Below are 72,089 nucleotides of genomic sequence, written 5' to 3' on the forward strand. Positions count from 1 at the left end.
AGACCCTTCCTTTAGCATGAGATGTGATTATCTCAATGCTTATACCAAATCTGAGACCCTTCCTATAGCATGAGATGTGATATCCAATTCCTTCCCAATCCAATCCTGAGACCCTTCCTATAGCATGAGATGTGATATCTCAATGCTTATACCAAACCTGAGAGCCTACCTATAACATGAGATGTGATATCCAAGTCCATCCCATTCCAATCCCTAGACCCTTCCTACAGCATGCGATGTGATATCTCAATGATTCTAATACCAAACCAGAGACTCTTCCTATAACATGAGATGGGATATCCAACTCCTTCCCATTCCAATCCTGAGCCGCTTCCGATAGCAGAGATGTGATATCTCAATGCTTATACCAAACCTGAGACCCTTCCTATAGCATGAGATGTGATATCCAACTGCGTCCCATTCCAATCCTGAGACCCTTCCTATCGCATGAGATGTGATATCTCAATGCTTCTAATACCAAACCTGAGATCCTTCCTATAACATGAGATGTGATATCCAAATCCTTCCCCTTCCAAACCTGAGACCCTCCCTTTAGCATGAGATGTGATATCCAACTCCTTCCCATTCCATTCCTGAGACCCTTCTGATAGCATGAGATGTGATATTTCAATGCCTCTAATACCAAACCTGAGACCCTTCCTATAGCTTGAGATGTGATATCCAACTCTTTCCCCTTCCAAACCTGAGACCATTCCTATAGCATGAGATGTGATATCTCAATGCTTATACCAAACCTGAGAGCCTACCTATAACATGAGATGTGATATCCAAGTCCAACCCATTCCAATCCTTAGACCCTTCCTACAGCATGCAATGTGATATCTCAATTGATTCTAATACCAAACCAGAGACTCTTCCTATAACATGAGATGGGATATCCAACTCCTTCCCATTCCAATCCTGAGCCGCTTCCGATAGCAGAGATGTGATATCTCAATGCTTACACCAAACCTGAGACCCTTCCTATAACATGAGATGTGATATCCAACTCCTTCCCGTTCCAAACCTGAGACACTAACTATAGCATATGTGATATCCAACTCCTTCCCATTCCAAACATGAGACCCTTCCTATAGCAAGAAAGTAATATCCAACTCCTACCCATTCCAATCCTGAGACCCTTCCTATAGCAAGAGATGTGATATCCAAATCCTTCCCATTCCAATCCTGAGACCCTTCCTATAACATGAGATGTGATATCCAACTCCTTCCCATTCCAACCTGAGACACTTCCTATAGCATGAGAAGGGATATCAAATTCCTTCCCAATCCAATCCTGAGACCCTTCCGATAGCAGAGATGTGATATCTCAATGCTTATACCAAACCTGAGACCCTTCCTATGGCATGAGATGTGATATCCAACTCCTTGCCATTCAAATCCTGAGACCCTTCCTATAGCATGAGAAGGGATATCCAACTCCTTCCCAATCCAATCCTGAGACCCTTCCTATAGCATGAGATATATCTCAATACTTCAATACCAAACGTGAGATCCTTCCGATAACATGAGATGTGATATCCAAATCCTTCCCCTTCCAAACCTGAGGCCCTCCCTTTAGCATGAGATGTGATATCCAACTCCTTCCTATTCCAATCCTGAGACCCTTCTGATAGCATGAGATGTGATATCTCAATGCTTCTAATACCAAACCTGAGATCCTTCCTATAACATGAGATGTGATATCCAAATCCTTCCCCTTCCAAACCTGAGACCCTCCCTTTAGCACGAGATGTGATATCCAACTCCTTCCCATTCCATTCCTGAGACACTTCTGATAGCATGAGATGTGATATCTCAATGCCTCTAATACCAAACCTGAGATCCTACCTCTAACATGAAATGTGATATCCAACTCTTTCCCCTTCCAAACCTGAGAGCCTTCCTATAGCATGAGATGTGATATCCAAGTCCTTCCCATTCCAATCCTGAGACCCTTCCTATAGCTTGAGATGTGATATCCAACTCCTTCCCATTCCAATTCTGAGACCCTTCCTATACTATGAGACTTGATATCTCAATGCTTCTAATACCAAACCTGAGACCCGTAATATAACATGAGATGTGATATCCAAATCCTTCCCCTTCCAAACCTTAGACCCTTCCTTTATCATGAGATGTGATATCCAACTCCTTCCCATTCCAATCCTGAGACCCTTCCGATATCATGAGATGTGATATCTCAAAGCTTCTAATATCAAACTTGAGACCCTCCCTATAGCATGAGATGTGATATCCAAGTCCTTCCCATTCCAATCCTGAGACCCTTCCTATAGCATGAGATGTGATATCTCAATGCTTCTAATACCAAACCTGAGACCCTTCCTATAACATGAGATGGGAATATCCAACTCCTTCCCATTCCAATCCTGAGACCCTTCCGATAGCAGAGATGTGATATCTCAATGCTTATACCAAACCTGAGATCCTTCCTATAACATGAGATGTGATATCCAACTCCTTCCCATTCCAATCCTGAGACACTTCCTATAGCATGAGATGTGATATCTCACTGCTTATACCAAACCTGAGACCCTTCCCATAGCACATGTGATATCCAACTCCTTCCCATTCCAATCCTCAGACCCTTCCTATAGCATGAGATGTGATGTCTCAATGCTTCTAATACCAAACCTGAGATCCTTCCTATAACATGAGATGTGATATCCAACTCCTTCCACTCCAATCCTGAGACCCTTCCTATAGCATGAGATGTGATATCTCAATGCTTATACCAAACCTGAGACCCTTCCTATAGCATGAGATGTGATATCCAACTCCTTCCCATTCCAATCCTGAGACCCTTCCTATAGCCTGAGATGTGATATCACAATGCCTCTAATACCAAACCTGAGATCCTTCCTCTAACATGAAATGTGATATCCAACTCCTTCACTTTCCAAACCTGAGAGCCTATCTATAGCATGAGATGTGATATCCAAGTCCTTCCCATTCCAATCCTTAGACCCTTCCTACAGCATGCAATATGATATCTCAATGATTCTAATAAAAAACCTGAGACCCGTCCTATAACATGAGATGGGATATCCAACTCCTTCCCATTCCAATCCTGAGACACTTCCTTTAGCATGAGATGTGATATCCAGCTCCTTCCCATTCCAATCCTGAGACACTTCCGATAGCATGAGATGTGATATCTCAATGCTTCTAATATCAAAACTGAGACCCTCCCTATAGCATATGTGATATCTAAGTCCTACCCATTCCAATCCTGAGACCCTTCCTATAGCATGAGATGTGATATCTCAATGCTTCTACCAAAGCTGAGACCCTTCCTTTAGCATGAGATGTGATATCTAACTCCTTCCCATTCCAATCCTGAGACCCTTCCTATAGCATGAGATGTGATATCTCAATACTTCTAATACCAAACCTGAGATCCTTCCGATAACATGAGATGTGATATCTCAATACTTCTAATACCAAACCTGAGATCCATCCTAGAACATGAGATGTGATATCCAAATCCTTCCCCTTCCAAACCTTAGACCCTTCCTTTATCATGAGATGTGATATCCAACTCCTTCCCATTCTAATCCTGAGACCCTTCCGATATCATGAGATGTGATATCTCAAAGCTTCTAATATCAAACTTGAGACCCTCCCTATAGCATGAGATGTGATATCCAAGTCCTTCCCATTCCAATCCTGAGACCCTTCCTATAGCATGAGATGTGATATCTCAATGCTTCTAATACCAAACCTGAGACCCTTCCTATAACATGAGATGGGAATATCCAACTCCTTCCCATTCCAATCCTGAGACCCTTCCGATAGCAGAGATGTGATATCTCAATGCTTATACCAAACCTGAGATCCTTCCTATAACAAGAGATGTGATATCCAACTCCTTCCCATTCCAATCCTGAGACACTTCCTATAGCATGAGATGTGATATCTCACTGCTTATACCAAACCTGAGACCCTTCCCATAGCATGAGATGTGATATCCAACTCCTTCCCATTCCAATCCTGAGACCCTTCCTATAGCATGAGATATGATATCTCAATACTTCTAATACCAAACGTGAGATCCTTCCGATAACATGAGATGTGATATCCAAATCCTTCCCCTTCCAAACCTGAGACCCTCCCTTTAGCATGAGATGTGATATCCAACTCCTTCCCATTCCAATCCTGAGACCCTTCTGATAGCATGAGATGTGATATCTCAATGCTTCTAATACCAAACCTGAGATCCTTCCGATAGCATGAGATGTGATATCTCAATGCTTCTAATACCAAACCTGAGATCCTTCCTATAACATGAGATGTGATATCCAAATCCTTCCCCTTCCAAACCTGAGACCGTCCCTTTAGCATGAGATGTGATATCCAACTCCTTCCCATTCCATTCCTGAGACCCTTCTGATAGCATGAGATGTGATATCTCAATGCCTCTAATACCAAACCTGAGATCCTACCTCTAACATGAAATGTGATATCCAACTCTTTCCCCTTTCAAACCTGAGAGCCTTTCTATAGCATGAGATGTGATATCCAAGTCCTTCCCATTCCAATCCTGAGACCCTTCCTATAGCTTGAGATGTGATATCCAACTCCTTCCCATTCCAATTCTGAGACCCTTCCTATACTCTGAGACTTGATATCTCAATGCTTCTAATACCAAACCTGAGACCCGTAATATAACATGAGATGTGATATCCAAATCCTTCCCCTTCCAAACCTTAGACCCTTCCTTTATCATGAGATGTGATATCCAACACCTTCCCATTCCAATCCTGAGACCCTTCCGATATCATGAGATGTGATATCTCAAAGCTTCTAATATCAAACTTGAGACCCTCCCTATAGCATGAGATGTGATATCCAAGTCCTTCCCATTCCAATCCTGAGACCCTTCCTATAGCATGAGATGTGATATCTCAATGCTTCTAATACCAAACCTGAGACCCTTCCTATAACATGAGATGGGAATATCCAACTCCTTCCCATTCCAATCCTGAGACCCTTCCGATAGCAGAGATGTGATATCTCAATGCTTATACCAAACCTGAGACCCTTCGTATGGCATGAGATGTGATATCCAACTCCTTGCCATTCAAATCCTGAGACCCTTCCTATAGCATGAGAAGGGATATCCAACTCCTTCCCAATCCAATCCTGAGACCCTTCCGATAGCAGAGACGTGATATCTCAATGCTTCTACCAAACCTGAGACCCTTCCTTTAGCATGAGATGTGATATCCAAATCCTTCACATTCCAATCCTGAGACCCTTCCTATAGCATGAGATGTGATATCTCAATGCTTCTAATACCAAACCTGAGATCCTTCCTATAACATGAGATGTGATATCCAACTCCTTCCATTCCAATCCTGAGACCGGTCCTATAGCATGAGATGTGATATCTCAATGCTTATACCAAACCTGAGACCCTTCCTATAGCATGAGATGTGATATCCAACTACTTCCCATTCCAATCCTCAGACCCTTCCTATAGCATGAGATGTGATATCTCAATGCTTCTAATACCAAACCTGAGATCCTTCCTCTAACATGAAATGTGATATCCAACTCCTTCCCTTTCCAAACCTAAGAGCCTATCTATAGCATGAGATGTGATATCCAGGTCCTTCCCATTCCAATCCTTAGACCCTTCCTACAGCATGCAATATGATATCTCAATGATTCTAATAACAAACCTGAGACCCGTCCTATAGCATGAGATATGATATCCAAGTCCTTCCCATTCCAATCCTGAGACCCTTCCTATAACATGAAATGTGATATCCAACTCCTTCCCAATCCAATCCTGAGACCCTTCCTATAGCATGAGATATATCTCAATACTTCAATACCAAACGTGAGATCCTTCCGATAACATGAGATGTGATATCCAAATCCTTCCCCTTCCAAACCTGAGGCCCTCCCTTTAGCATGAGATGTGATATCCAACTCCTTCCTATTCCAATCCTGAGACCCTTCTGATAGCATGAGATGTGATATCTCAATGCTTCTAATACCAAACCTGAGATCCTTCCTATAACATGAGATGTGATATCCAAATCCTTCCCCTTCCAAACCTGAGACCCTCCCTTTAGCACGAGATGTGATATCCAACTCCTTCCCATTCCATTCCTGAGACACTTCTGATAGCATGAGATGTGATATCTCAATGCCTCTAATACCAAACCTGAGATCCTACCTCTAACATGAAATGTGATATCCAACTCTTTCCCCTTCCAAACCTGAGAGCCTTCCTATAGCATGAGATGTGATATCCAAGTCCTTCCCATTCCAATCCTGAGACCCTTCCTATAGCTTGAGATGTGATATCCAACTCCTTCCCATTCCAATTCTGAGACCCTTCCTATACTATGAGACTTGATATCTCAATGCTTCTAATACCAAACCTGAGACCCGTAATATAACATGAGATGTGATATCCAAATCCTTCCCCTTCCAAACCTTAGACCCTTCCTTTATCATGAGATGTGATATCCAACTCCTTCCCATTCCAATCCTGAGACCCTTCCGATATCATGAGATGTGATATCTCAAAGCTTCTAATATCAAACTTGAGACCCTCCCTATAGCATGAGATGTGATATCCAAGTCCTTCCCATTCCAATCCTGAGACCCTTCCTATAGCATGAGATGTGATATCTCAATGCTTCTAATACCAAACCTGAGACCCTTCCTATAAAATGAGATGGGAATATCCAACTCCTTCCCATTCCAATCCTGAGACCCTTCCGATAGCAGAGATGTGATATCTCAATGCTTATACCAAACCTGAGATCCTTCCTATAACATGAGATGTGATATCCAACTCCTTCCCATTCCAATCCTGAGACACTTCCTATAGCATGAGATGTGATATCTCACTGCTTATACCAAACCTGAGACCCTTCCCATAGCAGATGTGATATCCAACTCCTTCCCATTCCAATCCTCAGACCCTTCCTATAGCATGAGATGTGATGTCTCAATGCTTCTAATACCAAACCTGAGATCCTTCCTATAACATGAGATGTGATATCCAACTCCTTCCACTCCAATCCTGAGACCCTTCCTATAGCATGAGATGTGATATCTCAATGCTTATACCAAACCTGAGACCCTTCCTATAGCATGAGATGTGATATCCAGCTCCTTCCCATTCCAATCCTGAGACACTTCCGATAGCATGAGATGTGATATCTCAATGCTTCTAATATCAAAACTGAGACCCTCCCTATAGCATATGTGATATCTAAGTCCTACCCATTCCAATCCTGAGACCCTTCCTATAGCATGAGATGTGATATCTCAATGCTTCTACCAAAGCTGAGACCCTTCCTTTAGCATGAGATGTGATATCCAACTCCTTCCCATTCCAATCCTGAGACCCTTCCTATAGCATGAGATGTGATATCTCAATACTTCTAATACCAAACCTGAGATCCTTCCGATAACATGAGATGTGATATCTCAATACTTCTAATACCAAACCTGAGATCCATCCTAGAACATGAGATGTGATATCCAAATCCTTCCCCTTCCAAACCTTAGACCCTTCCTTTATCATGAGATGTGATATCCAACTCCTTCCCATTCTAATCCTGAGACCCTTCCGATATCATGAGATGTGATATCTCAAAGCTTCTAATATCAAACTTGAGACCCTCCCTATAGCATGAGATGTGATATCCAAGTCCTTCCCATTCCAATCCTGAGACCCTTCCTATAGCATGAGATGTGATATCTCAATGCTTCTAATACCAAACCTGAGACCCTTCCTATAACATGAGATGGGAATATCCAACTCCTTCCCATTCCAATCCTGAGACCCTTCCGATAGCAGAGATGTGATATCTCAATGCTTATACCAAACCTGAGATCCTTCCTATAACAAGAGATGTGATATCCAACTCCTTCCCATTCCAATCCTGAGACACTTCCTATAGCATGAGATGTGATATCTCACTGCTTATACCAAACCTGAGACCCTTCCCATAGCATGAGATGTGATATCCAACTCCTTCCCATTCCAATCCTGAGACCCTTCCTATAGCATGAGATATGATATCTCAATACTTCTAATACCAAACGTGAGATCCTTCCGATAACATGAGATGTGATATCCAAATCCTTCCCCTTCCAAACCTGAGACCCTCCCTTTAGCATGAGATGTGATATCCAACTCCTTCCCATTCCAATCCTGAGACCCTTCTGATAGCATGAGATGTGATATCTCAATGCTTCTAATACCAAACCTGAGATCCTTCCGATAGCATGAGATGTGATATCTCAATGCTTCTAATACCAAACCTGAGATCCTTCCTATAACATGAGATGTGATATCCAAATCCTTCCCCTTCCAAACCTGAGACCGTCCCTTTAGCATGAGATGTGATATCCAACTCCTTCCCATTCCATTCCTGAGACCCTTCTGATAGCATGAGATGTGATATCTCAATGCCTCTAATACCAAACCTGAGATCCTACCTCTAACATGAAATGTGATATCCAACTCTTTCCCCTTCCAAACCTGAGAGCCTTTCTATAGCATGAGATGTGATATCCAAGTCCTTCCCATTCCAATCCTGAGACCCTTCCTATAGCTTGAGATGTGATATCCAACTCCTTCCCATTCCAATTCTGAGACCCTTCCTATACTCTGAGACTTGATATCTCAATGCTTCTAATACCAAACCTGAGACCTGTAATATAACATGAGATGTGATATCCAAATCCTTCCCCTTCCAAACCTTAGACCCTTCCTTTATCATGAGATGTGATATCCAACACCTTCCCATTCCAATCCTGAGACCCTTCCGATATCATGAGATGTGATATCTCAAAGCTTCTAATATCAAACTTGAGACCCTCCCTATAGCATGAGATGTGATATCCAAGTCCTTCCCATTCCAATCCTGAGACCCTTCCTATAGCATGAGATGTGATATCTCAATGCTTCTAATACCAAACCTGAGACCCTTCCTATAACATGAGATGGGAATATCCAACTCCTTCCCATTCCAATCCTGAGACCCTTCCGATAGCAGAGATGTGATATCTCAATGCTTATACCAAACCTGAGACCCTTCGTATGGCATGAGATGTGATATCCAACTCCTTGCCATTCAAATCCTGAGACCCTTCCTATAGCATGAGAAGGGATATCCAACTCCTTCCCAATCCAATCCTGAGACCCTTCCGATAGCAGAGACGTGATATCTCAATGCTTCTACCAAACCTGAGACCCTTCCTTTAGCATGAGATGTGATATCCAAATCCTTCACATTCCAATCCTGAGACCCTTGCTATAGCATGAGATGTGATATCTCAATGCTTCTAATACCAAACCTGAGATCCTTCCTATAACATGAGATGTGATATCCAACTCCTTCCATTCCAATCCTGAGACCGGTCCTATAGCATGAGATGTGATATCTCAATGCTTATACCAAACCTGAGACCCTTCCTATAGCATGAGATGTGATATCCAACTACTTCCCATTCCAATCCTCAGACCCTTCCTATAGCATGAGATGTGATATCTCAATGCTTCTTATACCAAACCTGAGATCCTTCCTCTAACATGAAATGTGATATCCAACTCCTTCCCTTTCCAAACCTAAGAGCCTATCTATAGCATGAGATGTGATATCCAGGTCCTTCCCATTCCAATCCTTAGACCCTTCCTACAGCATGCAATATGATATCTCAATGATTCTAATAACAAACCTGAGACCCGTCCTATAGCATGAGATATGATATCCAAGTCCTTCCCATTCCAATCCTGAGACCCTTCCTATAACATGAAATGTGATATCCAACTCCTTCCCATTCCAACCTGAGACCCTTCCTATAGCATGAGATGGGATATCCAACTTCTTCCAAATCCAATACTGATACCCTTCCGATAGCATGAGATGTGATATCCCAATGCTTCTACCAAACCTGAGACCCATACTATGGCATGAGATGTGATATCAAACTCCTTCCCATTCCAATCCTGAGACCCTTCCTATAGCTTGAGGTGTGATATTCAACTCCTTCCCATTCCAATTCTGAGACCCTTCTTATACCATGAGACTTGATATCTCAATGCTTCTAATACCAAACCTGAGACCCGTCCTATAACATGAGATGTGATATCCAAATCCTTCCCCTTCCAAACCTTAGACCCTTCCTTTATCATGAGATGTGATATCCAACTCCTTCCCATTCCAATCCTGAGACCCTTCCGATATCATGAGATTTGTTATCTCAATGCTTCTAATATCAAACTTGAGACCCTCCCTATAGCATGAGATGTGACATCCAAGTCCTTCCCATTCCAATCCTGAGACCCTTCCTATAGCATGAGATGTGATATCTCTATGCTTCTAATACCAAACCTGAGACCCTTCCTATAACATGAGATGGGATATCCAACTCCTTCCCATTCCAATCCTGAGACCTTTCCGATAGCAGAGATGTGATATCTCAATGCTTATACCAAACCTGAGAACCTTCCTATGGCCTGAGATGTCATATACAACTCCTTCCCATTCCAATCCTGAGACCCTTCCTTTAGCATGAGATGTGATATCTCAATGCTTATACCAAATCTGAGACCCTTCCTATAGCATGAGATGTGATATCCAATTCCTTCCCATTCCAATCCTGAGACCCTTTCTATAACATGAGATGTGATATCCAACTCCTTCCCATTCCAACCTGAGACACTTCCTATAGCATGAGAAGGGATATCCAACTCCTTCCCAATCCAATCCTGAGACCCTTCCGATAGCAGAGATGTGATATCTCAATGCTTATACCAAACCTGAGACCCTTCCTATGGCATGAGATGTGATATCCAACTCCTTGCCATTCAAATCCTGAGACCCTTCCTATAGCATGAAAAGGGATATCCAACTCCTTCCCAATCCAATCCTGAGACCCTTCCGATAGCAGAGACGTGATATCTCAATGCTTCTACCAAACCTGAGACCCTTCCTTTAGCATGAGATGTGATATCCAAATCCTTCACATTCCAATCCTGAGACCCTTCCTATAGCATGAGATTTGATATCTCAATGCTTCTAATACCAAACCTGAGATCCTTCCTATAACATGAGATGTGATATCCAATTCCTTCCCATTCCAAACCTGAGACCCTTCCTATTGGATGAGATGTGATATCCAACTCCTTCCCATTCCAACCCTGAGACCCTTCCTATAGCATGAGATGTGATGTCTCAATGCTTCTAATACCAAACCTGAGATCCTTCCTATAACATGAGATGTGATATCCAACTCCTTCCATTCCAATCCTGAGACCCGTCCTATAGCATGAGATGTGATATCTCAATGCTTATACCAAACCTGAGACCCTTCCTATAGTATGAGATGTGATATCCAACTCCTTCCCATTCCAATCCTGAGACTCTTCCTATAGCATGAGATGTGATATCTCAATGCTTCTAATACCAAACCTGAGATCCTTCCTCTAACATGAAATGTGATATCCAACTCCTTCCCTTTCCAAACCTAAGAGCCTATCTATAGCATAAGATGTGATATCCAAGTCCTTCACATTCCAACCCTTAGACCCTTCCTACAGCATGCAATATGATATCTCAATGATTCTAATAACAAACCTGAGACCCGTCCTATAACGTGAGATGGGATATCCAACTCCTTCCCATTCCAATCCTGAGACACTTCCGATAGCAGAGATGTGATATCTCAATGTTTACACCAAACCTGAGACCCTTCCTATAACATGAGATGTGATATCCAACTCCTTCCCGTTCCAAACCTGAGACCCTTCCTTTAGCATGAGATGTGATATCCAGCTCCTTCCCATTCCAATCCTGAGACAATTCCGATAGCATGAGATGTGATATCTCAATGCTTCTAATATCAAAACTGAGACCCTCCCTATAGCATGATATGTGATATCTAAGTCCTTCCCATTCCAATCCTGAGACCCTTCCTATAGCATGAGATGTGATATCTCAATGCTTCTACCAAACCTGAGACCCTTCCTTTAGCATGAGATGTGATATCCAACTCCTTCCCATTCCAATCCTGAGACCCTTCCTATAGCATGAGATGTGATATCTCAATACTTCTAATACCAAACCTGAGATCCTTCCGATAACATGAGATGTGATATCTCAATACTTCTAATACCAAACCTGAGATCCATCCTATAACATGAGATGTGATATCCAACTCCTTCCCTTTCCAAACCTGAGAGCCGTTCTATAGCATGAGATGTGATATCCAGGTCCTTCCCATTCCAATCCTTAGACCCTTCCTACAGCATGCAATATGATATCTCAATGATTCTAATAACAAACCTGAGACCCGTCCTATAGCATGAGATATGATATCCAAGTCCTTCCCATTCCAATCCTGAGACCCTTCCTATAACATGAAATGTGATATCCAACTCCTTCCCATTCCAACCTGAGACCCTTCCTATAGCATGAGATGGGATATCCAACTTCTTCCAAATCCAATACTGATACCCTTCCGATAGCATGAGATGTGATATCCCAATGCTTCTACCAAACCTGAGACCCATACTATGGCATGAGATGTGACATCAAACTCCTTCCCATTCCAATCCTGAGACCCTTCCTATAGCTTGAGGTGTGATATCCAACTCCTTCCCATTCCAATTCTGAGACCCTTCTTATACCATGAGACTTGATATCTCAATGCTTCTAATACCAAACCTGAGACCCGTCCTATAACATGAGATGTGATATCCAAATCCTTCCCCTTCCAAACCTTGGACCCTTCCTTTATCATGAGATGTGATATCCAACTCTTTCCCATTCCAATCCTGAGACCCTTCCGATATCATGAGATTTGTTATCTCAATGCTTCTAATATCAAACTTGAGACCCTCCCTATAGCATGAGATGTGAGATCCAAGTCCTTCCCATTCCAATCCTGAGACCCTTCCTATAGCATGAGATGTGATATCTCTATGCTTCTAATACCAAACCTGAGACCCTTCCTATAACATGAGATGGGATATTCAACTCCTTCCCATTCCAATCCTGAGACCTTTCCGATAGCAGAGATGTGATATCTCAATGCTTATACCAAACCTGAGAACCTTCCTATGGCCTGAGATGTCATATACAACTCCTTCCCATTCCAATCCTGAGACCCTCCCTTTAGCATGAGATGTGATATCTCAATGCTTATACCAAATCCGAGACCCTTCCTATAGCATGAGATGTGATATCCAATTCCTTCCCATTCCAATCCTGAGACCCTTCCTATAGCATGAGATGTGATATCTCAATGCTCATACCAAATGCTTGTACACTCCTCCCTTCAGACCTGGGGACGCCAAGCGTACGAAGCGTGGGAGAGTGACAAGGACTCGAAATACAACACAACCTGGCGGCAGTTACAGAGAAGGACTCCCTTGTAAGCTGGTCAGTCAACTGGATGGCCCAGAGACACTTCCGAAGGCTTACTTGGCAGGAGTTGATGAAGTCGCCGGGAATAGCTGTTCCTGCTATTCCAAAGGTCGAAGCACCAGTACAGGCCTTCTGGTTCGATCCAAGGAGGAAAGGGTTTCAAAGGACGACAGCAGTGCAAAGGAGGATTCCTTCAGCGGGTCACCAGCGATTCCTCGGTCCAGCCTCGTAGTTGCAGGATACTTGGCTCCTGTATTCCTTCGTTCGTGAGAACTCAGGAGATCGACATGGTAGTGGTGTTTCCAGCTCCCTCTTATCCACGGTTCCCTTCGCGCCAAAACGGAGGGGAGCCAATGGGAGATCCGCTCATCAACACACATACCATACGTGGACCAATCACGGACCACGGTGGTCCCAGGCATTCACACCACCCTAGACTCTCTGGCACCCAGGATGTGTATTGGGACCAGACATCCCAGCCCACACCCTGGAGGCACACAAAGGACATGTAGAAGCCCGCGAAAGCAACCACGTTTCGCGGGAAAGTACATGCCCAAATAAGTAAGGCCCCGGGTCGCCCGACCTGGGGAAGGTGAAGGGAGCAAGACGGTCAGTGGACAGGACAAAGGAGCCTCGTGGTCTGGCCATTTTGGGAGCCAGGCCACCATTTTGGGTTCAGTGCGAAAAACGTGCTCAGAACGCCAAAAGGAGCTCAAAATAAACAAAAGGATCGCTGCCACCATTCCAGTCCCTGAATGACTTGCACCGATCAAAATACCATCCTAAAAGAGTATCTAGGGCCTGTAGAAGGCTAGAGACCCAAAGAGAGCTGTAACTTAGCTTACAGTGCCCTCTTGTGTCATGTTGCACTAAAGCCGCAACACGATAAAAGAAACTACGGGAAACAGCGTTCCCCGGTACTGACTGTCTTAAGGGCATGTCAGTTTCCCCGTAAGAAAGGAGCGAAAGCGCAGAGGAGTGCGGCAGAAGGCTGCACTTCTCTGGCAAAGTCAAGAACAAGGTGTAAAAGAACAGCAAAAAGTTTAGGGGTTGCCACATGGAAGGAAAATTACCTACAATTACGAAATCTTTCCTAACACATTCCAACCCTTAGACCCTTCCTACAGCATGCAATATGATATCTCAATGATTCTAATAACAAACCTGAGACCCGTCCTATAACATGAGATGGGATATCCAACTCCTTCCCATTCCAATCCTGAGACACTTCCGATAGCAGAGATGTGATATCTCAATGTTTATACCAAACCTGAGACCCGTCCTATAACATGAGATGTGATATCCAGCTCCTTCCCATTCCAATCCTGAGACACTTCCGATAGCATGAGATGTGATATCTCAATGCTTCTAATATCAAAACTGAGACCCTCCCTATAGCATATGTGTTAGGAAAGATTTCATAATTGTAGGGAATTTTTCTTCCATGTGGCAACCCCTAAACTTTTTGCTGTTGTTTCTCACCTTGTTCTTGACTTTGCCAGAGAAGTGCAGCCTTCTGCCGCACTCCTCTGGGCTTTCGCTCCTTTCTTACGGGGAAACTGACATGCCCTTAAAACAGTCAGTACCGGGGAACGCTGTTTCCCGTAGTTTCTTTTATCATGTTGCGGCTTTAGTGCAACATGACACAAGAGGGCACTGTAAGCTAAGTTACAGCTCTCTTGGGTCTCTAGCCTTCTACAGACCCTAGATACTCTTTTAGGATGGTATTTGATCGGTGCAAGTCATTCAGGGACTCGAATGGTGGCAGCGATCGTTTTGTTTATTTTGAGCTCCTTTTGGTGTTCTGAGCACGTTTTTCGCACTGAACCCAAAATGGTGGCCTGGCTCCCAAAATGGCTAGTCCACGAGGCTCCTTTGTCCTGTCCACTGACCGTCTTGCTCCCTTCACCTTCCCCAGGTCGGGCGACCCGGGGCCTTCCTTAATTGGGCATGTACTTTCCCGCGAAACGTGGTTGCTTTCGCGGGCTTCTACATGTTGTTTGTGTGCCTCCAGGGTGTGGGCTGGGATGTCTGGTCCCAATACACATCCTGGGTGCCAGAGAGTCTAGGGTGGTATGAATGCCTGGGACCACCGTAGTCCGTGATTGGTCCACGTATGGTATGTGTGTTGATGAGCGGATCTCCCATTGGCTCCCCTCCGTTTTGGCGCGAAGGGAACCGTGGATAAGAGGGGGCTGGAAACACCACTACCATGTCGATCTCCTGAGTTCTCACGAACGAAGGAATACAGGAGCCAAGTATCCTGCAACTACGAGGCTGGACCGAGGAATCGCTGGTGACCCGCTGAAGGAATCCTCCTTTGCACTGCTGTCGTCCTTTGAAACCCTTTCCTCCTTGGATCGAACCAGAAGGCCTGTACTGGTGCTTCGACCTTTGGAATAGCAGGAACAGCTATTCCCGGCGACTTCATCATCTCCTGCCAAGTAAGCCTTCGGAAGTGTCTCTGGGCCATCCAGTTGACTGACCAGCTTACAAGGGAGTCCTGCTCTGTAACTGCCGCCAGGTTGTGTTGTATTTCGAGTCCTGGTCACTCTCCCACGCTTCGTACACTTGGCGTCCCCAGGTCTGAAGGGAGGAGTGCACATTCCTTCCTTTAGCATGAGATGTGATATCCAACTCCTTCCCATTCCAATCCTGAGACCCTTCCTATAGCATGAGATGTGATATCTCAATACTTCTAATACCAAACCTGAGATCCTTCCGATAACATGAGATGTGATATCTCAATACTTCTAATACCAAACCTGAGATCCATCCTATAACATGAAATGTGATATCTGTTAGGAAAGATTTCGTTATTGTAGGGAACTTTCCTTCCATGTGGCAACCCCTAAACTTTTTGCTATTGTTTTTAACCTTGATGTTGACTTTGCCAGAGAAGTACAGCCTTCGGCCGCACTTCTCTGGGCTTTCGCTCCTTTCTTACGGGGAAACTGACATGCCCTTAAGACAGTCAGTACCGGGGAACGCTGTTTCCCGTAGTTTCTTTTATCGTGTCGCCATTTTAGTGCAACACGACACAAGAGGGCACTGTAAGCTAAGTTACAGCTCTCTTGGGTCTCTAGCCTTCTACAGACCCTAGACACTCTTGTAGGATGGTTTTTGGATCGGTGCAAGTCATTCAGGGACTGGGCTGGTGGCAGCGATCATTTGGTTTATTTTGAGCTCCTTTTGCCGTTCTGAGCACCTTTTTGCCGCGAACACAAAAGGGTGGCCCGGCTACCCAAAATGGCCGGACCACGAGGCTCCTTTGTCTCGTCCACTGTCCGTCTTGCTCCCTTTACCTTCCCCCGGGTCAGGCGACCCGGGGCCTTCCTTATTTGGGCATGTAGTTTCCCGCGAAACACGGTTGCTTTCGCGGGCTTCTACATGTCGTTTGAGTGCCCCCAGGATGTGGGCTGGGCTGTCTGGTCCCAATACACATCCTGGGTGCCAGAGAGTCTAGGGTGGTGTGAATGCCTGGGACCACTGTGGTCCGTGATTGGTCCACGTATGGTATGTGTGTTGATGAGCGGATCTCCCATTGGCTCCCCTCCGTTTTGGCGCGAAGGGAACCGTGGATAAGAGGGAGCTGGAAACACCACTACCAGGTCGATCTCCTGAGTTCTTACGAACCCAGGGATACAGGAGCCAAGTATCCTGCGAACAGGAGGCTGGACCGAGGAATCGCTGGTGACCCCCTGAAGAACTTCTGCTCCTCATTGCTGTCGTCCGGTGAAGCCCTTTCCACCTAAGATCGAACAAGAAGGCCTGTACTGGCGCTTCGACCTATTGGAATAGCAGGACCAGCTATTCCCGGCACCTTCATCAACTCCTGCCGTAAGCCTTCGGAAGTGTCTCTGGGCCATCCAGTTGACTGACCAGCTTACTAAGGAGTCCTGCTCTGTAATCGCCGACAGGTTGGGTGGTATTCTGAGTCCGGGGCACGCTCACACGCTTCGTTTGCTTAGCAACCCTAAGCTAGAGGTGAACGGTGCTCGTTTGGCTTGAAGACACCCGGCCGTTCCGTTGCCCTGCCGTGGCGACAAAACTGTGCAGGATTCTTCGATCGGGACGTCTTTTTACTCTGCACGACGACGAGACGTTCCCTGCTCTTCAGAACCTGCCAGAAGCTGCATCTATCGAGGAGAAGCTCGGGCCTGCTTGCTTCGGGGACCGGTGAGTAGATTAGCTAGGATCTGGTCGCCCTCCTGCAGTGCCCCTTGCTTTTCCCCGCTGTAAATACAGCAACCCTTGTCCGTACTCGCGCCCTACTTCTGCCTCACAGTGGAGGCTGCGCTAGAGTCGCGGACCGTGTTCTCCTTCATTGGGGCACCCTACAGAGCTGTCCAACGTCCTCCGAAGAGCTTCACCTTCTGCCCATTGGCACCGGCGTGTGCAGGTACTTTTGAGCGCTAGGCTCCACTCTTCGTAGGGATTGGACTACCATCCAGTTAGGGGCCTCAGAAGGCGGACATATCACACGCATTGGTTCGCACTGCCTGTTTTCCTTCCCCTGCAGGTGGATAACATATTTCGTGCTGCTAATGCTGTGAAACTGTGTATTCTGTATATATATTGGGTGGATAGTGTATGTGTTGGTTTAATATCGTTGTATATTGCTGCTTTTACTGTGGTTATTAGTTTCAAGGCCTTATAATAAATGTGTATCTATTTTTGATATAAACAACTGTTTGGAGTAGTTTGTAAGCGCTCTTGCTTGGTGTGCTCACTGCGGGCTTTCAGTCACCCTCACCCCTCTTGAGACCTAGTCTTGACCGCCGCGATCGCTACCTTGATTGGTCTGGCTTGTCCAGAGGTTACCCTGTTCCAAGTAATTAGGTTGGCCTTCTGAACTTCTGCGCCACCAGGACAGAGTTCAGAAATCCGTCTTAACAAATTGGTGTACAGCGGTGGGATACGACTGAAGGTATCCAGTGTTGCGCACGAGCTAAGGCGTTTTCAGGTTATTCCAACCAGGACACGCAGTAATGTATTGAATATAACGTTAAAAAGGCCATAGTCCTATCAACAGTATGGAAACGAATACTTTATTAACCTTAAATGCTTCGAAATCTGAAACATTGAAGAAGATGTGTGCGGAGAGAGGGGTTTCCTCTCAAGGCACTAAATTGGAAATGATCCAGAGAATCGTGGCGTGGCAAGAAGCGCAGCTTGACGCTATAACTTCCGAGGACAGTGCAGAAGGTGGTGGGGCTGCTCTCACTGGCAGAACCGACGGTTCTGCCGCTGCACTGATCCATCACGACCACGAGGACAGGGAGGATGTAATGTCTAACGTTTCCTCTGCCAGTGTTGATGGGGAGGCTATGCTTGAATTCAAGAAGCAAGAGCTGCGGTTTAGGCAGCAGGAGCTTGAATTCAGCATAGCCAAACTGAAAATCGACCAGGCAGAAAAACAAAAAGACAGGGATCACCAGTTGGAACTGGCCAAGCTTCAGTTCGCAAATGGGGCCAAGGGTCCTGGACATGGTTCTGGGGCTTCCTCTCATCCACGGTTTCCAAAAGATCTGCTCAGTGTGTATGAGGAACGAAATGACATTATGGACTGGTTAAATGCGTTTGAGTATGCATGCGAGGTTCAAGAGGTTGATAATGCGGATAAGATTGCATGGTTACTCAGCAGACTGCCCCATTCTGGTTGCAGTGCCATTATGGAAATGTCGAAGGCTGAGCGCGCTGATTTTGCAATGTTGAAGCAGACTCTCATTTTAAAGTTTGGGAAGACTCCGACCCAATATTTGAAAAGGTTTAGAGAGTATAAGAAAAAGGAAGGTGGTACTTGGGTGTCGTATGTAGCTGAGTCCCTGAAAAACTTGACTGGCTGGGTTGAAGGTTATAAGGTTTCTACCTTCGAAGGCATGATCAATCTGGTCATGCTGGAACACATTTTTGCTTCTTCTTCCCCGGAGCTTAAGCAGCATTTGGCCGATTCGAAGGAGATAGATCCTAAGAAGCTGGCCATAGCAGCAGACTTATGGGTGTCACATCGAGTGTCCCATAAGGACAAAACTCATCCTGGTAAGCAGGAGGAAGGGAAAAAGTCCAAAGATATGGAGGGTGGGGAATCTGCTAAATCTTCTTCCCATAAGGGCCACAAAAAGAAAAATAAGGGTAAGCCATACGAGAACTCACTGGGTAGCGGAGGTTCGCCTCCGAAACAGAACTCTGGTTACAATAAGCCTCCCTACGTAAACAGACCCAATGGGGCTTGTTTTTCTTGTGGAGCAACTGACCATGTGAAGGGGGATCCCGGTTGTAAGGTTAGACCTTTGGGGGTCCACTCCGCTAATCTGGCCTTCTCCTCCTACGAGGAAGAAGAGATTACAGGAGCATCCTTCTCCTCAGACTCATTTCCCAGCGGAATAGAGGCTGAGGTAGTTTTAGTGTCCCTGGGTTCCTGGGAGCCTAAAGTCGCAGAGGCGTATGCTAGGATTCCGGATAATACCAAGCACTACTTTAAAGACAGTGTGCTGATCAATGGAGTGGATACTCCAGCTCTTAGGGATAGTGGGTGCAGTCGAACTGTAGTGGATTCTACCTTGGTAGACTCAGAGGAAGTTGCCAGAGCTCCTCTGATGCCCACTAAGTTGGCTGACGGCCCCCTCCGTATGTTTCCCGTGATCCCTGTTAATCTAACTTTAAATGGTACAGCAGTTAGGATTCCAGTGAGCATTCAGAGAAACGTCCCGGGAAAGGTCTTGTTGGGCAATGATCTCAGAGCTCTAGGGCTCGTAGGAGACACTGCCGAAAGACCCTACACACGGTCTCAAGCACGGGCAGCATTGGCCAAGTCCAATACGCCGCCCCAGCCGAAGGGGAAACCCAAGGCGAAAGGAGTCAACAAGTCCCGACGGGGGAAAGAGAATATTCCCCCGAGCTCGCCTACCACTGCGGTGGAGGGAGTTGGTCAATCGCCCGAGCCTGACGAGGAGGTGGCGATGCCTGAAGTGTTCGACCCCAACGACCATCCTGAACTAAAAGACTTGTTAGTTGAAGGAGGTCCTGATAGGGACGACTTCAGTAAGGGCCAACGTGAGTGCCCATCTCTGGAAGGCCTAAGGAGACAGGCCTGCTCCCAGCTTGAGGGTGAACCTCCTGGGAAGCATCGGATTTATTGGGAAGGTGGACTCCTGTACAGTGAGCCCACAGAGTCTACAGAAGGAGACCATAGGAGGTTGGTGGTTCCCCTTGCTGTTAGACCCTTCCTCCTGCAGTTGGCGCATGAAGTTCCCCTTGCTGGTCACCTTGGAATGAAGAGGACCAAGCAAAGGTTATCTATGCACTTCTACTGGCCCAAGATGGGGGTGCAAGTAGAAAGTCACTGCAGGAGTTGTGCCTCCTGCCAGTTGTCTGGTAAGGTTGGCGCGACAATCCAAGCTCCGTTGGTACCGCTCCCAGTTGTGGGGGTACCATTTGAAAGGGTAGGGATCGACATCGTTGGTCCCCTTGACCCGCAAACATCCTCAGGCAATAGGTTTATCCTGGTGCTGGTCGACCATGCAACCAGGTATCCTGAGGCCATCCCATTAAAGACTGTAACTGCCAAGTCAGTTGCAAAAGCTTTACTCGGCATATTTACTAGGGTTGGCTTCCCTAAAGAAGTTGTGTCAGATCGTGGCAGCAACTTTATGTCGAAGTATATGCAGGCTATGTGGAAAGAATGTGGGATCACCTACAAGTTCTCTTCTGCATATCACCCCCAGACCAATGGTCTGGTGGAACGTTTCAACAGAACGTTAAAGAGCATGATTGGGGCTCTGGAGGAGCCCCAGAGAAGAAAATGGGATCTTCTTTTACCATGCTTGCTGTTTGCCTACAGAGAGGTACCACAGGAGGGTGTTGGCTTCAGCCCCTTCGAACTTCTGTTCGGTCATCCCGTACGGGGACCCTTAGCCATCGTCAAAGAGGGATGGGAGATGCCCACTCCCCCTGTTACTACCAATGTAGTTGACTATGTGCTAGGGCTCAGAAAACGGATGGTACTCCTGATGGGCTTGGCTAGTGAAAAGTTGAAGGCAGGACAAGCGCTGGTGAAACATTGGTACGACCAGAAAGCTTCCTTAATTCACTTTACCCCTGGTCAGCAAGTCCTGATCATGAACCCTATAAGGCCTCGCGCTTTACAGGACAAATGGTCAGGCCCTTACACAGTGGTGGAGCCCCTGGGTGAGGTGAACTATTTAGTGGACCTTGGAAGGCCTGGACAGGCTCCAAAAGTGTTCCACGTAAATAGGCTGAAGGCTTTCGTCCCAAGAGTCGAAATCGCAGCACTGCTACTGGCGTCAGACGTTGAGGAAGAGGAGTCAGAACCTCTTCCCGACCTGTTCCAAAGCGGTCCTTCAGATAGCTCCGTTGAGGGTGTCCGAGTGGCCCCTCACCTGACTTCTGATCAGCAGGCTGAGGTGAAAAGTTTGCTTAGGCAGTTTTCCCCCCTGTTTTCACAGTCGCCTGGTTTGACACCTTGGTGCAAACATAACATTGACACAGGAGACAGTGTACCTACCAAAAGTAGGGGATACAGGATGTCGGATAAAGTGCGGTCTTATATTAAGACCGAGGTCAACAAGATGTTAGACCTTGGGGTGATTGAACCCTCTAGTAGTCCTTGGTCCAGTCCTGTGGTATTGGTTCCAAAGGCAGGCACTTCTGAATTGAGGTTCTGCGTGGATTACAGGGCTCTGAATGCTGTCACCAAGACAGACGCTCACCCCTTGCCTCGAACTGACGAGCTGGTGGATACCTTGGGTGCCTCCAAGTACCTCAGCACGTTTGACCTGACTGCGGGCTATTGGCAAATAGCTTTAGCAGAACATGCCAAGGAGAAGACAGCATTTTCAACTCCCGACGGGCTTTACCAATTCCGGGTAATGCCGTTCGGATTGAAGAATGCACCTGCCACGTTCCAGAGGCTTGTGAATCATGTGTTGAATGGGTTGGACGAATTCTGTCTTGCATATCTGGACGATATAGCAGTTTTCAGTGCCACCTGGGAAGACCATGTGAAACACCTCGGGATTGTGCTCCAGGCTCTTCAGAAAGCCCACTTGACCATAAAGGCGAGTAAATGCCAGATTGGACAAGGCTCAGTGGTTTACCTTGGGCATGAAGTAGGTGGAGGAAGGATACAGCCTCTCCCCAGTAAAGTACAAGCAGTACAAGACTGGCCTACCCCCACTACACAAACCCAAGTGAGAGCCTTCTTAGGACTCACGGGTTATTACCGCAATTTTATGGCAGACTATGGCACCATAGCTGCTCCTCTGACTGCCCTCACAACTCCGAAGAAACCCAAGAAGGTAACTTGGACTGACGAGTGTGAGAAGGCCTTCAATGGCTTGAAAGACTCCTTGTGCCAGGCCCCTGTGCTCAGGGCCCCTGATTATCAAAGACCTTTTATCGTGCAGACGGATGCCTCTGACACTGGGATAGGAGCTGTACTATCACAAGTAGATGAGAAGGGTAAGGAACACCCTATCGGTTTTATTAGTCGCCAGCTTAAGGACAGAGAGCTCAGATGGTCCACGGTAGAGAAAGAATGTTTCTCTGTTGTGTGGGCCCTAAGGAAGCTGCGGCCCTACCTCTATGGGACCCACTTCACTGTGCAGACTGACCATAAGCCGTTAAAGTGGCTAATGAACATGAAGGGGGAGAATCCAAAGTTGCTTAGGTGGTCCATAAGTCTACAAGGCTTCGACTTCACTATTGAGCATAGGCCAGGTGTCCAACATAGCAATGCTGATGGGTTGTCCAGAATGTTTTACCGACCTGAACAAGAGACTCATCCAGGGGTGGATTAGTTCCCCCTGTCCATAGTCTGGGAGGGGCGAGTGTTAGGAAAGATTTCGTTATTGTAGGGAACTTTCCTTCCATGTGGCAACCCCTAAACTTTTTGCTATTGTTTTTAACCTTGATGTTGACTTTGCCAGAGAAGTACAGCCTTCGGCCGCACTTCTCTGGGCTTTCGCTCCTTTCTTACGGGGAAACTGACATGCCCTTAAGACAGTCAGTACCGGGGAACGCTGTTTCCCGTAGTTTCTTTTATCGTGTCGCCATTTTAGTGCAACACGACACAAGAGGGCACTGTAAGCTAAGTTACAGCTCTCTTGCGTCTCTAGCCTTCTACAGACCCTAGACACTCTTGTAGGATGGTTTTTGGATCGGTGCAAGTCATTCAGGGACTGGGCTGGTGGCAGCGATCATTTGGTTTATTTTGAGCTCCTTTTGCCGTTCTGAGCACCTTTTTGCCGCGAACACAAAAGGGTGGCCCGGCTACCCAAAATGGCCGGACCACGAGGCTCCTTTGTCTCGTCCACTGTCCGTCTTGCTCCCTTTACCTTCCCCCGGGTCAGGCGACCCGGGGCCTTCCTTATTTGGGCATGTAGTTTCCCGCGAAACACGGTTGCTTTCGCGGGCTTCTACATGTCGTTTGAGTGCCCCCAGGATGTGGGCTGGGCTGTCTGGTCCCAATACACATCCTGGGTGCCAGAGAGTCTAGGGTGGTGTGAATGCCTGGGACCACTGTGGTCCGTGATTGGTCCACGTATGGTATGTGTGTTGATGAGCGGATCTCCCATTGGCTCCCCTCCGTTTTGGCGCGAAGGGAACCGTGGATAAGAGGGAGCTGGAAACACCACTACCAGGTCGATCTCCTGAGTTCTTACGAACCCAGGGATACAGGAGCCAAGTATCCTGCGAACACGAGGCTGGACCGAGGAATCGCTGGTGACCCCCTGAAGAACTTCTGCTCCTCATTGCTGTCGTCCGGTGAAGCCCTTTCCACCTAAGATCGAACAAGAAGGCCTGTACTGGCGCTTCGACCTATTGGAATAGCAGGACCAGCTATTCCCGGCACCTTCATCAACTCCTGCCGTAAGCCTTCGGAAGTGTCTCTGGGCCATCCAGTTGACTGACCAGCTTACTAAGGAGTCCTGCTCTGTAATCGCCGACAGGTTGGGTGGTATTCTGAGTCCGGGGCACGCTCACACGCTTCGTTTGCTTAGCAACCCTAAGCTAGAGGTGAACGGTGCTCGTTTGGCTTGAAGACACCTGGCCGTTCCGTTGCCCTGCCGTGGCGACAAAACTGTGCAGGATTCTTCGATCGGGACGTCTTTTTACTCTGCACGACGACGAGACGTTCCCTGCTCTTCAGAACCTGCCAGAAGCTGCATCTATCGAGGAGAAGCTCGGGCCTGCTTGCTTCGGGGACCGGTGAGTAGATTAGCTAGGATCTGGTCGCCCTCCTGCAGTGCCCCTTGCTTTTCCCCACTGTAAATACAGCAACCCTTGTCGGTACTCGCGCCCTACTTCTGCCTCACAGTGGAGGCTGCGCTAGAGTCGCGGACCGTGTTCTCCTTCATTGGGGCACCCTACAGAGCTGTCCAACGTCCTCCGAAGAGCTTCACCTTCTGCCCATTGGCACCGGCGTGTGCAGGTACTTTTGAGCGCTAGGCTCCACTCTTCGTAGGGATTGGACTACCATCCAGTTAGGGGCCTCAGAAGGCGGACATATCACACGCATTGGTTCGCACTGCCTGTTTTCCTTCCCCTGCAGGTGGATAACATATTTCGTGCTGCTAATGCTGTGAAACTGTGTATTCTGTATATATATTGGGTGGATAGTGTATGTGTTGGTTTAATATCGTTGTATATTGCTGCTTTTACTGTGGTTATTAGTTTCAAGGCCTTATAATAAATGTGTATCTATTTTTGATATAAACAACTGTTTGGAGTAGTTTGTAAGCGCTCTTGCTTGGTGTGCTCACTGCGGGCTTTCAGTCACCCTCACCCCTCTTGAGACCTAGTCTTGACCGCCGCGATCGCTACCTTGATTGGTCTGGCTTGTCCAGAGGTTACCCTGTTCCAAGTAATTAGGTTGGCCTTCTGAACTTCTGCGCCACCAGGACAGAGTTCAGAAATCCGTCTTAACAATATCCAACTCCTTCCCTTTCCAAACCTGAGAGCCGTTCTATAGCATGAGATGTGATATCCAGGTCCTTCCCATTCCAATCCTTAGACCCTTCCTACAGCATGCAATATGATATCTCAATGATTCTAATAACAAACCTGAGACCCGTCCTATAGCATGAGATATGATATCCAAGTCCTTCCCATTCCAATCCTGCGACCCTTCCTATAACATGAAATGTGATATCCAACTCCTTCCCATTCCAACCTGAGACCCTTCCTATAGCATGAGATGGGATATCCAACTTCTTCCAAATCCAATACTGATACCCTTCCGATAGCATGAGATGTGATATCCCAATGCTTCTACCAAACCTGAGACCCATACTATGGCATGAGATGTGATATCAAACTCCTTCCCATTCCAATCCTGAGAACCTTCCTATAGCTTGAGGGGTGATATCCAACTCCTTCCCATTCCAATTCTGAGACCCTTCTTATACCATGAGACTTGATATCTCAATGCTTCTAATACCAAACCTGAGACCCGTCCTATAACATGAGATGTGATATCCAAATCCTTCCCCTTCCAAACCTTAGACCCTTCCTTTATCATGAGATGTGATATCCAACTCCTTCCCATTCCAATCCTGAGACCCTTCCGATATCATGAGATTTGTTATCTCAATGCTTCTAATATCAAACTTGAGACCCTCCCTATAGCATGAGATGTGACATCCAAGTCCTTCCCATTCCAATCCTGAGACCCTTCCTATAGCATGAGATGTGATATCTCTATGCTTCTAATACCAAACCTGAGACCCTTCCTATAACATGAGATGGGATATCCAACTCCTTCCCATTCCAATCCTGAGACCTTTCCGATAGCAGAGATGTGATATCTCAATGCTCATGCCAAACCTGAGAACCTTCCTATGGCCTGAGATGTCATATACAACTCCTTCCCATTCCAATCCTGAGACCCTTCCTTTAGCATGAGATGTGATTATCTCAATGCTTATACCAAATCTGAGACCCTTCCTATAGCATGAGATGTGATATCCAATTCCTTCCCAATCCAATCCTGAGACCCTTCCTATAGCATGAGATGTGATATCTCAATGCTTATACCAAACCTGAGAGCCTACCTATAACATGAGATGTGATATCCAAGTCCATCCCATTCCAATCCCTAGACCCTTCCTACAGCATGCGATGTGATATCTCAATGATTCTAATACCAAACCAGAGACTCTTCCTATAACATGAGATGGGATATCCAACTCCTTCCCATACCAATCCTGAGCCGCTTCCGATAGCAGAGATGTGATATCTCAATGCTTATACCAAACCTGAGACCCTTCCTATAGCATGAGATGTGATATCCAACTGCGTCCCATTCCAATCCTGAGACCCTTCCTATAGCATGAGATGTGATATCTCAATGCTTCTAATACCAAACCTGAGATCCTTCCTATAACATGAGATGCGATATCCAAATCCTTCCCCTTCCAAACCTGAGACCCTCCCTTTAGCATGAGATGTGATATCCAACTCCTTCCCATTCCATTCCTGAGACCCTTCTGATAGCATGAGATGTGATATCTCAATGCCTCTAATACCAAACCTGAGACCCTTCCTATAGCTTGAGATGTGATATCCAACTCTTTCCCCTTCCAAACCTGAGACCATTCCTATAGCATGAGATGTGATATCTCAATGCTTATACCAAACCTGAGAGCCTACCTATAACATGAGATGTGATATCCAAGTCCATCCCATTCCAATCCTTAGACCCTTCCTACAGCATGCAATGTGATATCTCAATTGATTCTAATACCAAACCAGAGACTCTTCCTATAACATGAGATGGGATATCCAACTCCTTCCCATTCCAATCCTGAGCCGCTTCCGATAGCAGAGATGTGATATCTCAATGCTTACACCAAACCTGAGACCCTTCCTATAACATGAGATGTGATATCCAACTCCTTCCCGTTCCAAACCTGAGACACTAACTATAGCATATGTGATATCCAACTCCTTCCCATTCCAAACATGAGACCCTTCCTATAGCAAGAAAGTAATATCCAACTCCTACCCATTCCAATCCTGAGACCCTTCCTATAGCAAGAGATGTGATATCCAAATCCTGCCCATTCCAATCCTGAGACCCTTCCTATAACATGAGATGTGATATCCAACTCCTTCCCATTCCAACCTGAGACACTTCCTATAGCATGAGAAGGGATATCAAACTCCTTCCCAATCCAATCCTGAGACCCTTCCGATAGCAGAGATGTGATATCTCAATGCTTATACCAAACCTGAGACCCTTCCTATGGCATGAGATGTGATATCCAACTCCTTGCCATTCAAATCCTGAGACCCTTCCTATAGCATGAGAAGGGATATCCAACTCCTTCCCAATCCAATCCTGAGACCCTTCCTATAGCATGAGATATATCTCAATACTTCAATACCAAACGTGAGATCCTTCCGATAACATGAGATGTGATATCCAAATCCTTCCCCTTCCAAACCTGAGGCCCTCCCTTTAGCATGAGATGTGATATCCAACCCCTTCCTATTCCAATCCTGAGACCCTTCTGATAGCATGAGATGTGATATCTCAATGCTTCTAATACCAAACCTGAGATCCTTCCTATAACATGAGATGTGATATCCAAATCCTTCCCCTTCCAAACCTGAGACCCTCCCTTTAGCACGAGATGTGATATCCAACTCCTTCCCATTCCATTCCTGAGACACTTCTGATAGCATGAGATGTGATATCTCAATGCCTCTAATACCAAACCTGAGATCCTACCTCTAACATGAAATGTGATATCCAACTCTTTCCCCTTCCAAACCTGAGAGCCTTCCTATAGCATGAGATGTGATATCCAAGTCCTTCCCATTCCAATCCTGAGACCCTTCCTATAGCTTGAGATGTGATATCCAACTCCTTCCCATTCCAATTCTGAGACCCTTCCTATACTATGAGACTTGATATCTCAATGCTTCTAATACCAAACCTGAGACCCGTAATATAACATGAGATGTGATATCCAAATCCTTCCCCTTCCAAACCTTAGACCCTTCCTTTATCATGAGATGTGATATCCAACTCCTTCCCATTCCAATCCTGAGACCCTTCCGATATCATGAGATGTGATATCTCAAAGCTTCTAATATCAAACTTGAGACCCTCCCTATAGCATGAGATGTGATATCCAAGTCCTTCCCATTCCAATCCTGAGACCCTTCCTATAGCATGAGATGTGATATCTCAATGCTTCTAATACCAAACCTGAGACCCTTCCTATAACATGAGATGGGAATATCCAACTCCTTCCCATTCCAATCCTGAGACCCTTCCGATAGCAGAGATGTGATATCTCAATGCTTATACCAAACCTGAGATCCTTCCTATAACATGAGATGTGATATCCAACTCCTTCCCATTCCAATCCTGAGACACTTCCTATAGCATGAGATGTGATATCTCACTGCTTATACCAAACCTGAGACCCTTCCCATAGCAGATGTGATATCCAACTCCTTCCCATTCCAATCCTCAGACCCTTCCTATAGCATGAGATGTGATGTCTCAATGCTTCTAATACCAAACCTGAGATCCTTCCTATAACATGAGATGTGATATCCAACTCCTTCCACTCCAATCCTGAGACCCTTCCTATAGCATGAGATGTGATATCTCAATGCTTATACCAAACCTGAGACCCTTCCTATAGCATGAGATGTGATATCCAACTCCTTCCCATTCCAATCCTGAGACCCTTCCTATAGCCTGAGATGTGATATCACAATGCCTCTAATACCAAACCTGAGATCCTTCCTCTAACATGAAATGTGATATCCAACTCCTTCACTTTCCAAACCTGAGAGCCTATCTATAGCATGAGATGTGATATCCAAGTCCTTCCCATTCCAATCCTTAGACCCTTCCTACAGCATGCAATATGATATCTCAATGATTCTAATAAAAAACCTGAGACCCGTCCTATAACATGAGATGGGATATCCAACTCCTTCCCATTCCAATCCTGAGACACTTCCTTTAGCATGAGATGTGATATCCAGCTCCTTCCCATTCCAATCCTGAGACACTTCCGATAGCATGAGATGTGATATCTCAATGCTTCTAATATCAAAACTGAGACCCTCCCTATAGCATATGTGATATCTAAGTCCTACCCATTCCAATCCTGAGACCCTTCCTATAGCATGAGATGTGATATCTCAATGCTTCTACCAAAGCTGAGACCCTTCCTTTAGCATGAGATGTGATATCCAACTCCTTCCCATTCCAATCCTGAGACCCTTCCTATAGCATGAGATGTGATATCTCAATACTTCTAATACCAAACCTGAGATCCTTCCGATAACATGAGATGTGATATCTCAATACTTCTAATACCAAACCTGAGATCCATCCTATAACATGAGATGTGATATCCAAATCCTTCCCCTTCCAAACCTGAGACCCTCCCTTTAGCATGAGATGTGATATCCAACTCCTTCCCATTCCAATCCTGAGACCCTTCTGATAGCATAAGATATGATATCTCAATGCTTCTATACCAAACCTGAGATCCTTCCGATAGCATGAGATGTGATATCTCAATACTTCTAATACCAAACCTGAGATCCTTCCTATAACATGAGATGTGATATCCAACTCCTTCCCGTTCCAAACCTGAGACCCTTCCTTTAGCATGAGATGTGATATCCAGCTCCTTCCCATTCCAATCCTGAGACACTTCCGATAGCATGAGATTTGATATCTCAATGCTTCTAATATCAAAACTGAGACCCTCCCTATAGCATGATATGTGATATCTAAGTCCTTCCCATTCCAATCCTGAGACCCTTCCTATAGCATGAGATGTGATATCTCAATGCTTATCCTTGATTCCTGTCGTAAATTGATTTCCTTTGCAGGCCGACTCCTGTCACGAATGCCTTGTCTGCATGCATTCTCTCCTGGCCATTCGCTCACCGTGGCTATTTGCCTACCCCCTTCCTCTCTCAGTGGATGGACTTCTCCATCCTAGCCTCCTACCACTCAACTCCGCCTACTTGGAGAATTCAACATGAACCTGTATGCTTCCTGACCTGGACTTTTACGAGATCTGCAACTCTTCATGTCGCTGGCCCTACACACTGCAGGGAATACTCAGGATTTTGTGATCTCAGACCTCCCCCTCTGTAACCCTCTCAAGAATCCTCTCCCGTGGTGATCAAGTTCTCATCTCCAAAGAAGGCTAACTGCCAGCTGTTCCTCCTCAGAGGAGTTCTCCCTTTCTGTCCCTGCTCCCTCCACCGTTTCGCGTTGCAAACACTCGCTTCACAGCTCTCTGGTTTAGACGCGTGTTCCCTGCCTTCTCTCTTCCCGCTGCCTTCAAATCAAAAAATGAGCTCCAAAAGATACACAGTGCTCAGAATGCTCTATAACACCCATTATTCAACATATAGCCGTAACCCGCTAGACGTATTGAAACGTGCTGTAAACTAGCAAAAACAGCTAGAAAATGTACTTTCCTCGCGTTTTTGTAAATACTAATTCTGATGGGTTCCCATGTATGTACTGTCCGTGCGTTTGTTGTCGAATCCTGAAGTTTTTAACCACTGTTCTCCCATACAAGGGGGGGGGGGGGGGGGGGTCAACGTCTACTGCTGTTCACAGGCTGAATGTATACGGCTGAAATCTTCAAGGCATTATCAGCTTTCCTGACTGTTTTGGAACGTGTATTTGCCATCTGTTCATGCAGTCGCCCTGTGTTCATCGTCCCTTCTACTTTACAGGCTGCACTCCCCTGGTGATCACATTCTCCTCTCCAGAGCAGGCTGACTACCAGCTGCTCCTCCTCATAGGCGTTCATCCTTTCTGTCCCTGCTCCCTGCACCGTTCCGCGTTGCATGTACTCGCTTCCCAGCTCTCTGGTTTAGATGCGTGTTCCCTGCCTTCTCTCCTCTTCCTACAGCCTTCCAATGAGCTCCACATCTTGCTCCACAAGATACAGTGTTCAGAATGCTTTATAACACCCATTATTCAACATATAGCTGTAACCCGCTAGACGTATTGAAACGTGCTAAAAACTAGCAAAAACAGCTAGAAAATGTACTTCCCTCGCGTTTTGGTAAATGCAGGGTACACGCGTCTAAACCAGAAAGCAGGGAAGCGAGCATTTCAGCAGTATAAATTCAGCCTGTGAACAACACATTTTGACCCTCCCTTGTATGGGAGAAGAGTGGTTCAAAAGGCCAGGATTCGACTGAACAAACGCACGAACAGAGTACAAAATGGGAATCCACCAGAATTCGCATTTACCAAAACGCGAGGAAAGTACATTTTCTAGCTGTTTCTGCTCGTTTTTAGCACGTTTCAATACGTCTAGCGGGTTACAGCAATATGTTGAATAATGGGTGTTATAAAGCATTCTGAACACTGTATCTTGTGGAGCTCATTGGAAGGCTGTAGGAAGAGGAGAGAAGGCAGGGAACACGCATCTAAACCAGAGAGCTGGGAAGCGAGTACATGCAACGCGAAACGGTGCAGGGAGCAGGGACAGAAAGGATGAACGCCTATGAGGAGCAGCAGCTGGTAGTCAGCCTGCTCTGGAGAGGAGAATGTGATCACCAGGGGAGTGCAGCCTGTAAAGTAGAAGGGACGATGAACACAGGGCGACTGCATTAACAGATGACAAATACACGTTCCAAAACAGTCAGGAAAGCTGATAATGCCTTGAAGATTTCAGCCGTATACATTCAGCCTGTGAACAGCAGTAGACGTTGACCCCCCCTTGTATGGGAGAACAGTGGTTAAAAACTTCAGGATTCGACAACAAACGCACGGACAGTATACATGGGAACCCATCAGAATTAGCATTTACAAAAACGCAAGGAAAGTACATTTTCTGGCTGTTTTTGCTAGTTTACAGCACGTATCAATACGTCTAGCGGGTTACGGCTATATGTTGAATAATGGGTGTTATAGAGCATTCTGAGCACTGTGTATCTTTTGGAGCTCATTTTTTGATTTGAAGGCAGCGGGAAGAGGAGAGAAGGCAGGGAACACGCGTCTAAACCAGAGAGCTGGGAAGCGAGTACTTGCAACGCGAAAAGGGCAGAAAGCAAGAAGGCCTCTGAGAAGGAAAAGCGTCTAAATAAGAGAGCAGGGAAGCGAGTGTTTGCAACGCGAAACGGTGCATGGAGCAGGGACAGAAAGGGAGAACTCCTCTGAGGAGGAACAGCTGGCAGTTAGCCTTCTTTGAAGATGAGAACTTGATCACCACGGGAGAGGATTGTTGAGAGGGTTACAGAGGGGGAGGTCTGAGATCAGAAAATCCCGAGTATTCCCTGCAGTGTGTACGGCCAGCGACATGAAGAGTTGCAGATCTCGTAAAAGTCCAGGTCAGGAAGCATACAGGTTCATGTTGAATTCTCCAAGTAGGCGGAGTTGAGTGGTAGGAGGCTAGGATGGAGAAGTCCATCCACTGAGGGGGTAGGCAAATAGCCACGGTGAGCGAATGGCCAGGAGAGAATGCATGCAGACAAGGCATTCGTGACAGGAGTCGGCCTGCAAAGGAAATCAATTTACTACAGGAATCAAGGATAAGCATTGAGATATCACATCTCATGCTATAGGAAGGGTCTCAGGATTGGAATGGGAAGGACTTAGATATCACATATGCTATAGGGAGGGTCTCAGTTTAGATATTAGAAGCATTGAGATATCACATCTCATGCTATCGGAAGTGTCTCAGGATTGGAATGGGAAGGAGCTGGATATCACATATGCTAAAGGAAGGGTCTCAGGTTTGGAACGGGAAGGAGTTGGATATCACATCTCATGTTATAGGAAGGGTCTCAGGTTTGGTATAAACATTGAGATATCACAGCTCTGCTATCGGAAGTGTCTCAGGATTGGAATGGGAAGGAGTTGAATATCCCATCTCATGTTATAGGACGGGTCTCAGGTTTTTTTATTAGAATCATTGAGATATCATATTGCATGCTGTAGGAAGGGTCTAAGGATTGGAATGGGAAGGACTTAGATATCACATCTCATGCTATAGATAGGTTCTCAGGTTTGGAAAGTGAAGGAGTTGGATATCACATTTCATGTTAGAAGAAGGATCTCAGGTTTGGTATTAGGGGCATTGAGATATCACATCTCAGTCTATAGGAAGGGTCTCAGGATTGGAATGGGAAGGAGTTGGATATCACATCTCATGCTATAGGAAGGGTCTCAGGTTTGGTAGAAGCATTGAGATATCACATCTCATGCTATAGGAAGGGTCTCAGGATTGGAATGGAAGGAGTTGGATATCACATCTCATGTTATAGGAAGGATATCAGGTTTGGTATTAGAAGCATTGAGACATCACATCTCATGCTATAGGAAGGGTCTCAGGATTGGAAAGGAAAGGAGTTGGATATCACATCTCATGCTAGAGGAAGGGTCTCAGAATTGGAATGGGAAGGAGTTGGATATCACATCTCAAGCTATAGGAAGGGTCTCAGGATTAGAATGGGAAGGAGTTTGATATCACATCTCATGCCATAGTATGGGTCTCAGGTTTGGTAGAAGCATTGGGATATCACATCTCATGCTATCGGAAGGGTATCGGGATTGGATTTGGAAGGAGTTGGATATCCCATCTCATGCTATAGGAAGGGTCTCAGGTTGGAATGGGAAGGACTTGGATATCACATCTCATGCTATAGGAAGGGTCTCAGGTTTGGTATAAGCATTGAGATATCACATCTCATGCTATAGGACGGGTCTCAGGATTGGAATGGAAGGAGTTGGATATCACATCTCATGTTATAGGAAGGATCTCAGGTTTGGTATTAGAAGCATTGAGACATCACATCTCATGCTATAGGAAGGGTCTCAGGGTTGGAATGGGAAGGAGTTGGATTTCACATCTCATCCAATAGGAAGGGTCTCAGGTTTGGAATGGGAAGGAATTGGATATCACATCTCATGTTATAGGAAGGATCTCAGGTTTGGTATTAGAAGCATTGAGATATCAAATCTCATGCTATAGGAAGGGTCTCAGGATTGGAATGTGAAGGATTTGGATATCACATCTCATGCTAAAGGACGGGTCTCAGGTTTGGTATTAGAATCATTGAGATATCATATTGCATGCTGTAGGAAGGGTCTAAGGGTTGGAATGTGAAGGACTTGGATATCACATCTCATGCTATAGATAGGCTCTTAGGTTTGGAAAGGGAAGGAGTTGGATATCACATTTCATGTTAGAGGAAGGATCTCAGGTTTGGTATTAGAAGCATTGAGATATCACATCTCATGCTATAGGAATGGTCTCAGGATTGGAATGGGAAGGAGTTGGATATCACATCTCATGCTATAGGAAGGGTCTCAGGTTTGGTATAAGCATTGAGATATCACATCTCATGCTATAGGACGGGTCTCAGGATTGGAATGGAAGGAGTTGGATATCACATCTCATGTTATAGGAAGGATCTCAGGTTTGGTATTAGAAGCATTGAGACATCACATCTCATGCTATAGGAAGGGTCTCAGGGTTGGAATGGGAAGGAGTTGGATATCACATCTCATCCAATAGGAAGGGTCTCAGGTTTGGAATGGGAAGGAATTGGATATCACATCTCATGTTATAGGAAGGATCTCAGGTTTGGTATTAGAAGCATTGAGATATCAAATCTCATGCTATAGGAAGGGTCTCAGGGTTGGAATGTGAAGGATTTGGATATCACATCTCATGCTAAAGGAAGGGTCTCAGGTTTGGTAGAAGCATTGAGATATCACGTCTCTGCTATCGGAAGGGTCTCAGGATTGGATTGGGAAGGAGTTGGATATCCCTTTTCATGCTATAGGAATGTATCTCAGGATTTGAATGGCAAGGAGTTGGATATCACATCTCATGCCATAGGAAGGGTCTCAGGTTTGGTATAAGCATTGAGATATCACATCTCTGCTATCGAAGGGTCTCAGGATTGGATTGGGAAGGAGTTGGATATCCCTTCTCATGCTATAGGAAGTGTCTCAGGTTGGAATGGGATGGAGTTGGATATCACATCTCATGTTATAGGAAGGGTCTCAGGATTGGAATGGGAAGGATTTGGATATCACATCTCTTGCTATACGAAGGGTCTCAGGATTGGAATGGGTAGGAGTTGGATATTACTTTCTTGCTATAGGAAGGGTCTCATGTTTGGAATGGGAAGGAGTTGGATATCACATATGCTATAGTTAGTGTCTCAGGTTTGGAACGGGAAGGAGTTGGATATCACATCTCATGTTATAGGAAGGGTCTCAGGTTTGGTATAAGCATTGAGATATCACATCTCTGCTATCGGAAGCGGCTCAGGATTGGAATGGGAAGGAGTTGGATATCCCATCTCATGTTATAGGAAGAGTCTCTGGTTTGGTATTAGAATCATTGAGATATCACATCGCATGCTGTAGGAAGGGTCTAAGGATTGGAATGGGGTGGACTTGGATATCACATCTCATGCTATAGGAAGGGTCTCAGGTTTGGTATAAGCATTGAGATATCACATCTCATGCTATAGGAAGGGTCTCAGGATTGGAATGGGAAGGAATTGGATATCACATCTCATGCTATAGGAAGGGTCTCAGATTTGGTATAAGCATTGAGATATCACATCTCTGCTATCGGAAAGGTCTCAGGATTGGAATGGGAAGGAGTTGGATATCACATCTCATGTTATAGGAAGGGTCTCAGGATTGGAATGGGAAGGATTTGGATATCACATCTCTTGCTATACGAAGGGTCTCAGGATTGGAATGGGTAGGAGTTGGATATTACTTTCTTGCTATAGGAAGGGTCTCATGTTTGGAATGGGAAGGAGTTGGATATCACAGATGCTATAGTTAGTGTCTCAGGTTTGGAACGGGAAGGAGTTGGATATCACATCTCATGTTATAGGAAGGGTCTCAGGTTTGGTATAAGCATTGAGATATCACATCTCTGCTATCGGAAGCGGCTCAGGATTGGAATGGGAAGGAGTTGGATATCCCATCTCATGTTATAGGAAGAGTCTCTGGTTTGGTATTAGAATCATTGAGATATCACATCGCATGCTGTAGGAAGGGTCTAAGGATTGGAATGGGGTGGACTTGGATATCACATCTCATGCTATAGGTAGGCTCTCAGGTTTGGTATAAGCATTGAGATATCACATCTCATGCTATAGGAAGGGTCTCAGGATTGGAATGGGAAGGAATTGGATATCACATCTTATGCTATAGGAAGGGTCTCAGATTTGGTATAAGCATTGAGATATCACATCTCATGGTAAAGGAAGGGTCTCAGGATTGGAATGGGAAGGAGTTGTATATGACATCTCAGGCCATAGGAAGGTTCTCAGGTTTGGTATAAGCATTGAGATATCACATCTCTGCTATCGGAAAGGTCTCAGGATTGGAATGGGAAGGAGTTGGATATCCCATCTCATGTTATAGGAAGGGTCTCAGGTTTGGTATTAGAAGCATAGAGATATCACATCTCATGCTATAGGAAGGGTCTCAGGATTGGAATGGGAAGGACTTGGATGTCACATCTCATGCTATAGGGAGGGTCTCAAGTTTGATATTAGAAGCATTGAGATAACAAATCTCATGATATCGGAAGGGTCTCAGGATTGGAATGGGAAGGAGTTGGATATCACATCTCATGATAAAGGAAGGGTCTAAGGTTTGGAAGGGGAAGGATTTGGTTATCACATCTCATGTTATAGGACGGGTCTCAGGTTTGGTATTAGAAGCATTGAGATATCAAGTCTCATGGTATAAGAAGGGTCTCAGAATTGGAATGGGAAGGAGTTGGATATCACACCTCAAGCTATAGGAAGGGTCTCAGGATTGGAATGGGAAGGAGTTTGATATCACATCTCATGCCATAGTATGGGTCTCAGGTTTGGTAGAACCATTGGGATATCACATCTCATGCTATCGGAAGGGTATCAGTATTGGATTTGGAAGAAGTTGGATATCCCATCTCATGCTATAGGAAGGGTCTCAGGGTGGAATGGGAAGGAGTTGGATATCACATTTCATGTTATAGGAAGGGTCTCAGGATTGGAATGGGAAGGACTTGGATATCATATCTCATGCTATAGGACGGGTCTCAGGTTTGTTATTAGAATCATTGAGATATCATATTGCATGCTGTAGGAAGGGTCTAAGGATTGGAATGGGAAGGACCTGGATATCACATCTCATGCTATAGATAGGCTCTTAGGTTTGGAAAGGGAAGGAGTTGGATATCACATCTCATGTTATAGGATGGATCTCAGGTTTGGTATTAGAAGTATTGAGATATCACATCTCATGTTATCGGAAGGATCTCAGGTTTGGTATTAGAAGTATTGAGATATCACATCTCATGCTATAGGAAGGGTCTCAGGATTGGAATGGGAAGGAGTTGGATATCACATCTCATGCTAAAGGAAGGGTCTCAGGTTTGGTAGAAGCATTGAGATATCACATCTCATGCTATAGGAAGGGTCTCAGGATTGGAATGGGAAGGACTTAGATATCACATATGCTATAGGGAGGGTCTCAGTTTTGATATTAGAAGCATTGAGATATCACATCTCATGCTATCGGAAGTGTCTCAGGATTGGAATGGGAAGGAGCTGGATATCACATCTCATGCTAAAGGAAGGGTCTCAGGTTGGGAACGGGAAGGAGTTAAATTTCACATCTCATGTTATAGGAAGGGTCTCAGGTTTGGTATAAACATTGAGATATCACATCTCTGCTATCGGAAGTGTCTCAGGATTGGAATGGGAAGGAGTTGGATATCCCATCTCATGTTATAGGACGGGTCTCAGGTTTGTTATTAGAATCATTGAGATATCATATTGCATGCTGTAGGAAGGGTCTAAGGGTTGGAATGAGAAGGACTTGGATATCACATCTCATGCTATAGATAGGCTCTTAGGTTTGGAAAGGGAAGGAGTTGGATATCACATTTCATGTTAGAGGAAGGATCCCAGGTTTGGTATTAGAAGCATTGAGATATCACATCTCATGCTATAGGAAGGGTCTCAGGATTGGAATGGGAAGGAGTTGGATATCACATCTCATGCTATAGGAAGGGTCTCAGGTTTGGTATAAGCATTGAGATATCACATCTCATGCTATAGGACGGGTCTCAGGATTGGAATGGAAGGAGTTGGATATCACATCTCATGTTATAGGAAGGATCTCAGGTTTGGTATTAGAAGCATTGAGACATCACATCTCATGCAATAGGAAGGGTTTCAGGGTTGAAATGGGAAGGAGTTGGATATCACATCTCATCCAATAGGAAGGGTCTCAGGTTTGGAATGGGAAGGAATTGGATATCACATCTCATGTTATAGGAAGGATCTCAGGTTTGGTATTAGAAGCATTGAGATATCAAATCTCATGCTATAGGAAGGGTCTCAGGATTGGAATGTGAGGGATTTGGATATCACATCTCATGCTAAAGGAAGGGTCTCAGGTTTGGTAGAAGCATTGAGATATCACGTCTCTGCTATCGGAAGGGTCTCAGGATTGGATTGGGAAGGAGTTGGATATCCCTTTTCATGCTATAGGAAGGGTCTCAGGTTTGGTATAAGCATTGAGATATCACATCTCTGCTATCGGAAGGGTCTCAGGATTAGATTGGGAAGGAGTTGGATATCCCTTCTCATGCTATAGGAAGTGTCTCAGGTTGGAATGGGAAGGAGTTGGATATCACATCTCATGTTATAGGAAGGGTCTCAGGATTGGAATGGGAAGGATTTGGATATCACATCTCTTGCTATAGGAAGGGTCTCAGGATTGGAATGGGTAGGAGTTGGATATTACTTTCTTGCTATAGGAAGGGTCTCATGTTTGGAATGGGAAGGAGTTGGATATCACATATGCTATAGTTAGTGTCTTAGGTTTGGAACGGGAAGGAGTTGGATATCACATCTCATGTTATAGGAAGGGTCTCAGGTTTGGTATAAGCATTGAGATATCACATCTCTGCTATCGGAAGCGGCTCAGGATTGGAATGGGAAGGAGTTGGATATCCCATCTCATGTTATAGGAAGAGTCTCTGGTTTGGTATTAGAATCATTGAGATATCACATCGCATGCTGTAGGAAGGGTCTAAGGATTGGAATGGGATGGACTTGGATATCACATCTCATGCTATAGGTAGGCTCTCAGGTTTGGTATAAGCATTGAGATATCACATCTCATGCTATAGGAAGGGTCTCAGGATTGGAATGGGAAGGAATTGGATATCACATCTCATGCTATAGGAAGGGTCTCAGATTTGGTATAAGCATTGAGATATCACATCTCATGCTAAAGGAAGGGTCTCAGGATTGGAATGGGAAGGAGTTGTATATGACATCTCAGGCCATAGGAAGGTTCTCAGGTTTGGTATAAGCATTGAGATATCACATCTCTGCTATCGGAAAGGTCTCAGGATTGGAATGGGAAGGAGTTGGATATCCCATCTCATGTTATAGGAAGGGTCTCAGGTTTGGTATTAGAAGCATAGAGATATCACATCTCATGCTATAGGAAGGGTCTCAGGATTGGAATGGGAAGGACTTGGATGTCACATCTCATGATAAAGGAAGGGTCTAAGGTTTGGAAGGGGAAGGATTTGGATATCACATCTCATGTTATAGGACGGGTCTCAGGTTTGGTATTAGAAGCATTGAGATATCAAGTCTCATGGTATAAGAAGGGTCTCAGAATTGGAATGGGAAGGAGTTGGATATCACACCTCAAGCTATAGGAAGGGTCTCAGGATTGGAATGGGAAGGAGTTTGATATCACATCTCATGCCATAGTATGGGTCTCAGGTTTGGTAGAAGCATTGGGATATCACATCTCATGCTATCGGAAGGGTATCGGTATTGGATTTTGAAGAAGATGGATATCCCATCTCATGCTATAGGAAGGGTCTCAGGTTGGAATGGGAAGGAGTTGGATATCACATTTCATGTTATAGGAAGGGTCTCAGGATTGGAATGGGAAGGACTTGGATATCATATCTCATGCTATAGGACGGGTCTCAGGTTTGTTATTAGAATCATTGAGATATCATATTGCATGCTGTAGGAAGGGTCTAAGGATTGGAATAGGAAGGACCTGGATATCACATCTCATGCTATAGATAGGCTCTTAGGTTTGGAAAGGGAAGGAGTTGGATATCACATTTCATGTTAGAGGAAGGATCTCAGGTTTGGTATTAGAAGCATTGAGATATCACATCTCATGCTATAGGAAGGGTCTCAGGATTGGAATGGGAAGTAGTTGGATATCACATCTCATGCTATAGGAAGGGTCTCAGGTTTGGTATAAGCATTGAGATATCACATCTCATGCTATAGGACGGGTCTCAGGATTGGAATGGAAGGAGTTGGATATCACATCTCATGTTATAGGAAGGATCTCAGGTTTGGTATTAGAATCATTGAGACATCACATCTCATGCTATAGGAAGGGTCTCAGGGTTGGAATGGGAAGGAGTTGGATATCACAACTCATCCAATAGGAAGGGTCTCAGGTTTGGAATGGGAAGGAATTGGATATCACATCTCATGTTATAGGAAGGATCTCAGGTTTGGTATTAGAAGCATTGAGATATCACATCTCATGCTATAGGAAGGGTTTCAGGATTGGAATGTGAAGGATTTGGATATCACATCTCATGCTAAAGGAAGGGTCTCAGGTTTGGTAGAAGCATTGAGATATCACATCTCTGCTATCGGAAGGGTCTCAGGATTGGATTGGGAAGGAGTTGGATATCCCTTCTCATGCTATAGGAAGGGTCTCAGGATTTGAATGGCAAGGAGTTGGATATACCCATCTCATGTTATAGGAAGGGTCTCAGGTTTGGTATTAGAAGCATAGAGAGATCACATCTCATGCTATAGGAAGGGTCTCAGGACTGGAATGGGAAGGACTTGGATATCACATCTCATGCTATAGGGAGGGTCTCAAGTTTGATATTAGAAGCTTTGAGATATCACATCTCATGATATCGGAAGGGTCTCAGGATTGGAATGGGAAGGAGTTGGATATCACATCTCATGATAAAGGAAGGGTCTAAGGTTTGGAAGGGGAAGGATTTGGATATCACATCTCATGTTATATTACGGGTCTCAGGTTTGGTATTAGAAGCATTGAGATATCAAGTCTCAGAGTATAGGAAGGGTCTCAGAATTGGAATGGGAAGGAGTTGGATATCACATCTCAAGCTATAGGAAGGGTCTCAGAATTGGAATGGGAAGGACTTGGATATCACATCTCATGCTATAGGAAGGCTCTCAGGTTTGGAAGGGGAAAGAGTTGGATATCACATTTCATGTTAGAGGTAGGATCTCAGGTTTGGTATTAGAGGCATTGAGATATCACATCTCATGCTATCAGAAGGGTCTCAGGAATGGAATGGGAAGGAGTTGGATATCACATCTCATGCTAAAGGGAGGGTCTCAGGTTTGGAAGGGGAAGGATTTGGATATCACATCTCATGTTATAGGAAGGATCTCAGGTTTGGTATTAGAAGCATTGAGATATCACATCTCATGCTATCGGAAGGATCTCAGGTTTGGTATTAGAAGCATTGAGATATCACATCTCATGCTATCAGAAGGGTCTCAGGATTGGAATGGGAAGGAGTTGGATATCACATCTCATGCTAAAGGGAGGGTCTCAGGTTTGGAAGGGGAAGGATTTGGATATCACATCTCATGTTATCAGAAGGATCTCACGTTTGGTATTAGAAGTATTGAGATATCATACCTTATGCTATAGGAAGGGTCTCAGGATTGGAATGGGAAGGAGTTGGATATCACATCTCATGCTATAGGAAGTGTCTCAGGATTGTAATGGGAAGGACTTGGATATCACATCTCATGCTATAGGTAGGGTCTCAAGTTTGATATTAGAAGCATTGAGATATCACATCTCATGCTATAGGAAGGGTCTGAGGATTGGAATGGGAAGGAGTTGGATATCACATCTCATGCTATGGGAAGGGTCTCAGGTTTGGTATAAGCAGTGAGATATCACATCTCATGCTATAGTAAGTGTCTCAGGATTGGAATGGGAAGGAGTTGGATATCACATCTCATGTTATAGGAAGGATCTCAGGTTTGGTATTAGAGGCATTGAGATATCACATCTCATGCTATCAGAAGGGTCTCAGGAATGGAATGGGAAGGAGTTGGATATCACATCTCATGCTAAAGGGAGGGTCTCAGGTTTGGAAGGGGAAGGATTTGGATATCACATCTCATGTTATAGGAAGGATCTCAGGTTTGGTATTAGAAGCATTGAGATATCACATCTCATGCTATCAGAAGAGTCTCAGGATTGGAATGGGAAGGAGTTGGATATCACATCTCATGCTATAGGAAGTGTCTCAGGATTGGAATGGGAAGGTGCTGGATATCACATCTCATGCTAAAGGAAGGGTCTCAGGTTTGGAACGGGAAGGATTTGGATATCACATCTCATGTTATAGGAAGGGTCTCAGGTTTGGTATAAGCATTGAGATATCACATCTCTGCTATCGGAAGTGTCTCAGGATTGGAATGGGAAGGAGTTGGATATCCCATCTCATGTTATAGGACGGGTTTCAGGTTTGTTATTAGAATCATTGAGATATCATATTGCATGCTGTAGGAAGGGTCTAAGGGTTGGAATGGGAAGGACTTGGATATCAGATCTCATGCTATAGATAGGCTCTTAGGTTTGGAAAGGGAAGGAGTTGGATATCACATTTCATGTTAGAGGAAGGATCTCAGGTTTGGTATTAGAAGCATTGAGATATCACATCTCATGCTATAGGAAGGGTCTCAGGATTGGAATGGGAAGCAGTTGGATATCACATCTCATGCTATAGGAAGGGTCTCAGGTTTGGTATAAGCATTGAGATATCACATCTCATGCTATAGGACGGGTCTCAGGATTGGAATGGAAGGAGTTGGATATCACATCTCATGTTATAGGAAGGATCTCAGGTTTGGTATTAGAAGCATTGAGACATCACATCTCATGCTATAGGAAGGGTCTCAGGGTTGGAATGGGAAGGAGTTGGATATCACATCTCATCCAATAGGAAGGGTCTCAGGTTTGGAATGGGAAGGAATTGGATATCACATCTCATGTTATAGGAAGGATCTCAGGTTTGGTATTAGAAGCATTGAGCTATAACATCTCATGCTATAGGAAGGGTCTCAGGATTGGAATGTGAAGGATTTGGATATCACATCTCATGCTAAAGGAAGGGTCTCAGGTTTGGTAGAAGCATTGAGATATCACGTCTCTGCTATCGGAAGGGTCTCAGGATTGGATTGGGAAGGAGTTGGATATCACATCTCATGCCATAGGAAGGGTCTCAGGTTTGGTATAAGCATTGAGATATCACATCTCTGCTATCGGAAGGGTCTCAGGATTGGATTGGGAAGGAGTTGGATATCCCTTCTCATGCTATAGGAAGTGTCTCAGGTTGGAATGGGAAGGAGTTGGATATCACATCTCATGTTATAGAAAGGGTCTCAGGATTGGAATGGGAAGGATTTGGATATCACATCTCTTGCTATAGGAAGGGTCTCAGGATTGGAATGGGTAGGAGTTGGATATTACTTTCTTGCTATAGGAAGGGTCTCATGTTTGGAATGGGAAGGAGTTGGATATCACATATGCTATAGTTAGTGTCTCAGGTTTGGAACGGGAAGGAGTTGGATATCACATCTCATGTTATAGGAAGGGTCTCAGGTTTGGTATAAGCATTGAGATATCACATCTCTGCTATCGGAAGCGGCTCAGGATTGGAATGGGAAGGAGTTGGATATCCCATCTCATGTTATAGGAAGAGTCTCTGGTTTGGTATTAGAATCATTGAGATATCACATCGCATGCTGTAGGAAGGGTCTAAGGATTGGAATGGGATGGACTTGGATATAACATCTCATGCTATAGGTAGGCTCTCAGGTTTGGTATAAGCATTGAGATATCACATCTCATGCTATAGGAAGGGTCTCAGGATTGGAATGGGAAGGAATTGGATATCACATCTCATGCTATAGGAAGGGTCTCAGATTTGGTATAAGCATTGAGATATCACATCTCATGCTAAAGGAACGGTCTCAGGTTTGGAATGGGAAGGAATTGGATATCACATCTCATGTTATAGGAAGGATCTCAGGTTTGGTATTAGAAGCATTGAGATATCAAATCTCATGCTATAGGAAGGGTCTCAGGGTTGGAATGTGAAGGATTTGGATATCACATCTCATGCTAAAGGAAGGGTCTCAGGTTTGGTAGAAGCATTGAGATATCACGTCTCTGCTATCGGAAGGGTCTCAGGATTGGATTGGGAAGGAGTTGGATATCCCTTTTCATGCTATAGGAATGTATCTCAGGATTTGAATGGCAAGGAGTTGGATATCACATCTCATGCCATAGGAAGGGTCTCAGGTTTGGTATAAGCATTGAGATATCACATCTCTGCTATCGAAGGGTCTCAGGATTGGATTGGGAAGGAGTTGGATATCCCTTCTCATGCTATAGGAAGTGTCTCAGGTTGGAATGGGATGGAGTTGGATATCACATCTCATGTTATAGGAAGGGTCTCAGGATTGGAATGGGAAGGATTTGGATATCACATCTCTTGCTATACGAAGGGTCTCAGGATTGGAATGGGTAGGAGTTGGATATTACTTTCTTGCTATAGGAAGGGTCTCATGTTTGGAATGGGAAGGAGTTGGATATCACATATGCTATAGTTAGTGTCTCAGGTTTGGAACGGGAAGGAGTTGGATATCACATCTCATGTTATAGGAAGGGTCTCAGGTTTGGTATAAGCATTGAGATATCACATCTCTGCTATCGGAAGCGGCTCAGGATTGGAATGGGAAGGAGTTGGATATCCCATCTCATGTTATAGGAAGAGTCTCTGGTTTGGTATTAGAATCATTGAGATATCACATCGCATGCTGTAGGAAGGGTCTAAGGATTGGAATGGGGTGGACTTGGATATCACATCTCATGCTATAGGAAGGGTCTCAGGTTTGGTATAAGCATTGAGATATCACATCTCATGCTATAGGAAGGGTCTCAGGATTGGAATGGGGTGGACTTGGATATCACATCTCATGCTATAGGAAGGGTCTCAGGTTTGGTATAAGCATTGAGATATCACATCTCATGCTATAGGAAGGGTCTCAGGATTGGAATGGGAAGGAGTTTGATATCACATCTCATGCCATAGTATGGGTCTCAGGTTTGGTAGAAGCATTGGGATATCACATCTCATGCTATCGGAAGGGTATCAGTATTGGATTTTGAAGAAGATGGATATCCCATCTCATGCTATAGGAAGGGTCTCAGGTTGGAATGGGAAGGAGTTGGATATCACATTTCATGTTATAGGAAGGGTCTCAGGATTGGAATGGGAAGGACTTGGATATCATATCTCATGCTATAGGACGGGTCTCAGGTTTGTTATTAGAATCATTGAGATATCATATTGCATGCTGTAGGAAGGGTCTAAGGATTGGAATAGGAAGGACCTGGATATCACATCTCATGCTATAGATAGGCTCTTAGGTTTGGAAAGGGAAGGAGTTGGATATCACATTTCATGTTAGAGGAAGGATCTCAGGTTTGGTATTAGAAGCATTGAGATATCACATCTCATGCTATAGGAAGGGTCTCAGGATTGGAATGGGAAGTAGTTGGATATCACATCTCATGCTATAGGAAGGGTCTCAGGTTTGGTATAAGCATTGAGATATCACATCTCATGCTATAGGACGGGTCTCAGGATTGGAATGGAAGGAGTTGGATATCACATCTCATGTTATAGGAAGGATCTCAGGTTTGGTATTAGAATCATTGAGACATCACATCTCATGCTATAGGAAGGGTCTCAGGGTTGGAATGGGAAGGAGTTGGATATCACAACTCATCCAATAGGAAGGGTCTCAGGTTTGGAATGGGAAGGAATTGGATATCACATCTCATGTTATAGGAAGGATCTCAGGTTTGGTATTAGAAGCATTGAGATATCACATCTCATGCTATAGGAAGGGTTTCAGGATTGGAATGTGAAGGATTTGGATATCACATCTCATGCTAAAGGAAGGGTCTCAGGTTTGGTAGAAGCATTGAGATATCACATCTCTGCTATCGGAAGGGTCTCAGGATTGGATTGGGAAGGAGTTGGATATCCCTTCTCATGCTATAGGAAGGGTCTCAGGATTTGAATGGCAAGGAGTTGGATATCACATCTCATGCCATACGAAGGGTCTCAGGTTTGGTATAAGCATTGAGATATCACATCTCTGCTATCGGAAGGGTCTCAGGATTGGAATGGGAAGGAGTTGGATATTCCCATCTCATGTTATAGGAAGGGTCTCAGGTTTGGTATTAGAAGCATAGAGAGATCACATCTCATGCTATAGGAAGGGTCTCAGGACTGGAATGGGAAGGACTTGGATATCACATCTCATGCTATAGGGAGGGTCTCAAGTTTGATATTAGAAGCTTTGAGATATCACATCTCATGATATCGGAAGGGTCTCAGGATTGGAATGGGAAGGAGTTGGATATCACATCTCATGATAAAGGAAGGGTCTAAGGTTTGGAAGGGGAAGGATTTGGATATCACATCTCATGTTATATTACGGGTCTCAGGTTTGGTATTAGAAGCATTGAGATATCAAGTCTCAGAGTATAGGAAGGGTCTCAGAATTGGAATGGGAAGGAGTTGGATATCACATCTCAAGCTATAGGAAGGGTCTCAGAATTGGAATGGGAAGGACTTGGATATCACATCTCATGCTATAGGAAGGCTCTCAGGTTTGGAAGGGGAAAGAGTTGGATATCACATTTCATGTTAGAGGTAGGATCTCAGGTTTGGTATTAGAGGCATTGAGATATCACATCTCATGCTATCAGAAGGGTCTCAGGAATGGAATGGGAAGGAGTTGGATATCACATCTCATGCTAAAGGGAGGGTCTCAGGTTTGGAAGGGGAAGGATTTGGATATCACATCTCATGTTATAGGAAGGATCTCAGGTTTGGTATTAGAAGCATTGAGATATCACATCTCATGCTATCGGAAGGATCTCAGGTTTGGTATTAGAAGCATTGAGATATCACATCTCATGCTATCAGAAGGGTCTCAGGATTGGAATGGGAAGGAGTTGGATATCACATCTCATGCTAAAGGGAGGGTCTCAGGTTTGGAAGGGGAAGGATTTGGATATCACATCTCATGTTATCAGAAGGATCTCACGTTTGGTATTAGAAGTATTGAGATATCATACCTCATGCTATAGGAAGGGTCTCAGGATTGGAATGGGAAGGAGTTGGATATCACATCTCATGCTATAGGAAGTGTCTCAGGATTGTAATGGGAAGGACTTGGATATCACATCTCATGCTATAGGTAGGGTCTCAAGTTTGATATTAGAAGCATTGAGATATCACATCTCATGCTATAGGAAGGGTCTGAGGATTGGAATGGGAAGGAGTTGGATATCACATCTCATGCTATGGGAAGGGTCTCAGGTTTGGTATTAGAGGCATTGAGATATCACATCTCATGCTATCAGAAGGGTCTCAGGAATGGAATGGGAAGGAGTTGGATATCACATCTCATGCTAAAGGGAGGGTCTCAGGTTTGGAAGGGGAAGGATTTGGATATCACATCTCATGTTATAGGAAGGATCTCAGGTTTGGTATTAGAAGCATTGAGATATCACATCTCATGCTATCAGAAGAGTCTCAGGATTGGAATGGGAAGGAGTTGGATATCACATCTCATGCTATAGGAAGTGTCTCAGGATTGGAATGGGAAGGTGCTGGATATCACATCTCATGCTAAAGGAAGGGTCTCAGGTTTGGAACGGGAAGGATTTGGATATCACATCTCATGTTATAGGAAGGGTCTCAGGTTTGGTATAAGCATTGAGATATCACATCTCTGCTATCGGAAGTGTCTCAGGATTGGAATGGGAAGGAGTTGGATATCCCATCTCATGTTATAGGACGGGTCTCAGGTTTGTTATTAGAATCATTGAGATATCATATTGCATGCTGTAGGAAGGGTCTAAGGGTTGGAATGGGAAGGACTTGGATATCAGATCTCATGCTATAGATAGGCTCTTAGGTTTGGAAAGGGAAGGAGTTGGATATCACATTTCATGTTAGAGGAAGGATCTCAGGTTTGGTATTAGAAGCATTGAGATATCACATCTCATGCTATAGGAAGGGTCTCAGGATTGGAATGGGAAGCAGTTGGATATCACATCTCATGCTATAGGAAGGGTCTCAGGTTTGGTATAAGCATTGAGATATCACATCTCATGCTATAGGACGGGTCTCAGGATTGGAATGGAAGGAGTTGGATATCACATCTCATGTTATAGGAAGGATCTCAGGTTTGGTATTAGAAGCATTGAGACATCACATCTCATGCTATAGGAAGGGTCTCAGGGTTGGAATGGGAAGGAGTTGGATATCACATCTCATCCAATAGGAAGGGTCTCAGGTTTGGAATGGGAAGGAATTGGATATCACATCTCATGTTATAGGAAGGATCTCAGGTTTGGTATTAGAAGCATTGAGCTATAACATCTCATGCTATAGGAAGGGTCTCAGGATTGGAATGTGAAGGATTTGGATATCACATCTCATGCTAAAGGAAGGGTCTCAGGTTTGGTAGAAGCATTGAGATATCACGTCTCTGCTATCGGAAGGGTCTCAGGATTGGATTGGGAAGGAGTTGGATATCACATCTCATGCCATAGGAAGGGTCTCAGGTTTGGTATAAGCATTGAGATATCACATCTCTGCTATCGGAAGGGTCTCAGGATTGGATTGGGAAGGAGTTGGATATCCCTTCTCATGCTATAGGAAGTGTCTCAGGTTGGAAAGGGAAGGAGTTGGATATCACATCTCATGTTATAGAAAGGGTCTCAGGATTGGAATGGGAAGGATTTGGATATCACATCTCTTGCTATAGGAAGGGTCTCAGGATTGGAATGGGTAGGAGTTGGATATTACTTTCTTGCTATAGGAAGGGTCTCATGTTTGGAATGGGAAGGAGTTGGATATCACATATGCTATAGTTAGTGTCTCAGGTTTGGAACGGGAAGGAGTTGGATATCACATCTCATGTTATAGGAAGGGTCTCAGGTTTGGTATAAGCATTGAGATATCACATCTCTGCTATCGGAAGCGGCTCAGGATTGGAATGGGAAGGAGTTGGATATCCCATCTCATGTTATAGGAAGAGTCTCTGGTTTGGTATTAGAATCATTGAGATATCACATCGCATGCTGTAGGAAGGGTCTAAGGATTGGAATGGGATGGACTTGGATATAACATCTCATGCTATAGGTAGGCTCTCAGGTTTGGTATAAGCATTGAGATATCACATCTCATGCTATAGGAAGGGTCTCAGGATTGGAATGGGAAGGAATTGGATATCACATCTCATGCTATAGGAAGGGTCTCAGATTTGGTATAAGCATTGAGATATCACATCTCATGCTAAAGGAACGGTCTCAGGTTTGGAATGGGAAGGAATTGGATATCACATCTCATGTTATAGGAAGGATCTCAGGTTTGGTATTAGAAGCATTGAGATATCAAATCTCATGCTATAGGAAGGGTCTCAGGGTTGGAATGTGAAGGATTTGGATATCACATCTCATGCTAAAGGAAGGGTCTCAGGTTTGGTAGAAGCATTGAGATATCACGTCTCTGCTATCGGAAGGGTCTCAGGATTGGATTGGGAAGGAGTTGGATATCCCTTTTCATGCTATAGGAATGTATCTCAGGATTTGAATGGCAAGGAGTTGGATATCACATCTCATGCCATAGGAAGGGTCTCAGGTTTGGTATAAGCATTGAGATATCACATCTCTGCTATCGAAGGGTCTCAGGATTGGATTGGGAAGGAGTTGGATATCCCTTCTCATGCTATAGGAAGTGTCTCAGGTTGGAATGGGATGGAGTTGGATATCACATCTCATGTTATAGGAAGGGTCTCAGGATTGGAATGGGAAGGATTTGGATATCACATCTCTTGCTATACGAAGGGTCTCAGGATTGGAATGGGTAGGAGTTGGATATTACTTTCTTGCTATAGGAAGGGTCTCATGTTTGGAATGGGAAGGAGTTGGATATCACATATGCTATAGTTAGTGTCTCAGGTTTGGAACGGGAAGGAGTTGGATATCACATCTCATGTTATAGGAAGGGTCTCAGGTTTGGTATAAGCATTGAGATATCACATCTCTGCTATCGGAAGCGGCTCAGGATTGGAATGGGAAGGAGTTGGATATCCCATCTCATGTTATAGGAAGAGTCTCTGGTTTGGTATTAGAATCATTGAGATATCACATCGCATGCTGTAGGAAGGGTCTAAGGATTGGAATGGGGTGGACTTGGATATCACATCTCATGCTATAGGAAGGGTCTCAGGTTTGGTATAAGCATTGAGATATCACATCTCATGCTATAGGAAGGGTCTCAGGATTGGAATGGGAAGGAATTGGATATCACATCTCATGCTATAGGAAGGGTCTCAGATTTGGTATAAGCATTGAGATATCACATCTCTGCTATCGGAAAGGTCTCAGGATTGGAATGGGAAGGAGTTGGATATCACATCTCATGTTATAGGAAGGGTCTCAGGATTGGAATGGGAAGGATTTGGATATCACATCTCTTGCTATACGAAGGGTCTCAGGATTGGAATGGGTAGGAGTTGGATATTACTTTCTTGCTATAGGAAGGGTCTCATGTTTGGAATGGGAAGGAGTTGGATATCACAGATGCTATAGTTAGTGTCTCAGGTTTGGAACGGGAAGGAGTTGGATATCACATCTCATGTTATAAGAAGGGTCTCAGGTTTGGTATAAGCATTGAGATATCACATCTCTGCTATCGGAAGCGGCTCAGGATTGGAATGGGAAGGAGTTGGATATCCCATCTCATGTTATAGGAAGAGTCTCTGGTTTGGTATTAGAATCATTGAGATATCACATCGCATGCTGTAGGAAGGGTCTAAGGATTGGAATGGGGTGGACTTGGATATCACATCTCATGCTATAGGTAGGCTCTCAGGTTTGGTATAAGCATTGAGATATCACATCTCATGCTATAGGAAGGGTCTCAGGATTGGAATGGGAAGGAATTGGATATCACATCTTATGCTATAGGAAGGGTCTCAGATTTGGTATAAGCATTGAGATATCACATCTCATGGTAAAGGAAGGGTCTCAGGATTGGAATGGGAAGGAGTTGTATATGACATCTCAGGCCATAGGAAGGTTCTCAGGTTTGGTATAAGCATTGAGATATCACATCTCTGCTATCGGAAAGGTCTCAGGATTGGAATGGGAAGGAGTTGGATATCCCATCTCATGTTATAGGAAGGGTCTCAGGTTTGGTATTAGAAGCATAGAGATATCACATCTCATGCTATAGGAAGGGTCTCAGGATTGGAATGGGAAGGACTTGGATGTCACATCTCATGCTATAGGGAGGGTCTCAAGTTTGACATTAGAAGCATTGAGATAACAAATCTCATGATATCGGAAGGGTCTCAGGATTGGAATGGGAAGGAGTTGGATATCACATCTCATGATAAAGGAAGGGTCTAAGGTTTGGAAGGGGAAGGATTTGGTTATCACATCTCATGTTATAGGACGGGTCTCAGGTTTGGTATTAGAAGCATTGAGATATCAAGTCTCATGGTATAAGAAGGGTCTCAGAATTGGAATGGGAAGGAGTTGGATATCACACCTCAAGCTATAGGAAGGGTCTCAGGATTGGAATGGGAAGGAGTTTGATATCACATCTCATGCCATAGTATGGGTCTCAGGTTTGGTAGAACCATTGGGATATCACATCTCATGCTATCGGAAGGGTATCAGTATTGGATTTGGAAGAAGTTGGATATCCCATCTCATGCTATAGGAAGGGTCTCAGGGTGGAATGGGAAGGAGTTGGATATCACATTTCATGTTATAGGAAGGGTCTCAGGATTGGAATGGGAAGGACTTGGATATCATATCTCATGCTATAGGACGGGTCTCAGGTTTGTTATTAGAATCATTGAGATATCATATTGCATGCTGTAGGAAGGGTCTAAGGATTGGAATGGGAAGGACCTGGATATCACATCTCATGCTATAGATAGGCTCTTAGGTTTGGAAAGGGAAGGAGTTGGATATCACATCTCATGTTATAGGATGGATCTCAGGTTTGGTATTAGAAGTATTGAGATATCACATCTCATGTTATCGGAAGGATCTCAGGTTTGGTATTAGAAGTATTGAGATATCACATCTCATGCTATAGGAAGGGTCTCAGGATTGGAATGGGAAGGAGTTGGATATCACATCTCATGCTAAAGGAAGGGTCTCAGGTTTGGTAGAAGCATTGAGATATCACATCTCATGCTATAGGAAGGGTCTCAGGATTGGAATGGGAAGGACTTAGATATCACATATCATGCTATAGGGAGGGTCTCAGTTTTGATATTAGAAGCATTGAGATATCACATCTCATGCTATCGGAAGTGTCTCAGGATTGGAATGGGAAGGAGCTGGATATCACATCTCATGCTAAAGGAAGGGTCTCAGGTTGGGAACGGGAAGGAGTTAAATTTCACATCTCATGTTATAGGAAGGGTCTCAGGTTTGGTATAAACATTGAGATATCACATCTCTGCTATCGGAAGTGTCTCAGGATTGGAATGGGAAGGAGTTGGATATCCCATCTCATGTTATAGGACGGGTCTCAGGTTTGTTATTAGAATCATTGAGATATCATATTGCATGCTGTAGGAAGGGTCTAAGGGTTGGAATGAGAAGGACTTGGATATCACATCTCATGCTATAGATAGGCTCTTAGGTTTGGAAAGGGAAGGAGTTGGATATCACATTTCATGTTAGAGGAAGGATCCCAGGTTTGGTATTAGAAGCATTGAGATATCACATCTCATGCTATAGGAAGGGTCTCAGGATTGGAATGGGAAGGAGTTGGATATCACATCTCATGCTATAGGAAGGGTCTCAGGTTTGGTATAAGCATTGAGATATCACATCTCATGCTATAGGACGGGTCTCAGGATTGGAATGGAAGGAGTTGGATATCACATCTCATGTTATAGGAAGGATCTCAGGTTTGGTATTAGAAGCATTGAGACATCACATCTCATGCAATAGGAAGGGTTTCAGGGTTGAAATGGGAAGGAGTTGGATATCACATCTCATCCAATAGGAAGGGTCTCAGGTTTGGAATGGGAAGGAATTGGATATCACATCTCATGTTATAGGAAGGATCTCAGGTTTGGTATTAGAAGCATTGAGATATCAAATCTCATGCTATAGGAAGGGTCTCAGGATTGGAATGTGAGGGATTTGGATATCACATCTCATGCTAAAGGAAGGGTCTCAGGTTTGGTAGAAGCATTGAGATATCACGTCTCTGCTATCGGAAGGGTCTCAGGATTGGATTGGGAAGGAGTTGGATATCCCTTTTCATGCTATAGGAAGGGTCTCAGGTTTGGTATAAGTATTGAGATATCACATCTCTGCTATCGGAAGGGTCTCAGGATTGGATTGGGAAGGAGTTGGATATCCCTTCTCATGCTATAGGAAGTGTCTCAGGTTGGAATGGGAAGGAGTTGGATATCACATCTCATGTTATAGGAAGGGTCTCAGGATTGGAATGGGAAGGATTTGGATATCACATCTCTTGCTATAGGAAGGGTCTCAGGATTGGAATGGGTAGGAGTTGGATATTACTTTCTTGCTATAGGAAGGGTCTCATGTTTGGAATGGGAAGGAGTTGGATATCACATATGCTATAGTTAGTGTCTTAGGTTTGGAACGGGAAGGAGTTGGATATCACATCTCATGTTATAGGAAGGGTCTCAGGTTTGGTATAAGCATTGAGATATCACATCTCTGCTATCGGAAGCGGCTCAGGATTGGAATGGGAAGGAGTTGGATATCCCATCTCATGTTATAGGAAGAGTCTCTGGTTTGGTATTAGAATCATTGAGATATCACATCGCATGCTGTAGGAAGGGTCTAAGGATTGGAATGGGATGGACTTGGATATCACATCTCATGCTATAGGTAGGCTCTCAGGTTTGGTATAAGCATTGAGATATCACATCTCATGCTATAGGAAGGGTCTCAGGATTGGAATGGGAAGGAATTGGATATCACATCTCATGCTATAGGAAGGGTCTCAGATTTGGTATAAGCATTGAGATATCACATCTCATGCTAAAGGAAGGGTCTCAGGATCTGAATGGGAAGGAGTTGTATATGACATCTCAGGCCATAGGAAGGTTCTCAGGTTTGGTATAAGCATTGAGATATCACATCTCTGCTATCGGAAAGGTCTCAGGATTGGAATGGGAAGGAGTTGGATATCCCATCTCATGTTATAGGAAGGGTCTCAGGTTTGGTATTAGAAGCATAGAGATATCACATCTCATGCTATAGGAAGGGTCTCAGGATTGGAATGGGAAGGACTTGGATGTCACATCTCATGATAAAGGAAGGGTCTAAGGTTTGGAAGGGGAAGGATTTGGATATCACATCTCATGTTATAGGACGGGTCTCAGGTTTGGTATTAGAAGCATTGAGATATCAAGTCTCATGGTATAAGAAGGGTCTCAGAATTGGAATGGGAAGGAGTTGGATATCACACCTCAAGCTATAGGAAGGGTCTCAGGATTGGAATGGGAAGGAGTTTGATATCACATCTCATGCCATAGTATGGGTCTCAGGTTTGGTAGAAGCATTGGGATATCACATCTCATGCTATCGGAAGGGTATCAGTATTGGATTTTGAAGAAGATGGATATCCCATCTCATGCTATAGGAAGGGTCTCAGGTTGGAATGGGAAGGAGTTGGATATCACATTTCATGTTATAGGAAGGGTCTCAGGATTGGAATGGGAAGGACTTGGATATCATATCTCATGCTATAGGACGGGTCTCAGGTTTGTTATTAGAATCATTGAGATATCATATTGCATGCTGTAGGAAGGGTCTAAGGATTGGAATAGGAAGGACCTGGATATCACATCTCATGCTATAGATAGGCTCTTAGGTTTCGAAACGGAACGAGTTGGATATCACATTTCATGTTTATCGGAAGGATCTCAGGTTTGGTATTAGAAGCATTGAGATATCACATCTCATGCTATAGGAAGGGTCTCAGGATTGGAATGGGAAGTAGTTGGATATCACATCTCATGCTATAGGAAGGGTCTCAGGTTTGGTATAAGCATTGAGATATCACATCTCATGCTATAGGACGGGTCTCAGGATTGGAATGGAAGGAGTTGGATATCACATCTCATGTTATAGGAAGGATCTCAGGTTTGGTATTAGAATCATTGAGACATCACATCTCATGCTATAGGAAGGGTCTCAGGGTTGGAATGGGAAGGAGTTGGATATCACAACTCATCCAATAGGAAGGGTCTCAGGTTTGGAATGGGAAGGAATTGGATATCACATCTCATGTTATAGGAAGGATCTCAGGTTTGGTATTAGAAGCATTGAGATATCACATCTCATGCTATAGAAAGGGTTTCAGGATTGGAATGTGAAGGATTTGGATATCACATCTCATGCTAAAGGAAGGGTCTCAGGTTTGGTAGAAGCATTGAGATATCACATCTCTGCTATCGGAAGGGTCTCAGGATTGGATTGGGAAGGAGTTGGATATCCCTTCTCATGCTATAGGAAGGGTCTCAGGATTTGAATGGCAAGGAGTTGGATATCACATCTCATGCCATACGAAGGGTCTCAGGTTTGGTATAAGCATTGAGATATCACATCTCTGCTATCGGAAGGGTCTCAGGATTGGAATGGGAAGGAGTTGGATATTCCCATCTCATGTTATAGGAAGGGTCTCAGGTTTGGTATTAGAAGCATAGAGATATCACATCTCATGCTATAGGAAGGGTCTCAGGACTGGAATGGGAAGGACTTGGATATCACATCTCATGCTATAGGGAGGGTCTCAAGTTTGATATTAGAAGCTTTGAGATATCACATCTCATGATATCGGAAGGGTCTCAGGATTGGAATGGGAAGGAGTTGGATATCACATCTCATGATAAAGGAAGGGTCTAAGGTTTGGAAGGGGAAGGATTTGGATATCACATCTCATGTTATATTACGGGTCTCAGGTTTGGTATTAGAAGCATTGAGATATCAAGTCTCAGAGTATAGGAAGGGTCTCAGAATTGGAATGGGAAGGAGTTGGATATCACATCTCAAGCTATAGGAAGGGTCTCAGAATTGGAATGGGAAGGACTTGGATATCACATCTCATGCTATAGGAAGGCTCTCAGGTTTGGAAGGGGAAAGAGTTGGATATCACATTTCATGTTAGAGGTAGGATCTCAGGTTTGGTATTAGAGGCATTGAGATATCACATCTCATGCTATCAGAAGGGTCTCAGGAATGGAATGGGAAGGAGTTGGATATCACATCTCATGCTAAAGGGAGGGTCTCAGGTTTGGAAGGGGAAGGATTTGGATATCACATCTCATGTTATAGGAAGGATCTCAGGTTTGGTATTAGAAGCATTGAGATATCACATCTCATGCTATCGGAAGGATCTCAGGTTTGGTATTAGAAGCATTGAGATATCACATCTCATGCTATCAGAAGGGTCTCAGGATTGGAATGGGAAGGAGTTGGATATCACATCTCATGCTAAAGGGAGGGTCTCAGGTTTGGAAGGGGAAGGATTTGGATATCACATCTCATGTTATCAGAAGGATCTCACGTTTGGTATTAGAAGTATTGAGATATCATACCTCATGCTATAGGAAGGGTCTCAGGATTGGAATGGGAAGGAGTTGGATATCACATCTCATGCTATAGGAAGTGTCTCAGGATTGTAATGGGAAGGACTTGGACATCACATCTCATGCAATAGGAAGGGTTTCAGGGTTGAAATGGGAAGGAGTTGGATATCACATCTCATCCAATAGGAAGGGTCTCAGGTTTGGAATGGGAAGGAATTGGATATCACATCTCATGTTATAGGAAGGATCTCAGGTTTGGTATTAGAAGCATTGAGATATCAAATCTCATGCTATAGGAAGGGTCTCAGGATTGGAATGTGAGGGATTTGGATATCACATCTCATGCTAAAGGAAGGGTCTCAGGTTTGGTAGAAGCATTGAGATATCACGTCTCTGCTATCGGAAGGGTCTCAGGATTGGATTGGGAAGGAGTTGGATATCCCTTTTCATGCTATAGGAAGGGTCTCAGGTTTGGTATAAGCATTGAGATATCACATCTCTGCTATCGGAAGGGTCTCAGGATTGGATTGGGAAGGAGTTGGATATCCCTTCTCATGCTATAGGAAGTGTCTCAGGTTGGAATGGGAAGGAGTTGGATATCACATCTCATGTTATAGGAAGGGTCTCAGGATTGGAATGGGAAGGATTTGGATATCACATCTCTTGCTATAGGAAGGGTCTCAGGATTGGAATGGGTAGGAGTTGGATATTACTTTCTTGCTATAGGAAGGGTCTCATGTTTGGAATGGGAAGGAGTTGGATATCACATATGCTATAGTTAGTGTCTTAGGTTTGGAACGGGAAGGAGTTGGATATCACATCTCATGTTATAGGAAGGGTCTCAGGTTTGGTATAAGCATTGAGATATCACATCTCTGCTATCGGAAGCGGCTCAGGATTGGAATGGGAAGGAGTTGGATATCCCATCTCATGTTATAGGAAGAGTCTCTGGTTTGGTATTAGAATCATTGAGATATCACATCGCATGCTGTAGGAAGGGTCTAAGGATTGGAATGGGATGGACTTGGATATCACATCTCATGCTATAGGTAGGCTCTCAGGTTTGGTATAAGCATTGAGATATCACATCTCATGCTATAGGAAGGGTCTCAGGATTGGAATGGGAAGGAATTGGATATCACATCTCATGCTATAGGAAGGGTCTCAGATTTGGTATAAGCATTGAGATATCACATCTCATGCTAAAGGAAGGGTCTCAGGATTGGAATGGGAAGGAGTTGTATATGACATCTCAGGCCATAGGAAGGTTCTCAGGTTTGGTATAAGCATTGAGATATCACATCTCTGCTATCGGAAAGGTCTCAGGATTGGAATGGGAAGGAGTTGGATATCCCATCTCATGTTATAGGAAGGGTCTCAGGTTTGGTATTAGAAGCATAGAGATATCACATCTCATGCTATAGGAAGGGTCTCAGGATTGGAATGGGAAGGACTTGGATGTCACATCTCATGATAAAGGAAGGGTCTAAGGTTTGGAAGGGGAAGGATTTGGATATCACATCTCATGTTATAGGAAGGGTCTCAGGTTTGGTATAAGCATTGAGATATCACATCTCATGCTATAGGACGGGTCTCAGGATTGGAATGGAAGGTTTTGGATATCACATCTCATGTTATAGGAAGGATCTCAGGTTTGGTATTAGAAGCATTGAGACATCACATCTCATGCAATAGGAAGGGTTTCAGGGTTGAAATGGGAAGGAGTTGGATATCACATCTCATCCAATAGGAAGGGTCTCAGGTTTGGAATGGGAAGGAATTGGATATCACATCTCATGTTATAGGAAGGATCTCAGGTTTGGTATTAGAAGCATTGAGATATCAAATCTCATGCTATAGGAAGGGTCTCAGGATTGGAATGTGAGGGATTTGGATATCACATCTCATGCTAAAGGAAGGGTCTCAGGTTTGGTAGAAGCATTGAGATATCACGTCTCTGCTATCGGAAGGGTCTCAGGATTGGATTGGGAAGGAGTTGGATATCCCTTTTCATGCTATAGGAAGGGTCTCAGGTTTGGTATAAGCATTGAGATATCACATCTCTGCTATCGGAAGGGTCTCAGGATTGGATTGGGAAGGAGTTGGATATCCCTTCTCATGCTATAGGAAGTGTCTCAGGTTGGAATGGGAAGGAGTTGGATATCACATCTCATGTTATAGGAAGGGTCTCAGGATTGGAATGGGAAGGATTTGGATATCACATCTCTTGCTATAGGAAGGGTCTCAGGATTGGAATGGGTAGGAGTTGGATATTACTTTCTTGCTATAGGAAGGGTCTCATGTTTGGAATGGGAAGGAGTTGGATATCACATATGCTATAGTTAGTGTCTTAGGTTTGGAACGGGAAGGAGTTGGATATCACATCTCATGTTATAGGAAGGGTCTCAGGTTTGGTATAAGCATTGAGATATCACATCTCTGCTATCGGAAGCGGCTCAGGATTGGAATGGGAAGGAGTTGGATATCCCATCTCATGTTATAGGAAGAGTCTCTGGTTTGGTATTAGAATCATTGAGATATCACATCGCATGCTGTAGGAAGGGTCTAAGGATTGGAATGGGATGGACTTGGATATCACATCTCATGCTATAGGTAGGCTCTCAGGTTTGGTATAAGCATTGAGATATCACATCTCATGCTATAGGAAGGGTCTCAGGATTGGAATGGGAAGGAATTGGATATCACATCTCATGCTATAGGAAGGGTCTCAGATTTGGTATAAGCATTGAGATATCACATCTCATGCTAAAGGAAGGGTCTCAGGATTGGAATGGGAAGGAGTTGTATATGACATCTCAGGCCATAGGAAGGTTCTCAGGTTTGGTATAAGCATTGAGATATCACATCTCTGCTATCGGAAAGGTCTCAGGATTGGAATGGGAAGGAGTTGGATATCCCATCTCATGTTATAGGAAGGGTCTCAGGTTTGGTATTAGAAGCATAGAGATATCACATCTCATGCTATAGGAAGGGTCTCAGGATTGGAATGGGAAGGACTTGGATGTCACATCTCATGATAAAGGAAGGGTCTAAGGTTTGGAAGGGGAAGGATTTGGATATCACATCTCATGTTATAGGAAGGGTTTCAGGTTTGGTATAAGCATTGAGATATCACATCTCATGCTATAGGACGGGTCTCAGGATTGGAATGGAAGGAGTTGGATATCACATCTCATGTTATAGGAAGGATCTCAGGTTTGGTATTAGAAGCATTGAGACATCACATCTCATGCAATAGGAAGGGTTTCAGGGTTGAAATGGGAAGGAGTTGGATATCACATCTCATCCAATAGGAAGGGTCTCAGGTTTGGAATGGGAAGGAATTGGATATCACATCTCATGTTATAGGAAGGATCTCAGGTTTGGTATTAGAAGCATTGAGATATCAAATCTCATGCTATAGGAAGGGTCTCAGGATTGGAATGTGAGGGATTTGGATATCACATCTCATGCTAAAGGAAGGGTCTCAGGTTTGGTAGAAGCATTGAGATATCACGTCTCTGCTATCGGAAGGGTCTCAGGATTGGATTGGGAAGGAGTTGGATATCCCTTTTCATGCTATAGGAAGGGTCTCAGGTTTGGTATAAGCATTGAGATATCACATCTCTGCTATCGGAAGGGTCTCAGGATTGGATTGGGAAGGAGTTGGATATCCCTTCTCATGCTATAGGAAGTGTCTCAGGTTGGAATGGGAAGGAGTTGGATATCACATCTCATGTTATAGGAAGGGTCTCAGGATTGGAATGGGAAGGATTTGGATATCACATCTCTTGCTATAGGAAGGGTCTCAGGATTGGAATGGGTAGGAGTTGGATATTACTTTCTTGCTATAGGAAGGGTCTCATGTTTGGAATGGGAAGGAGTTGGATATCACATATGCTATAATTAGTGTCTTAGGTTTGGAACGGGAAGGAGTTGGATATCACATCTCATGTTATAGGAAGGGTCTCAGGTTTGGTATAAGCATTGAGATATCACATCTCTGCTATCGGAAGCGGCTCAGGATTGGAATGGGAAGGAGTTGGATATCCCATCTCATGTTATAGGAAGAGTCTCTGGTTTGGTATTAGAATCATTGAGATATCACATCGCATGCTGTAGGAAGGGTCTAAAGATTGGAATGGGATGGACTTGGATATCACATCTCATGCTATAGGTAGGCTCTCAGGTTTGGTATAAGCATTGAGATATCACATCTCATGCTATAGGAAGGGTCTCAGGATTGGAATGGGAAGGAATTGGATATCACATCTCATGCTATAGGAAGGGTCTCAGATTTGGTATAAGCATTGAGATATCACATCTCATGCTAAAGGAAGGGTCTCAGGATTGGAATGGGAAGGAGTTGTATATGACATCTCAGGCCATAGGAAGGTTCTCAGGTTTGGTATAAGCATTGAGATATCACATCTCTGCTATCGGAAAGGTCTCAGGATTGGAATGGGAAGGAGTTGGATATCCCATCTCATGTTATAGGAAGGGTCTCAGGTTTGGTATTAGAAGCATAGAGATATCACATCTCATGCTATAGGAAGGGTCTCAGGATTGGAATGGGAAGGACTTGGATGTCACATCTCATGATAAAGGAAGGGTCTAAGGTTTGGAAGGGGAAGGATTTGGATATCACATCTCATGTTATAGGAAGGGTCTCAGGTTTGGTATAAGCATTGAGATATCACATCTCATGCTATAGGACGGGTCTCAGGATTGGAATGGAAGGAGTTGGATATCACATCTCATGTTATAGGAAGGATCTCAGGTTTGGTATTAGAAGCATTGAGACATCACATCTCATGCAATAGGAAGGGTTTCAGGGTTGAAATGGGAAGGAGTTGGATATCACATCTCATCCAATAGGAAGGGTCTCAGGTTTGGAATGGGAAGGAATTGGATATCACATCTCATGTTATAGGAAGGATCTCAGGTTTGGTATTAGAAGCATTGAGATATCAAATCTCATGCTATAGGAAGGGTCTCAGGATTGGAATGTGAGGGATTTGGATATCACATCTCATGCTAAAGGAAGGGTCTCAGGTTTGGTAGAAGCATTGAGATATCACGTCTCTGCTATCGGAAGGGTCTCAGGATTGGATTGGGAAGGAGTTGGATATCCCTTTTCATGCTATAGGAAGGGTCTCAGGTTTGGTATAAGCATTGAGATATCACATCTCTGCTATCGGAAGGGTCTCAGGATTGGATTGGGAAGGAGTTGGATATCCCTTCTCATGCTATAGGAAGTGTCTCAGGTTGGAATGGGAAGGAGTTGGATATCACATCTCATGTTATAGGAAGGGTCTCAGGATTGGAATGGGAAGGATTTGGATATCACATCTCTTGCTATAGGAAGGGTCTCAGGATTGGAATGGGTAGGAGTTGGATATTACTTTCTTGCTATAGGAAGGGTCTCATGTTTGGAATGGGAAGGAGTTGGATATCACATATGCTATAGTTAGTGTCTTAGGTTTGGAACGGGAAGGAGTTGGATATCACATCTCATGTTATAGGAAGGGTCTCAGGTTTGGTATAAGCATTGAGATATCACATCTCTGCTATCGGAAGCGGCTCAGGATTGGAATGGGAAGGAGTTGGATATCCCATCTCATGTTATAGGAAGAGTCTCTGGTTTGGTATTAGAATCATTGAGATATCACATCGCATGCTGTAGGAAGGGTCTAAGGATTGGAATGGGATGGACTTGGATATCACATCTCATGCTATAGGTAGGCTCTCAGGTTTGGTATAAGCATTGAGATATCACATCTCATGCTATAGGAAGGGTCTCAGGATTGGAATGGGAAGGAATTGGATATCACATCTCATGCTATAGGAAGGGTCTCAGATTTGGTATAAGCATTGAGATATCACATCTCATGCTAAAGGAAGGGTCTCAGGATTGGAATGGGAAGGAGTTGTATATGACATCTCAGGCCATAGGAAGGTTCTCAGGTTTGGTATAAGCATTGAGATATCACATCTCTGCTATCGGAAAGGTCTCAGGATTGGAATGGGAAGGAGTTGGATATCCCATCTCATGTTATAGGAAGGGTCTCAGGTTTGGTATTAGAAGCATAGAGATATCACATCTCATGCTATAGGAAGGGTCTCAGGATTGGAATGGGAAGGACTTGGATGTCACATCTCATGATAAAGGAAGGGTCTAAGGTTTGGAAGGGGAAGGATTTGGATATCACATCTCATGTTATAGGACGGGTCTCAGGTTTGGTATTAGAAGCATTGAGATATCAAGTCTCATGGTATAAGAAGGGTCTCAGAATTGGAATGGGAAGGAGTTGGATATCACACCTCAAGCTATAGGAAGGGTCTCAGGATTGGAATGGGAAGGAGTTTGATATCACATCTCATGCCATAGTATGGGTCTCAGGTTTGGTAGAAGCATTGGGATATCACATCTCATGCTATCGGAAGGGTATCAGTATTGGATTTTGAAGAAGATGGATATCCCATCTCATGCTATAGGAAGGGTCTCAGGTTGGAATGGGAAGGAGTTGGATATCACATTTCATGTTATAGGAAGGGTCTCAGGATTGGAATGGGAAGGACTTGGATATCATATCTCATGCTATAGGACGGGTCTCAGGTTTGTTATTAGAATCATTGAGATATCATATTGCATGCTGTAGGAAGGGTCTAAGGATTGGAATAGGAAGGACCTGGATATCACATCTCATGCTATAGATAGGCTCTTAGGTTTGGAAAGGGAAGGAGTTGGATATCACATTTCATGTTAGAGGAAGGATCTCAGGTTTGGTATTAGAAGCATTGAGATATCACATCTCATGCTATAGGAAGGGTCTCAGGATTGGAATGGGAAGTAGTTGGATATCACATCTCATGCTATAGGAAGGGTCTCAGGTTTGGTATAAGCATTGAGATATCACATCTCATGCTATAGGACGGGTCTCAGGATTGGAATGGAAGGAGTTGGATATCACATCTCATGTTATAGGAAGGATCTCAGGTTTGGTATTAGAATCATTGAGACATCACATCTCATGCTATAGGAAGGGTCTCAGGGTTGGAATGGGAAGGAGTTGGATATCACAACTCATCCAATAGGAAGGGTCTCAGGTTTGGAATGGGAAGGAATTGGATATCACATCTCATGTTATAGGAAGGATCTCAGGTTTGGTATTAGAAGCATTGAGATATCACATCTCATGCTATAGAAAGGGTTTCAGGATTGGAATGTGAAGGATTTGGATATCACATCTCATGCTAAAGGAAGGGTCTCAGGTTTGGTAGAAGCATTGAGATATCACATCTCTGCTATCGGAAGGGTCTCAGGATTGGATTGGGAAGGAGTTGGATATCCCTTCTCATGCTATAGGAAGGGTCTCAGGATTTGAATGGCAAGGAGTTGGATATCACATCTCATGCCATACGAAGGGTCTCAGGTTTGGTATAAGCATTGAGATATCACATCTCTGCTATCGGAAGGGTCTCAGGATTGGAATGGGAAGGAGTTGGATATTCCCATCTCATGTTATAGGAAGGGTCTCAGGTTTGGTATTAGAAGCATAGAGATATCACATCTCATGCTATAGGAAGGGTCTCAGGACTGGAATGGGAAGGACTTGGATATCACATCTCATGCTATAGGGAGGGTCTCAAGTTTGATATTAGAAGCTTTGAGATATCACATCTCATGATATCGGAAGGGTCTCAGGATTGGAATGGGAAGGAGTTGGATATCACATCTCATGATAAAGGAAGGGTCTAAGGTTTGGAAGGGGAAGGATTTGGATATCACATCTCATGTTATATTACGGGTCTCAGGTTTGGTATTAGAAGCATTGAGATATCAAGTCTCAGAGTATAGGAAGGGTCTCAGAATTGGAATGGGAAGGAGTTGGATATCACATCTCAAGCTATAGGAAGGGTCTCAGAATTGGAATGGGAAGGACTTGGATATCACATCTCATGCTATAGGAAGGCTCTCAGGTTTGGAAGGGGAAAGAGTTGGATATCACATTTCATGTTAGAGGTAGGATCTCAGGTTTGGTATTAGAGGCATTGAGATATCACATCTCATGCTATCAGAAGGGTCTCAGGAATGGAATGGGAAGGAGTTGGATATCACATCTCATGCTAAAGGGAGGGTCTCAGGTTTGGAAGGGGAAGGATTTGGATATCACATCTCATGTTATAGGAAGGATCTCAGGTTTGGTATTAGAAGCATTGAGATATCACATCTCATGCTATCGGAAGGATCTCAGGTTTGGTATTAGAAGCATTGAGATATCACATATCATGCTATCAGAAGGGTCTCAGGATTGGAATGGGAAGGAGTTGGATATCACATCTCATGCTAAAGGGAGGGTCTCAGGTTTGGAAGGGGAAGGATTTGGATATCACATCTCATGTTATCAGAAGGATCTCACGTTTGGTATTAGAAGTATTGAGATATCATACCTCATGCTATAGGAAGGGTCTCAGGATTGGAATGGGAAGGAGTTGGATATCACATCTCATGCTATAGGAAGTGTCTCAGGATTGTAATGGGAAGGACTTGGATATCACATCTCATGCTATAGGTAGGGTCTCAAGTTTGATATTAGAAGCATTGAGATATCACATCTCATGCTATAGGAAGGGTCTGAGGATTGGAATGGGAAGGAGTTGGATATCACATCTCATGCTATGGGAAGGGTCTCAGGTTTGGTATAAGCAGTGAGATATCACATCTCATGCTATAGTAAGTGTCTCAGGATTGGAATGGGAAGGAGTTGGATATCACATCTCATGTTATAGGAAGGATCTCAGGTTTGGTATTAGAGGCATTGAGATATCACATCTCATGCTATCAGAAGGGTCTCAGGAATGGAATGGGAAGGAGTTGGATATCACATCTCATGCTAAAGGGAGGGTCTCAGGTTTGGAAGGGGAAGGATTTGGATATCACATCTCATGTTATAGGAAGGATCTCAGGTTTGGTATTAGAAGCATTGAGATATCACATCTCATGCTATCAGAAGAGTCTCAGGATTGGAATGGGAAGGAGTTGGATATCACATCTCATGCTATAGGACGTGTCTCAGGATTGGAATGGGAAGGTGCTGGATATCACATCTCATGCTAAAGGAAGGGTCTCAGGTTTGGAACGGGAAGGATTTGGATATCACATCTCATGTTATAGGAAGGGTCTCAGGTTTGGTATAAGCATTGAGATATCACATCTCTGCTATCGGAAGTGTCTCAGGATTGGAATGGGAAGGAGTTGGATATCCCATCTCATGTTATAGGACGGGTCTCAGGTTTGTTATTAGAATCATTGAGATATCATATTGCATGCTGTAGGAAGGGTCTAAGGGTTGGAATGGGAAGGACTTGGATATCAGATCTCATGCTATAGATAGGCTCTTAGGTTTGGAAAGGGAAGGAGTTGGATATCACATTTCATGTTAGAGGAAGGATCTCAGGTTTGGTATTAGAAGCATTGAGATATCACATCTCATGCTATAGGAAGGGTCTCAGGATTGGAATGGGAAGCAGTTGGATATCACATCTCATGCTATAGGAAGGGTCTCAGGTTTGGTATAAGCATTGAGATATCACATCTCATGCTATAGGACGGGTCTCAGGATTGGAATGGAAGGAGTTGGATATCACATCTCATGTTATAGGAAGGATCTCAGGTTTGGTATTAGAAGCATTGAGACATCACATCTCATGCTATAGGAAGGGTCTCAGGGTTGGAATGGGAAGGAGTTGGATATCACATCTCATCCAATAGGAAGGGTCTCAGGTTTGGAATGGGAAGGAATTGGATATCACATCTCATGTTATAGGAAGGATCTCAGGTTTGGTATTAGAAGCATTGAGCTATAACATCTCATGCTATAGGAAGGGTCTCAGGATTGGAATGTGAAGGATTTGGATATCACATCTCATGCTAAAGGAAGGGTCTCAGGTTTGGTAGAAGCATTGAGATATCACGTCTCTGCTATCGGAAGGGTCTCAGGATTGGATTGGGAAGGAGTTGGATATCCCTTTTCATGCTATAGGAAGGGTCTCAGGTTTGGTATAAGCATTGAGATATCACATCTCTGCTATCGGAAGGGTCTCAGGATTGGATTGGGAAGGAGTTGGATATCCCTTCTCATGCTATAGGAAGTGTCTCAGGTTGGAATGGGAAGGAGTTGGATATCACATCTCATGTTATAGGAAGGGTCTCAGGATTGGAATGGGAAGGATTTGGATATCACATCTCTTGCTATAGGAAGGGTCTCAGGATTGGAATGGGTAGGAGTTGGATATTACTTTCTTGCTATAGGAAGGGTCTCATGTTTGGAATGGGAAGGAGTTGGATATCACATATGCTATAGTTAGTGTCTTAGGTTTGGAACGGGAAGGAGTTGGATATCACATCTCATGTTATAGGAAGGGTCTCAGGTTTGGTATAAGCATTGAGATATCACATCTCTGCTATCGGAAGCGGCTCAGGATTGGAATGGGAAGGAGTTGGATATCCCATCTCATGTTATAGGAAGAGTCTCTGGTTTGGTATTAGAATCATTGAGATATCACATCGCATGCTGTAGGAAGGGTCTAAGGATTGGAATGGGATGGACTTGGATATCACATCTCATGCTATAGGTAGGCTCTCAGGTTTGGTATAAGCATTGAGATATCACATCTCATGCTATAGGAAGGGTCTCAGGATTGGAATGGGAAGGAATTGGATATCACATCTCATGCTATAGGAAGGGTCTCAGATTTGGTATAAGCATTGAGATATCACATCTCATGCTAAAGGAAGGGTCTCAGGATTGGAATGGGAAGGAGTTGTATATGACATCTCAGGCCATAGGAAGGTTCTCAGGTTTGGTATAAGCATTGAGATATCACATCTCTGCTATCGGAAAGGTCTCAGGATTGGAATGGGAAGGAGTTGGATATCCCATCTCATGTTATAGGAAGGGTCTCAGGTTTGGTATTAGAAGCATAGAGATATCACATCTCATGCTATAGGAAGGGTCTCAGGATTGGAATGGGAAGGACTTGGATGTCACATCTCATGATAAAGGAAGGGTCTAAGGTTTGGAAGGGGAAGGATTTGGATATCACATCTCATGTTATAGGACGGGTCTCAGGTTTGGTATTAGAAGCATTGAGATATCAAGTCTCATGGTATAAGAAGGGTCTCAGAATTGGAATGGGAAGGAGTTGGATATCACACCTCAAGCTATAGGAAGGGTCTCAGGATTGGAATGGGAAGGAGTTTGATATCACATCTCATGCCATAGTATGGGTCTCAGGTTTGGTAGAAGCATTGGGATATCACATCTCATGCTATCGGAAGGGTATCAGTATTGGATTTTGAAGAAGATGGATATCCCATCTCATGCTATAGGAAGGGTCTCAGGTTGGAATGGGAAGGAGTTGGATATCACATTTCATGTTATAGGAAGGGTCTCAGGATTGGAATGGGAAGGACTTGGATATCATATCTCATGCTATAGGACGGGTCTCAGGTTTGTTATTAGAATCATTGAGATATCATATTGCATGCTGTAGGAAGGGTCTAAGGATTGGAATAGGAAGGACCTGGATATCACATCTCATGCTATAGATAGGCTCTTAGGTTTGGAAAGGGAAGGAGTTGGATATCACATTTCATGTTAGAGGAAGGATCTCAGGTTTGGTATTAGAAGCATTGAGATATCACATCTCATGCTATAGGAAGGGTCTCAGGATTGGAATGGGAAGTAGTTGGATATCACATCTCATGCTATAGGAAGGGTCTCAGGTTTGGTATAAGCATTGAGATATCACATCTCATGCTATAGGACGGGTCTCAGGATTGGAATGGAAGGAGTTGGATATCACATCTCATGTTATAGGAAGGATCTCAGGTTTGGTATTAGAATCATTGAGACATCACATCTCATGCTATAGGAAGGGTCTCAGGGTTGGAATGGGAAGGAGTTGGATATCACAACTCATCCAATAGGAAGGGTCTCAGGTTTGGAATGGGAAGGAATTGGATATCACATCTCATGTTATAGGAAGGATCTCAGGTTTGGTATTAGAAGCATTGAGATATCACATCTCATGCTATAGAAAGGGTTTCAGGATTGGAATGTGAAGGATTTGGATATCACATCTCATGCTAAAGGAAGGGTCTCAGGTTTGGTAGAAGCATTGAGATATCACATCTCTGCTATCGGAAGGGTCTCAGGATTGGATTGGGAAGGAGTTGGATATCCCTTCTCATGCTATAGGAAGGGTCTCAGGATTTGAATGGCAAGGAGTTGGATATCACATCTCATGCCATACGAAGGGTCTCAGGTTTGGTATAAGCATTGAGATATCACATCTCTGCTATCGGAAGGGTCTCAGGATTGGAATGGGAAGGAGTTGGATATTCCCATCTCATGTTATAGGAAGGGTCTCAGGTTTGGTATTAGAAGCATAGAGATATCACATCTCATGCTATAGGAAGGGTCTCAGGACTGGAATGGGAAGGACTTGGATATCACATCTCATGCTATAGGGAGGGTCTCAAGTTTGATATTAGAAGCTTTGAGATATCACATCTCATGATATCGGAAGGGTCTCAGGATTGGAATGGGAAGGAGTTGGATATCACATCTCATGATAAAGGAAGGGTCTAAGGTTTGGAAGGGGAAGGATTTGGATATCACATCTCATGTTATATTACGGGTCTCAGGTTTGGTATTAGAAGCATTGAGATATCAAGTCTCAGAGTATAGGAAGGGTCTCAGAATTGGAATGGGAAGGAGTTGGATATCACATCTCAAGCTATAGGAAGGGTCTCAGAATTGGAATGGGAAGGACTTGGATATCACATCTCATGCTATAGGAAGGCTCTCAGGTTTGGAAGGGGAAAGAGTTGGATATCACATTTCATGTTAGAGGTAGGATCTCAGGTTTGGTATTAGAGGCATTGAGATATCACATCTCATGCTATCAGAAGGGTCTCAGGAATGGAATGGGAAGGAGTTGGATATCACATCTCATGCTAAAGGGAGGGTCTCAGGTTTGGAAGGGGAAGGATTTGGATATCACATCTCATGTTATAGGAAGGATCTCAGGTTTGGTATTAGAAGCATTGAGATATCACATCTCATGCTATCGGAAGGATCTCAGGTTTGGTATTAGAAGCATTGAGATATCACATCTCATGCTATCAGAAGGGTCTCAGGATTGGAATGGGAAGGAGTTGGATATCACATCTCATGCTAAAGGGAGGGTCTCAGGTTTGGAAGGGGAAGGATTTGGATATCACATCTCATGTTATCAGAAGGATCTCACGTTTGGTATTAGAAGTATTGAGATATCATACCTCATGCTATAGGAAGGGTCTCAGGATTGGAATGGGAAGGAGTTGGATATCACATCTCATGCTATAGGAAGTGTCTCAGGATTGTAATGGGAAGGACTTGGATATCACATCTCATGCTATAGGTAGGGTCTCAAGTTTGATATTAGAAGCATTGAGATATCACATCTCATGCTATAGGAAGGGTCTGAGGATTGGAATGGGAAGGAGTTGGATATCACATCTCATGCTATGGGAAGGGTCTCAGGTTTGGTATAAGCAGTGAGATATCACATCTCATGCTATAGTAAGTGTCTCAGGATTGGAATGGGAAGGAGTTGGATATCACATCTCATGTTATAGGAAGGATCTCAGGTTTGGTATTAGAGGCATTGAGATATCACATCTCATGCTATCAGAAGGGTCTCAGGAATGGAATGGGAAGGAGTTGGATATCACATCTCATGCTAAAGGGAGGGTCTCAGGTTTGGAAGGGGAAGGATTTGGATATCACATCTCATGTTATAGGAAGGATCTCAGGTTTGGTATTAGAAGCATTGAGATATCACATCTCATGCTATCAGAAGAGTCTCAGGATTGGAATGGGAAGGAGTTGGATATCACATCTCATGCTATAGGACGTGTCTCAGGATTGGAATGGGAAGGTGCTGGATATCACATCTCATGCTAAAGGAAGGGTCTCAGGTTTGGAACGGGAAGGATTTGGATATCACATCTCATGTTATAGGAAGGGTCTCAGGTTTGGTATAAGCATTGAGATATCACATCTCTGCTATCGGAAGTGTCTCAGGATTGGAATGGGAAGGAGTTGGATATCCCATCTCATGTTATAGGACGGGTCTCAGGTTTGTTATTAGAATCATTGAGATATCATATTGCATGCTGTAGGAAGGGTCTAAGGGTTGGAATGGGAAGGACTTGGATATCAGATCTCATGCTATAGATAGGCTCTTAGGTTTGGAAAGGGAAGGAGTTGGATATCACATTTCATGTTAGAGGAAGGATCTCAGGTTTGGTATTAGAAGCATTGAGATATCACATCTCATGCTATAGGAAGGGTCTCAGGATTGGAATGGGAAGCAGTTGGATATCACATCTCATGCTATAGGAAGGGTCTCAGGTTTGGTATAAGCATTGAGATATCACATCTCATGCTATAGGACGGGTCTCAGGATTGGAATGGAAGGAGTTGGATATCACATCTCATGTTATAGGAAGGATCTCAGGTTTGGTATTAGAAGCATTGAGACATCACATCTCATGCTATAGGAAGGGTCTCAGGGTTGGAATGGGAAGGAGTTGGATATCACATCTCATCCAATAGGAAGGGTCTCAGGTTTGGAATGGGAAGGAATTGGATATCACATCTCATGTTATAGGAAGGATCTCAGGTTTGGTATTAGAAGCATTGAGCTATAACATCTCATGCTATAGGAAGGGTCTCAGGATTGGAATGTGAAGGATTTGGA

This window comes from Ambystoma mexicanum, chromosome 12 (assembly GCF_040938575.1).
Source record: "Ambystoma mexicanum isolate Mex_15411 chromosome 12, UKY_AmexF1_1, whole genome shotgun sequence".
In the NCBI taxonomy this organism is placed as follows: Eukaryota; Metazoa; Chordata; class Amphibia; order Caudata; family Ambystomatidae; genus Ambystoma; species Ambystoma mexicanum.